The sequence below is a fragment of the Lissotriton helveticus genome, chromosome 4_2, assembly GCF_964261635.1.
Source record: "Lissotriton helveticus chromosome 4_2, aLisHel1.1, whole genome shotgun sequence".
Lineage (NCBI taxonomy): Eukaryota > Metazoa > Chordata > Amphibia > Caudata > Salamandridae > Lissotriton > Lissotriton helveticus.
The window spans coordinates 131,887,729-131,959,817 of NC_136064.1; the positions used below are offsets into that span (position 1 = coordinate 131,887,729).

General features: G+C 45.2%; 1 protein-coding gene across 1 annotated transcript; it reads left to right on the top strand.

Annotated features, from left to right (window-relative positions):
* Positions 1 to 9,625: 9,625 nt before the first annotated feature.
* Positions 9,626 to 49,384, top strand: LOC144752114 (nicotinamide N-methyltransferase-like). The gene is made up of 3 exons (XM_078640057.1): positions 9,626 to 9,783; positions 27,739 to 27,946; positions 48,577 to 49,384. Exons 1-3 carry the CDS (start codon positions 9,636 to 9,638, stop codon positions 49,001 to 49,003), a joined length of 783 nt encoding a protein of 260 aa, XP_078496183.1. The 5' UTR covers positions 9,626 to 9,635; the 3' UTR covers positions 49,004 to 49,384.
* The last annotated feature ends 22,705 nt before the right edge of the window (positions 49,385 to 72,089 follow it).

The following is a 72,089-nucleotide window of genomic DNA, read 5'->3' on the forward strand; positions in this document are numbered from 1 at the left end:
TGATGTATGCGGCATGAATGTGTCTAGTGTAGAAGTGCCACTTCTAGACATGGGTGTGGGTGTCTAGTGAGTCTGCTGGCACTGAATTGGCTGGAGCCTGGCTCCAGGAGTGTGCCTGGGCTTGCTTGTGGATTGACTGTCTGGTTTGAGGATGACAGGGGCTGGGGAGCCCCAGGAGGTTGTCTGAGTCAGCCCTTGGTTGAATGACTGCATCTGCAACTAGAGTGGTGGGAGGAGATAGCACCTGGGAGTGAATAGGGCTGCGCCTGCCTGCCACAATGCTGGCTCCATCCCCTGTGGTGTGTCTGATGTCCCTAGCCTGGCCAGTGAAAGGAGTTCCCCATAACCAGTTGTAGCTGGTTCTCACACTGCCTGCACCCTTTAGACAAAGGATTTTGGGTAGAAAAAGGGTGCTGTGACACTCTGAAAATGTTCTTGTTTCTGACTTGAATCCTGCCAGGGGCGTGCTGCTGCTTGGGCGCAGGAGAAGGCTTGCCTCCCTGGGCCCTTCCCAGCCCCTGGATACCTGATGGACTTTCCTTTTCTGGGAGCTGTGGTGCTCGACCTCATGTCCTGGACTGCTGAGGTCCAGGACTCCTGTGGGACTTTGTTGCTTTTGCCTCTAGCGCTTTGGAGTTCTTTATTTTTCCCCCAGTGCTTGAGAGCGCTTTATTTTTACTTATAGCGCTGGGAGCGCTTTACTTTGCCCCAAGCGCTTAGTAGCGCTTTTATTTTTATATTTATGGCGAGGGTGCCCACCCCTCGTGTTTCACCCGTGTTTCTCCGCCGCTGGCCCGGAGATCGATATGGAGGCGCTGCGCCCGCCTCCCCGCCAAGGGCCGCGCGGCCATTGGCGGCCCTCAGAACCAGGAAGTCAGACGATGTTTTGCCTAGGGGCGGGCGGGACTTCCGGGTTTGCGAGAGGAGTCTCGTGCCCGCCGCCAGCACCAGTAGAGTGAGGGGAGAGGTGTTGCCCCGTGGTGCCTAGAGGAGCCCCGGGCCCCAGGAGGGGGCCCGGGTGAAGCACTGCCGCTGCAGCCGTGTAGGAGGAGGGGGCGCGAGGCTGCCCCCGCAGCGGGCGAGGAAGAGACCGGTGCCAGAGACAGCAGCGCGACCCTGCTGCCCCTCTGAGCGGAGACTGCTCCCTGCACCTGGAGAGCCCAGTAAGTGTGGGGCTCTCAGTGGTAGTGGTGCCGGGGGGGGGGTGAGATGAAGTCAGAGCGGCCCGTGTGCTCAGTGGGACGCACCAATGTGGAGAATTGTTCCCTGGGCTAGAAGGCCCGTGATGTGCACAATTAAAGGCACAGTGATGATGGTGCATTTAGGGCAGCCCCGGTTGGCAGTGGGTCGCCCCAACGTTGTCTAGAGCCCACGAGGCTCCCTGTGGGCATGTTTGTTTAGAGCCTGTCGAGGCTCCCACAACCACGGGGCATTGTAATTTAAAGAGCCTGTGTGGCTACCCCCTGGCCCTATTTTTAAGCGCTAGTCTCTGGGGACATATTTATTTAAGGAGTCAGTGGGCTAAAGGGGTACAGTGATTTTAGAGCCTGTGTGGCTCCAACTTGGCTCCAGCCTGCGCATATCTTCTTCAGAGCCCGTGTGGCTCCAACCCCTGCGGCACAGTTCTGTTCAAGGGTCACTGAGGGCCCTGTCGCAGTTTTTATTGATCTCCAGCTGCCCAGCAATTAGTGGGCAGCTGCACCATTTAGGCGCCAAGGGAGAGAGTCCCTGTATGGCACAGAGATGGCACAGTGGTGCCAGGCCTTCTACAGCTGCGCAGCACTTAGTGCCAGCTGCAACATTTAGGCCCTGTTGGTGTTCCCAGCTGCCCAGCAATTAGAGGGCAGCTGCAACGTTTAGGTTTGCGCCGGTGGCGCACCCCTGACTGGCGCTGCATTGGCAGCGCGCCCTGACATTCTGGACACAGGGCTGTTGAGTCTCCTTGAGATGGCCAGTTGGTCAAGGGGACTGGTATGTGGGTAGGGCGCAAGGCCCTAATGTGATTTCTGCGCAATGTGAGTTTGCTATGTTTATGATAGTAATTGCCTAAGGTGATGTTTGCGCAATGTGACTGTGAGGTTATTTTACCTATGTAGGTTTATGCTAGTGAGAGTTTATTTCACTATGTGAGTTACGCCTCTAAATGTGAGTTATGCTTAGGGGGAGAGTCAAATGTGTTTAGACTAGTGAGAGATTGCCTACTGTAGTTTTTACTGGTTAGGCCCAAATGTCAGTTATGCGTAATGTGCTATGCCATTATGCCTGTGACACCTCTGAATGTATTTTATGCATTATGTGTCTTTCCTACACCTCTGAATGTTTTAGGCATCATGTGTTTTCCTTTCCTGCACCTCTGAATGTGTTTTTGATGCATCATGTGCCTTTGTCTCACACCGCTGAATGTATGTTTATGCATCATGTGTTTTCCTTCCTTACACCTCTGAATGTGGTGATGCATCATGTGTAATGTGTTCTTACCTATAATTGTTCTTTTGTACTATACTTATTCTAAGTTCTACAAAGTGCTATTTCTAACAGTATTACTAGTTCTAAAAGTGCTGATTCTGACAGTGGCCCATGTGGCCCTGTCTTGTACATAATCCCTTGTGAATATTGCCCGTGCCAGTTGGCACAATGTACATGTGTGATTCTATCTGATGTGTTTTGACAATACAGAAGTTATTTTTGATATAAGCTTGTGTGGAGTTCCTTTTGTGGGGGGCCTAGGATGTTGTTTCTGTTGTGTGCTTGCGCAAATGCTTCACACATTGCATCCAGGATAAGCCTGTCTGCTCGTGCCAAGCTACCAAGGGGTTAAGCAAGGGTTATCTTGGCGTGTGACTCCCTTGCCCTGACTAGAATGGTGGTTTCTGCCTGGCTTTGGTGTCAGCCTTAGCCTATCAGAAATCCCAGTTCTAACATTCACAATTCCCACTATTAGGAGAATGGTACAAAGACAAAAACAGGCAAGCAAGCCCCAATGCATAACACCACAGACTTATTCTGACATTAATATCTGCCCTGAATTAACAATCACTTTCTCTGATTAAACTGTTCTACTGCATGTCTACAAAAACCCACAAACAAGAAAACTAATATTTAGCACAAATCATAACCCCTTAAAATTTGAAAAGAGTGAAATTTGAGTGATTGATGATACGTTTAAATAAACATCCTATCCATCCGCCCGAATGTGCACTATTCACACCCAACAGTCCCATTATTATGTAGCTTACTCCCTGACAAGCAATCCTCAACATACACTGATTTCTTAACAGTTGGAAAATCTAAAACATTGAATGAAAGTTCTAGAAAAGTTATAATTGACTTATCAAAGATTAGTCAATCAAAGGAATGTACCCTACCACCCAAATTCAAGAATTTGTTTTGTGTGCTTTTCCCAGACATAAAATCCAAAAATCATTCCTAGTCGAGGATTACAAATCAAGCAGTCAACTTCATTTGAAAAAAAAAAAACGGCCTGGCTTATGATTTGTACCTCCTGCCAGTATAGACAAGTACTACACGTCAATTTCAGAATCAAAATATTTTCCTCAAAATGAAGAAATATTGGCACCACTACTAAATTGTTTTGAAGATTCATGGATTGGCCATCTAAACAAGTCAAGACACAGGAGGAAGCCAAGGTTTCCCATTAAATGGTGGAACTGTTGCATAACCTGCTTAGAGGGAGGTTGGAAGACTAACAATGCCATTTAAGGGATGGCACAATTCCTTCAGTTAATAAATAAATTGGCAAACTTCACCCACACCCGTTGATTTTTGGGAAGTTTTGAAGAAGGAAGAAAGTTTCTTTGGGCCCGATTCACAAAAGTAGTCTGAGACAAAATCTTAACTTTATGATGTTGTCTCAGTTAAACTTAAGTTTTGGTCGTACTTAATCTTTCCTTGGCAAGGATTTTCCAGAGGGTTTTAAGGTCCCTGACTGAAGATCACCCGGGGTAGAGCAGCTGACTCTGGCATGAATGTGTTATCATCCCAAGCTGCACTATGGCCACTGCTGCACCTTGCCTGTTGCCCATCTGAGCTGATGCAGCAAGGTTACATGTGCACTCCGGCAGTCTGGACTCTGGGTGCTCGCTGGATTAAACACAGGCCCAAAGGGGTTCAAGGACCTGCGTAAACTGAATGACCACATAGACACTGGTATATTTGGTGAGCCACAAGGTCCAGGGTGTGCCACTGGACTTTTATTCACTCACATGGCATTCATCAGCCTCTACCATTAAGGCCAAACATTTTGGGGGTTTCATGGTAAATGCCCCTCTATACCTTTGTGCTTTGGGATGGTCCATCTTCCAATGTAAAAAAAACACCACAGAAACTGAAAGTAGCACCATGACTGTGAAATGACATTTTAAAAATTTTAAATTAATTCATACACTGGAATTTCATCACGTTCTGGGGCGATGACGCTTTACATTTTTCGGACATAGCTCAACGAGTCTGGGCCATGCTGGAAGATGACTGCAAGTTGTGCATTTTTAACATAACGCTTAGGAACACAACACAGCTTTATTTTCCACTTAGTAGCACTCCAAATAACAAATATGGTTGTGAGATTACTACATAAGTTACATGGACTCATTACTTTCATTTAAGAAATCAGTACATCCTGGGAGTTGTAGCCGGTGCAATTTACTTGGCCCCATTGCACTCTTGACCTGAAAGGTGCACCCGATCATATTAATTCAACAACTGACACTGCAAAAGTCACAACGCCTGTGAAACTGTTCATCGATGATGTGGTACTCATGCCTGCAAACATCTCTGCTGTACATCATCTCTGCCCCTATTGTAGTGAAAAAAATAGTGTCTTCCCTTCTTCTGGTGTAATGACAGCATCCAACGCTGCCTCAGCGAAGGTCATACTTGCAGCCGCTTCTTATGTGAAGAAGATCTTGCTTATAGCCAAGTTCTAGTAAAACAATCAAGCAGGCAGACACCAATGATTGTGCCTGCAACAACCTTTGACCTGGAAGACTTTGCCACTGTCACCTCCGCTGTGGCAAATGAGACTTACAACATGCAGTCTGCATACTATAGTGTGAAAATTATCCCTTTTGCCACCTTCAGAATGGAGATCATGTGTGATCGACCTAGGCTATAATGTGTAGATTAAAGCAACAGATCAAAAAGTGGAAGGAAAAAGAAGAAGAGGTTCATTCAGCTCCCAAGAGATACTGGTTATTTATCAGAAAGAGGGTGAATGACCCACATAAGTCAACATACCTGGGTCTCAGAACATTTTGTCTCAGAGACCCTCGATCACACATTTACAGAGTGTGGGGTATGTAGTCTCCACTTAGTGAGGTTCAGTAAATAGCATCATCATCAGGTCTTGTCACTTGAGAGTCACATTCTACAAGTGACATCAACACCTCCACCAGGAGGAAGAATGTCTGGATGTTGACAGTGGTGAGTGGATTAAAATGATCTCCTATCCTTTAGGTGAATCTATATTTGTGGGAAAAGAGTAGGGCAGGGATAAGTCTAAAAACAAAGCAGTGTTTATTGGATGAGTCCCTAGTGTTTCGGTCAATGGGTTTCAGCCTGTAACAGCTTCTATGCGTCTATGTTTTTTGTCAGGGGCAAAGAAATATATCTGGCGGCCTTATACTTTACAGCTTCCCGGATAGTGTGTTATTAATGATTGGAAGCACTCACCCATCTTTGTCAGTGAGCACACTTTGCTCCAGATGGAATGTGGTTACAGGTATGCTCTTTAGACCTACCCTTTCTGATAGATAACTACATTAAACCGCCACTAACATCATGTGAGGACATCATGCCTGCAGCTGCGCTGGTAACTCCGCTCCACCAGAAGTTAGCAGAGTATTTTGTCAAAGTTCAAATTCCAAGTAAAGCACGGAAGCAGCGCTTCGGCACTTGGACTGTGAGTCTGTCCTGAAAGTGGGGCAACCCCAGTCCTGGACCCTTTGAAGTGGGCTTAAGGTGCTTTCTTTAGCCAAATCCATGTATCTAATTTTCAACCATCTTATCAACACCGTTACATAGATCAGAACTGGCACATTGTTATTGTTGCTAGACCAGAAATGGTGTATCGCCTATGCTGCATGGATCAACTGGACACATTGGTTTCGGAACCAGCACTGCACAAATAACAACGCTCTTCTCAAATCAATGTTTTTGCATCTCCGTTGATGGCAGCCTCGACGATGACACAGAGAAATCCACATTGTAGCACCTCGGCTTCAATCCATCTTCTCTGCTGCATGAATCAGGACATGTGCCACTACGAGGATTGACTTAGATGCATCAATGTCTTGCTTCAGCTGCATCCTGCATCCTCCTTGTTGACAGGATCTTCGATGTTGATGCAACCAGAACTAAGGTACTTTTGCTGAGTGGGACAAGCCACCTCCCTGTAGCCTGCCTATGCTCCATCATGGTCAGTTGAACGTTTGACATCCCTTGTAAACGTGTTATCCTTTTTGGCTCTATTTTCACTTAGTAATTTATAAATCAATATCTCCAGTTATAATCATTAGATTTGTGTTTTGGTGTCAAATAATTTATTAAAATATAAATCATAGGCATTGTGCTGTGTTTTCACTTTATTACTGTTTGTGTGCTGCATAGTTATTTCACAAACTGCCTCTAAGTCAGGGGTCTCCAAACATTTTCAGTAAGAGATACTTATGTTTAACAAATATTACTAGTAATATTAGTGTTGTAATAGTAAACACACCAGACAAGATTACATTAGTGGCCAAGCTATGCTAGATCACCAGCAGTGATCCCCTCAGTGCATCAGGAAGGGTTGTCAGTAGCACTGTGAAACAAAGGTTTTGTTAATCTGGAATACCTACAGCCGTATGTGTTATTCTTGTGGCATCAAGGTAGTCAAATTCATAAGTCTCTCCATCGCTACATGATTTATCATTTAAATATTGGCTTTAAAATGTTTTGGCATTTTAAGCATTTTCCTCCAAATATCTTATGAGTTCTGACAATGAGCACATATTTGTCTTGCATAAACACTTTTAATTTTGTTCTAGATATATTCTGGCAAGTATAAACTTGTTTTCCAAACATCAGCCTATGAGGTCTGAAAAATACAGGCTTTTCAATTTAGTAGGCTGAGCAGCACACAGGATAGATACTCATAGGGAGCTGGAGAGCTACCAGTAGTTCACAAGATACTTGTGGGAGTAGCCTGCTCTAAATTAAGCCTGAATGCTTGTGTGCCAAGCTACCAAGCGTTAAGCACAGGTTAATTTAGTGAATTTTTGTGATTCACCCTACAAGGGATTGTAGCTGTTGCTTGACCAGGGCTCACAGCCCAGTCAAGCAACAACCCAATTCTCATGAATATATATATGGAAATATGTGCAAGTAAACTTTACTGAACTGTTATTAAATTTACAGGCAATGCATTGTATATATAAGTTTTAAACTGTGTGTCAGTTGTGCCATCTAGAAGACTTTGACATTGAGAAGGTCTTTTGAGTTTACGTTTTGATAGACGGAGGAACGTGTGTCACATTGCCACCATGCATAGAATAGTGTACACAAAAGGTGCCAAATGATTCCTTAAGAGAGGCTGAGTGAAGAGTGAATAAATAAAAAGTGTAAAAGCCTCTTGGAAATCTTGTATCTCTAGTTTGGGGATGAAGATAATCCATGGGATGGTCACATATTCCCTGAGACATCATAGAGAAGAAGAGAGTCAGGCAAAAATCACATTAAATCCAAAAGACAATCTGAATGTTCTAGGGACAAAATCAGGGTTATAAATCGTAGCAAGGGGTGGTGATCAGGACAAAAATGAGAGAACAAATGCATTGCAATACATCTTCCTTTAGCAACCACTTAATTTGCATGGGATTCAAACAGGAACTCTTATCATAGGAAAAGATTCTACTACATCTTTGATCAGGAACCTCAGTCATTGTTCTATTGACAAATTATTATATTGGAAAGGACTGTTTATGAGATTGGTCTATGTTCCATGGCATTCATTAGTCAAATAAGAAGCATGTGTTTGCTATCCTTCATGACACTGATTGCTGCAGCCCAACCTCTGACCTTCATGTTCTGTGCTCCATGTGCATTATGGAACACATGCTAGTAGTACCTTATCTTTTTGAATAACAAAAGTAGTGAAGTTAGACTTTTGATCGAACTTTACCTTTGTGAATTGGGATCTACTGGAAAAATATCAACTCATGGTTGTAACCAAGGACAGGGCCCATGGGCTCCTAGACTAGCCCTGGGTTGGATTGTCCAGGCTTCACAAATACGCCATGAACAACCACTGAACAGTCACCAGTACCAGAAATGGCCTGATCTGTCGCCCCCGGATTGCATTCCAGGTAAAAAGGCCCAATGGGCCCTACCAGACATTAACCTAACTGAGGGTCAACTATGGACTATGGGAGGTCTAAAAAGTGTGTGGTCTGTCTCCTTTTGCATGTCTGGAGATCCAAAAATCTACAGCCTTCCCAAATCTGGTCCCACATCCGCAACGCTCAATTTGACCCCTAGGGACAAATATGACAGTTTCACAGACCAACCTGGTGAACACCATTGCATATCTGCCTAACACCCCTCTGCAAGGAATATGTCTAATAGACACACCAACTTGGTATGAGCCACACATAATACCTACAGTCAACACTTTAAACAGCCCTGCTGGTGATTAAAAGGAGGCCTCAAGAAGACCAATACAGTTTGCTGCTTCACCTCACCCTGCCTTGGCCTCTTTCAGATCTTCCCGGCAGCTGCTCTTCACAAAGGTGGTGCCATGTAGAACAACTATGACACCGACTCAAGGGCAGCAAGTAGTAACAATTGATCAAATTCTAAAAAAAATTACCACAGTGGGTAAAGACTAGAATCAACAGACAAGGAGATGACCATCCTCATAGCAGACACAAAATCAATCAAAGGCCACATACGTGTCCTCCATAATAAATTAGACAACGTGGACAAATTTGTCTCCACACTTGAATCCCTTACAGAGCATTCAGCATATTGGGACTTAGAGATATGGCCCTTAAGACAGGAAGATACGGACCTTGACAATAGAGTTGATGCGCTCTTCCTTCAGATATATGATAACCTTAAAAGAGTTTAGGCACTATACTGGTTGTCAGAAAATCATGAGATTTCTAGAACAGGAAAGAATAGAAGTGCAGTGGAATCCCACCTAGAAAGGAGGTGCAAACCTAAGGAGAAGCTTAGTTCTATTTTAGCATTTAGTGAATTATCCCTTTTCAGTTCTTTTGACTGTTCCATTTCCTTTGGTCCGCTGCTCCCACATGTCTCCCTTTTTGTTGACAGAGGTTTATGGAAAGTGCTATAAGAGTAGCCATGAAACTTCACTGCTTTACCTGCTCCCACTAAGGTGATGGCCATTTCTTTCTGTTTGGCTCACTCTGTCTCTGTTATGATTCACAAAATTATGTTTGGTAAACAAGATGAACAGTTTACAAGCTTCAGTCAGCTGCTAAATGTCAACCAGCCAAGGGCACATAAATATTAAAACTGATTTACATTTATTCTTTGATAATCTACAATTTAAATTATTTAGTATAAATCCAGATGCACGGGTCCGGGAAGTAGTTTGTCACTTTCTATCTTTCAGAATGGAATCAGTTTCTAACCTGAGCGAGCTCCAAGAGGCCCACTTGGATCCAAAGAAACTGCTGGAGACGTTCTTCCTACAGGAGTCTGAGTTTCATGAAGATTCCATTCAAAGGATATTTGACCTTTTGAACCGAGCCTACTCTCCGGGTAAGCGGCCCTTTGATCCATTACATCCCTATTGTTGTTTCAGTTTCTATGGGTTGTTGGAAGGGGGAGTACATGGTCTGGATAATTATAAAATGCAGTCATAAGAATTGGAGAAACATTTCTGTGGTAAAGACATGATACTCAATGAATCCTGTACAATACCGGAGGAAATCTCTGAGATTGGTGAGGTTTAGCTCTTTCTCAATTCTAGTTACTTAAAGATAAGTATATTCAATGTATCAATTACAGCAACATTTTGGAATAAAAGAATGGGCAATTGATGTAATTTGGGATTGGACTCAGAATCAGGAAGAGGAGCTCCTAGGAAGTATCACTACCCGATCCACAGAGCCAAGATAAAGGACTTCACCAATAGCATCAGCCAGTCCTTGCATCCTTCTAAAGCAATATATACCATTGTCAAATATTTTCTAAAAATTAAGATTGCCGGGTCTGGTCTTCCTTTAAGGAATGGAGTCAGCAGCTGGCCAATCATTTCTTGGGAAAGATCAGGCTTATTTGTCTAGAATTGCATACCACCTCTTCAAAGCCCAGAGCAAGGTTACAGTTGGAAAACCAGCTGTGCAAGAAAGAAACTATAATGACGGGAAGAATAGTTAAGTCGGATTCACCTTTGGATTCTGCTCCCTTGGAGATCCTGTTGAAGGACGGAGGAGGTCATTATTATCTGCTCTAGCAGTCCTACGCGATCTTTCCATGGAGAGTGGATGTGTTCCTGCTGCAGGGAAACATGCAATCGGTTGCTCACTGTTAAAGAAACCTTCTTTGTATCCTGACAAGGTGGTTTTCAGTCTGGGTGCACTGCCAAGACAGCTTTCATACTGCCTACAGAGGACCTCAAAAAAACTCCAGACCAGGGTGGGTCAGCTGTTCTTATTCTTTTGGACTTTAGCGCAGCTTTTGACATAGTTTCCCACTCAACTTCCTATGAGAGGATCAAAGAATTAGGAACTAATATGGCTAACTTTTCTAGCTAACAGAAGCTTCCAAGTCAGTGAAGGACCCTTCCTATCGGAGACACATCACCTTGAGTGTGCAGTGTCGCAATATGTATGTCCGGCCTTTTTCAGACATCATATGTGCCTCTGATTTTACTATGGTGTTATATGCAAACGACACTCAGATAGTTGTCTCTGCTTACCCAACATTGACTCAACCTTTGAACAACCCACTGCTTGTCTTGAGCAGGTGACCACCTGGATGGGAATACGTTGTCATAAGCATAATTAGGGGAAAACAAATATTATGGTGGTTCGAAAAAATCTCTTGCTGTGGGATAAAATCCTCTGGCCCCTGTGTTTGGGGAAACGCCCCCCCCAGACATGAAGTAAAGAGCCTTAGAGTTATTCTGGATGAAGACCTAAATATGAGATCTTAGGCAAAGAAAGTCACAGGTTCCACTTTGGCCTCCTAAGATCACTTAGGAACATGGTCCAGTGGTTCCCTATGGACGGTGGTCAAAGGTATGGTCCTGTCCCGCCTCGACTATGGCAACTCCCTCTATGCAGGAAGCCCCTTGTATTTTATCAGAAAGTTGCAGGTCACACAGAATGCAGTGGTGTGGGCCCTGCTGGGCATGTCCAGGATATATTCAGGACAGTTGGCTTTAGCCCTTCTCCATTGGCTTCCTATTAACAGCATAGAATTCAAACCCTTTGCATTGCCCATAGGATTAGACATCTGCTTGGCTCACACCCCTTTGTCACCACATATCTCCATAAAGTCCTCACAGAGAGCTGAGATCAAACAACCTCTTCCTTCCTGCCGTCCCCAGATGTATGAGAGCCAGTGGTGGGGTCATTAGTTTGCCTATTTGATTCCCAAGCTTTGGAACCTCCTGCCTGTTCCTCTGAGATTAAACAAAAACTTGCTAAATATTAGGAAGCCCCTGAAAACACATCTCTTCATTTAAAGCAGCACATTGCGTCACCTGTCCTGTTAGCATGGTCAAGCCACTTCTGGTTAGCTGTGCACTTTAAGAAATGCTTGATGGTTATGATGATGAACTGAAAGGTTGGATGTGATGCAATATATTGTACGCTATATGATGAACCATTCACTTATTTATTTTATTTATAATGTTTTTTATAGTACACACATGACACAAGATGGTATCGGAGCAGTGAGATGTCAGGAAGGAAGAAGCAGTAAAATAAACAACAAAATCATAAGCTAAACTAGGTGTGCTGGGTCCCAAAAGAAGACAGGAGGCCACTCATGGGACCAGGTATCCACATAATGTGGAAGATAACAGGAGTCCAGAACTATGCATGGGTATAACAGATGTAGGCCAATGTGTAAGGCTTCTAAGATGCAAGAACCTTGGAGCAAGAACATGTTCATTAGTAGCTCTTTGACTTCCTTTTTAAATGATACAGGTGAGGGGTTCAGTTTGATTTCAGGGTGCGAGGGGTTTTAGAATCTCGAGGCATTATCCAAGAAAGCGCTTGAAAATAAAACAGAAACAGGAAAAGTTTCAGAAAGACATAGCACAAAATAAACTGATGACACAGTGAGAAAAGATTATGGGAATAATGTAATGTAATGTAATGATGTCTTGTAAAGCGCATGAATCACCCCACATGGGGTATCTCCGTGCTGTAGACCGCTGGGTAACCCGTCCTGGCTTTCCCTGTGAGATGGTCCCTACTGGGTATCTGCAAGGTGAAACCAGGCATCCCCGGCGTATGTGGGGGCCGTTGTGGAGATGAGGCAAACTAATGCCCAGAGTTGCCGAGTGTGATCCCTGGTTAGAGTAGGCACCGAAGCAAGAACTATCGAGTCCGCTGACCCTGGTCCATGACCCTGCCGCTTAGGGAATTGAACCCTGGTCCCGGGCCGTCCTCTGCTCCCGGGTCTGCCGCCTATAACCAGTGAGCCACACCACTCCACCAGTCCATTGCAAGGTGCAGGGAAAGAACTGTAGGCAACACATTCACCTCCAGCATCAAAACATAAATAGATAGGTCTACTCAACCTGCTGTATTTGTACTGGTGATAACCTGTATTTATCAGCACTGATTCTAAGGAACTCCTGCAAAGACCTGAACTGAAGGTTGTGCAGTAGTAACTGTGACATGGCCAGTTAAACATAAATGTCTCTCAGAGACGTTCAGCAATCACAGACAAATGACGGCGTGTTCAGTCTGAAGTGCTGGCCAATCCTTGATCGGTTTCATATGTTTCCGCACATCATTCATTGCATGACATCTGCATGGAGTGAGATATCTGTCTAATGAGGTTGTTTCTTCAACTGCAGGGTTACTGGTGACACTGAAATGAACCCAAGGGTTCACTAGTGATGATGAAATAAAACTAAATGTTCACCAGTGACATATAAAAACAACCAAAGGTTTTCTAGTGATGCTGAAACAAAACCCAGGGTTCATTAATGACATTTAACTCCCTCACATCAAATGACAACTTTTGATATTTTTTGTTTTAAAATAAAATCTGCTGGTGGCATTGATGCATTATACATGAGTGATTACGTAATGTGCAAACTTCCAACCACAGACTGTGCATGTTCTCTGGCATCCCAGAAAGAAAGAACAACAACTTGTCAGTTCTAATGTCTGAGCTTGTGTGCCAAGCACAGATGTGGCTGCCTGGAGCCAGCACAGGTACCATTGTACCATGGTACAAAGGTGCCTGACTTGTAAGGAGGATAAGTAAGGGGCACAAAAATGATCCACTGAGGCTTTTTCCCCCTCAATGCGTGAGGAAAAAACAAGGAAACATCATTACACCTCTAATGGAAAGGCACATTCTAAGGTTTAACACTTACCTCCCTAGGTAGCAGGGCAGTGTGAAGTTCATTATTTGTTGCACCAAATCTCCTGAGAGATGTGAGGTACAACAGTGTTGCTGGCCTGTTTTGCAGAGAGATATTGCCACAATCATGATTTAGGCTTCTATATGGGCTCTTTCTTCATTTACAGTATAACCTGTCCACACCTACACAAATCTTCCAAGTTTGCAATCACATATGTGAAGTAGGTAGCTTGGCAGCTACACATTACAAACAAAGACACAAATAAGGTATACAAATCAGTGATGGATGAAATGTGTGAACACTACTCACATGGTGCAAGAATTAATTCAGTACCGTGAACTCCAGACAGGAAAGTGTAATCTTTATCTTCAGGAATCAATACTCTCCATGAATCTATGTGGGACTGGTCCATCATTATCCCTTGAAGTGTCTTGTTGTCTGGTCACAGCTTCAGATCTAGAGCACTTGAGCGATCATGGTATGCTCTGTCATGTCAAGTTGTGTTATGTTAGGTTATTTTATGTTATGTAATGTTATGTTGCGTTGTTATATTTTGTCATTTTATGTTACGGCGTTGCATGTTACGGCATATGTATTGTATTTTATGGCAAGTTATGATATGTTATGCTATGTTATGGCATGGTATGTTAAGTAATGTAATGTTGTGTCAAGTTATGTTCTGTTATGTCATGTCACGTTATGTCAAGTCAAGATATATTATGTAATGGTATGCATGTTATGTTATGTGTTTTTGTAAAACTCACTATCAACTGCAAGAGGCCCATATTCCAATCCAATCTCACTGTGTTTTACCATAAGAGACAAAGAGTATTGAAAAGTCATCTTTTCATGTATGCACTACGCATACAGGTAATGGTTTGCATAATAGGATATTACTTCCCCTTTTACAGTGTTCCAGTGGGGTCAGTGATACATTTGCCTACTCTGTCACATCTCAACTTTCTAACTCAGTTACGTATGTTTCTTGTGGGGGGGCGTGGCCGACAGCTGAACATGGCGGCTGCGTTTTAGCGGAGCTCCGGACCCGTGCTCCCACATCCTATGCAAATCCGACTGGCGCTGCACCACACACTCACAAAAGAGACTGCCACTCCCCGCCGGAGTGGGGGCGAACATCAAATCGTCCCCCAATGCTCTTGCTGCCTGGTATCGGGGTGTGTTGGTGTCTGAGGCCTTCCCGCCGCCTGGGTGACTGTGGCTGGCCTGGAGTCGGGAGCCCGCCTGCTGGCTTGGAGAGGAGAGGCTGCCCCAACGGTGACTGCCCTTTAGTGGGGGGCCAGCGGAGGCGGCTGGAGCGGCTGAGGGGTGCCCTTGCACCCATCGCCTATGCAGGAGGAGTGGGGTGACGAGCGGCAGCCGCACACTGCGCATATCCCCGGGGTTGAATCACGTGAGCCCCGGGGATTGGCTTTAGTGGACACGCTGAGGGACGGGTGCTGTGCTGAGCCCAATGGGCCCCCCTCCCTACTGTGAAGACAGCCACAAACTGCAGCCAAGCCCCTGCTTGCAGTGCATATCTTTCTTACCGGGGAGGTGGCGATTCCTGACTAGGACTGGAGAGCAAAAACCGGAGGCCTGCACATCGGCATTGAATTAGACCCAACATTGAGGGCCTGCCTATTGGATACTCGAACCGGAACTGACCCGGACAGGGGTCGCTCACCCACGGAGGTCTAGTGGAGATTGCCAAGGCGGGGGTGTTGTGCCCTGGCGACTGCTTCCAATGTGGATGCGACTAGACCGGGCAAATAATATCTTGACGCACAGATTGCTTCACTGGTGATATAAGACTACCTTCCCCCTCCTCCAAGGGGGGAGCCTGCTGTGTGGCGGGTCTGGCGCAGGTACGATGGGCGCCATTGTGGTGAACTACCCTGGAAATCCCCTGCTGAGACCGAGATGGTGGTGAGTTGAGTCTACAAATTGGGGAGCCTATATGCACATGTCATTGGGGACTCAGCGCATGTTTGGCTGTGACACGTTGGACCCCTGGTTGCGGCGACTACTGGAATTCCTTAATGTTACTCCAGGTGGGGCGCTGCGTGTTGAGGCCGACTGGGAGGCCTGCGGAGTCCGGGTCTAAGGGCACTCAGGGGTGACCCTGTCACTGTTACTAAAAAGGGCCTTATGGATAGCGTGTGCCCCCTGAAGATCACACGTTTCCTCCTGCTGACCTGTGGCAGGGTTGGATCTTGGCGTGTCCCTACCCTGGGTCAGTGGAGTGTGTCGGCGAGCCCCTGCTAACTACCCGGTGGCAATGGGCTGCAACAGGGGGAAACAACAAGACACCGGACCCGGCGCAGACCTCACCATGGTGCGAGTGGACCCCGGTGGGGTATCACAATTGCCCAGCTGCATCCTGCCTACTGCTGAGCAGGAACCTGTGGACAAACTGGACCTCATCTTGCAGGAGGTCAGAGACTCAAGAAAGGCCATCGAAAAAAAAAGGGTGCTCTCACAACAGGCCTCAAAGCAGACCATGCAAAACTGACGGACAAGGTGAAAGATAATACCATGGCGCTGGCAGACCTCTCCCCACGACAAACTCAGACCACGACAAAGGTGCAGCAGCTACAACAAGTCAGCAATCTAGTAGACTGGGTGCAAGATGCAGAAGGACGAACGAGATGCAACAACATCCGTGTAATTGGCCTGCCGGAGCGATGTGAAGGGTGGGATCCGACGACATACAGGGAGCAGTGGTTCCGCGACCAACTTACCCTAGAGGGGTTCTCCACCCAATACTGCGTGGAACGTGCACACAGAATACCCACTGGCCAGCCTAAACCGGGCGCCCCCCCCACAGCCACTCATAGTCTGGCTGTTCAATTATAGAGATAGAGACGCACTGCTAAACAAAGTGCGAGAGCTGGGCCAGATCAACTTTGAAAATGCGCCTATTTCACTGTACCCGGATTACGCGCTTATGGTGCAATGGCAGGGCTCTTCATTCCTGGCCGTGTAGAAGAAACTGAGAGCTTTGAACCTCTAATATGCCCTCCTCTTCCCTGCCCGTTTAAAAGTCATCTATGCACATAAGGCGTATTTCTTTGAAAGCAAAGAGGACGTCGAAGAATGGTTGGAAGAAACAGACCCCTTAGAGAATGGTGAAAACGCTTCCCAGAGTACTCAGGGTGGTTCCAGTCATGCGGACCAACAGGAGTATGTCCAAGCAGATAGATACGTGGGAACTCCCGGTGACCAAATCCGATGTTGCAACAACTGTGTCAGGGAAAGGAGCAGGCACTCATAGCGACAGTCTGCACCTGTGGAAGACTCAGCCTCTTCCGAAGAAGATCTGAGCAAATTGAACTCTGAGGGTAGCGTGGCTCTCTTCCCCTCTGTAACCCCTCAAACGACAGATGGACTATTTGGCTGAAACTGGTATGGTGAGGTTATTCACTACTTGACTTTGACCACTGGTCTGATGCCCTTGATGTTTATCGTTATAACACATCTAAGGTGCACCGTTATGTTATGTTATGTGATCACCATTTATTGAGGCCGGGTTCCGTGAGTTTCGGAACACATGAATACAATGGAGCGTGACCCACGCTCTATGGATGGAGTTGGCGATGTCCCCCAATCGGCGAATCCTGTTGTAGCACAGGGTGTAGTTCTGTTTACTCTGTTTAATTTAGTGGTCCGATATAGTTTATCGACCGGACCGAGTATTGGGGTTCTGGGGAGGTATGCGGTCCTATATGTCTGTTGGCCCTGAGAGCACTGTACACAGTCACAAATATGACATGGTCTGATCATAGGATCACGAAATGTCCCAATGCATACACTCAGTCAGTATAGCGTTGTAACATGGAACGTTAGGGGACTGGGCTCCATACAGAAGCGCCATAGAATACATGCTCAGCTATTGCGAAGGAAAGCGCAAATATTATATTTACAGGAATCCCACATGTTACAGCCAGAGGCAAAAAATGGAGGGGGCAGGTGTTGACCATTACCTACTCAGGGTATGCCAGGGGATCACGATTTGGATTCGTCATGGGGTACCCTTTACACCATTGGAACACCAAATTGATAAACAGGGGCGCTATATATTTATACGTGGGTCCATATATGGCCAGATGGTGGTGCTGGGTAGCATATATGTGCAAAGCACTGAACAGGAACACTTCCTTACCACCCTGAACCTGCCACTGACTGGTTGGGAAGCACACCCATGGATTATAGGTGGGGACTGCAACACGATCATGGACATCTCCTTAGATAGATCACATCCCCCTCTAAATGGGGCGGGCGTCACCAAACAAGCAAAGGCACTGTGTGGATGGGCGGCCGGTTGGGCCCTGTGTGATGTGTAGGATGAGGCACCAAATGCACAGAGAATACTCTTTTTATTCTCTGGTTAATTTGCTGCACACCAGGATAGATAGGATCTATTGTTCAAATAGTATCACAATGCAGGATACACACACTACTTACCTCGCCAAAACTTTTTCGACCACAACCCGCTGGAGATAACGATTACATGGGGCAGGGTACCCACTCCGTTGCCCACCTGGAGATTATGGCCACAAGTATTAAAGGACACAGTGTTCCGCACGGCCATGGCCAACACTATTACACATTACATTCTTGAAAACAGCAATACAGCTTCTAATGCCTTGATTGAATGGGACGCCTTTAAGGTGGCAGTACGCAGAAGGGCCATCAGTATGACTGTGGGAGCGCGACAGGAGGTTAATAATTCCCTCATAGAAACAGAACGCAAGATGGACCGCTTAGAACAGGAAGTGGCGCGCAACAAGGAAAAACAGGAACCACTTCAGGAACTCCGTATACAACATGCAGAGTTACTCGAATCGTTTCACAATATAGACTATCAGCAATACACATGGAGAACCCACACTGAAGCAGACAAATCAGGGGCGCTGTTGGCTAAATTGTTAAAGGATGACCCACCGGCTACGGTGATTAGTGAGGTCACTACCTTGGAGGGTGGTATAGCACTCACACAACATGACATTAACACAGCCTTTTATCACTACTATGCCATGCTTTACAACAAACCTGTGGCTCGTTTGGACACATAGATAGATGACTTCCTAAATACACTGATGTACCCACGCCCGACCCAAGATGCACTTAAAGATCTTTCAGGCCTGATTACTAAAGCTGAAATAAAAACAGCGATCAAAGGGCTCCCCCGAAATAAAACCCCTGGATTGGACGGGCTGCCTGCTGAATTTTATGACATGTTTTGGGATTTGCTCATACCCCATTTGGAAATCCTGTATAAAACGGCATTAGAGAAAGGCGAATTGCCACTTACAACAGCACAGGCACTGATGGTCACACTCCCAAAACCGGGCAGGAACCCCACTGACAATGCGGGCTACCGCCCACTGTCGCTCCTGACAACGGAATATCAGATTCTTAGCAAAGTATGGGCAAATAGGCTCGTACCACTACTGCATACGTTTGATACATATAGACCATACAGGCTTTTTGCCGACCTGTAGAACATCTTTAAACACCAGAAGATTGTACTCCCTAATGTCGGCCACCCCACCACACTACACTCACGCTGGATGTGTGTCACTGGACCTCTGCCAGGCATTTGACACACTAAATTAGGACTGTTTATTTAAAGCACTGGGAAAATTTGAGTTGCCAGATGATTATTTAAAATGGCTCACTCTCTTATACCAGGCCCCTACGGCTCGGGTCCTCATTGAGGGGCATATCTCAGCTGCGTATCCAATTTTTAAAGGGAAGAGACAGGGGTGCCCACTATCGCCACATATATTTATTCTGGCGCTGGAGCCCTTAGCTATTAAACTGAGAGCGGAAGTACAGGAACTGGGTATTCCGATCGGGCCCACCGTATATCTTTTTTCAGCATTCGCAGATGACATAATTCTATATATCAAAGATCTCCATTCAGACTTAACGCCTCTGGCGGAGATTTTTGCTGCCTTTGAATCCATATCGGGACTGGCTAATAATCCGGTGAAGTCTCATGCTTTTTATTTCCATGAGCAGGCTATCCCCATGGTGATTCTGTTCAGACCAGTGGCCATACACGTTGCACCACAGACATTTAAGTACCTGGGAATACAGGTGTACCGGACTCCCACTGACCTATTGGACGGTAACTTACACAAAGCAATTAGGGCCCTCCACGCTAGTGTTGCCTTTTGGGTTACGTTGCTGATATCGGTGATAGGTAGGATAGACTACTCTATTACTTTACAAATCTGCCGATACTCACACAACGGACTTTCAAACCTTTAAACACTTTACTAGTCGATCGAATCTGGGGTAACAGCAGATGGAGGATTAGCCTCAAGAAGCTCCAACTTGGCACAGACAAAGGGAGTCTTGGCGTTCCTGATCCTCGGGCCTACTGTTACGCCTGCCAATTACAGTGGCTCTCCTTCTGCATGGCCGGACGCAACCTCCAGGAGATAGTTTAAACTGAGCGCAACATAGCGTCGGGGGCCTTGCATACGCTGTTGCTTCCTCGTTGTAAACTCTCCCAGCAGCTCCCTACATTACTGCGCACAGCACTACAATGCTGGAAAGCTGCACTCCTTTATACCAACACACTCCCTGCCTATGCAGGTAACATTCCCCTAGTGGGCATGCCATTGGCAACTGGACGTATAACTTGCCGAACCATTGCCCCCTGGACTGATGCAGGAATTAGCACAGTATCAAACCTGTTCCATGAAGGACACTTGCTAGATTACGATAACTTTGTCAGGAACACAGGAGTACCAGAACATCTGTACATCCTGCATGCGGCTGTGACGCAGTATGTGAAATCACAGTGGGCCCTGCTCAGACAAGCACCAGATATGCATGAACTAGTCAAAATGTTACATTACATGGGACGGGGCAGACACTTGGTGAAATGGTTGTATGTAGGGATTCGGGCGCATACTGGAATACCCCTCACCCAATTGCAAGACGCTTGGTCGGTAGACATTGGACGGGTATTCGAGGGAAAGGAGTTGGGGACAAACACCCTAGGAAAGTTACCAGAAATGCCAAATTTTAATTCATCCAAACCAAGGTGCTTCACAGGTCCTACCTCACCCCACATCGCTTGGACAAAATGTTCCCGCAAACTCAGCACCACTGCCCTAGATGCTATGAGGAAGGGGCTGGAATAGCACATATGTTATGGACCTGCCCTCCTTTAAGGAATTTCTGGGACTCAGTCAGAAGGCTCATTTCTATAGTTACACAGAGGGGGCTGGCCGATACCATGGAGGAAGGTATCCTAGGTCTACAGAAGTCCCCCCGTAAGCACAAAGTCCAGTACAGGTTTGCAAACCTGTCATTAATTTTAGCAGTACGGGCCATCACAATGCGATGAAAGTTCAAAAAGCCACCCCCTCTTCATGTGTGGCATGGTGAAGTGATCAGGTGGGGCAGCACCGAAAGTGCAGTATTAAGGCGTGAGGAGGCCAGAGGTCTACATAAAACCCTGATAGCGCTGGAGTGGGATACAATATTAGAATCCTTAAAAACACAAGAGGACGTGATGGATTCTCACAATACCTCACAGTAAAGCCCACGGACCCTAGGAAACAGTGCAATACACTTTAATAAAAAGCTATGTGTGTTGTTATTTCATTGCTGGAACCCATATAACAAATGTCAATGCGTGGAATATATATATTTGATTGCTCAGGTTATTGTTGATATTAGACTGTATATGTCAGCTGGCTATGTACAGACCTTTTCTTTTATGCTGTTAGCATATGCTCGAAGGACCGGTGGGTGGGGGGTGGGAATTCTTGTTGGGGAAGTTCTGTTTTATTAATGCAGACAATATTACTATGTCCTGTAACATATACCGTCTAGGAAGTCATGGATACTTGGTCACTGCTATATATATATTGGGCGTTGATACCATGACTTACCTATACCCAGTTGCCAGAGTCGATGGAAGTGTTGCAAACACTAGTGTAAGATACATGACAACCTCTCTTGAAACGCAAAAGTAGGGTATATATGTCAATGCTATGGCCACGGGATAGAGAAACCGTCCTGTATGTCTGGGATGAACTGTAATTGTATTGTATAGTACAACATGAAAAAATGCTGATAAAACTTTGTTTAAAAAAAGTATTCTTGTAGGGGGGCTAGACCTGAGAGCTTTAACTTTAGAAACATCAGTACGTATTTCCACTCGATAAAATGTGTAAGACACTTAACTTTCAGGGATACGGTGGTTAGACACCTTGTAGACATTTCCAGCATGTCCTACCTATGTATGGCTAAGAGGATGTTTCAAAGTGGAAGGGTATTTAAATCTGAATCCTATTTCTGCTATCAAAGAGTAAAGATAATTGTGAGATTGTATTTCAGTTTTTTAGTTTTTTAGGGGTAACAGCTTGGTGCTGCACTACCCTGTGATCAGGCAGATGTTGTAGTTAAATGAACTTTACGCGTTCCATCCTCAAGTGTAAATACCTTCCCAACTTGAGTGTATTGGTGTTTTCTATTATCAATGCTCATATGTCAAGTGCAATAGGGTGTGACCATTGGAAACACTTCTATTGAATAAAGAAAAAATACATGTAACATATGTCATGTAAATACGGTGCCCAAACCTCCCATACTCCCTCAACACTTTATCCTCTCCCTCTATCCCCATGGGTTTTGGTAAGGCAGTTTGTTAGTCACGATACATTTAATCAGGGTCCGCATCCAATGGGACGTATCCTGAGTGCAGGCTCACCGCCTTCTCCCTGTGTTAGATAGTTGTCTGATATGGAAAATATGTCGGTAAACTCACTTTATAAATTGACATGTTCTCATGTAAAACAATACAGGAACCTGCCCATTTGGTGACTCTCGACTTCTTCCCACTACCACTTTGGATTTCTCATTAGACCTTTAATAAGGAGCGGTCATGTCCACTGGTGCTGAGGGGATCCTAGGTCTGTTTCTACCATTGTCAATCCACTGTTGAGCTATATGTTCCAGTATTTCTCCTTCGCATCGATCATCCTTGTCTTTTGTTGTTATTGAGTACGCACTTGATGAAGTATGTGGTCGGACACTACTCTCTGTGTCCATTTCCCTTGGTTTTAGGGTGTTTAGTATTGTATTGTATTGTATTGTGTTTGACATTTGTAGAGCGCATGGCTACCTGAAGGCATCCCAGCGCTGCAGGGGTACGAAGGGAGGAAGGATGAGGGGGTCTAAATGAACAGACAGGTCTTCAATTGTTCATAGAATTTCAGATGATCAAGTTCACTCCGCAGGTGTAGTGGGAGAGCATTCCATAGTTTAGAGACGTTAAGTGATCAGAGCCTGCCTCCGCTTCTGGCCTTTTTTATCCTAGGAATCGTTGCAAGGTGGAGTTCGTTTGAATGAAGTGACCTGTTAGCTCTATATGGGCTAATCATTTCCCTGTTGATTAGTGGTCTGTGGTGGTTTAGGGGTTTGTGTGCTATGCTAAGGGCTTTGAAGTTTACTCTCTGCTGTACTGGGAGCCAATGAAGAGAGTGCAGAGCTGGTCTTTAGGGAATCCGTTTAGGAAGTATTCTAGCTCATTGGGTTCTTCATATTCTCTTGTTCATCCATCCACACTTATTATCAGTGTGTCTGGCTCTAACAGCCCATATCTGATGTCTTGATTTACACAATTGAGGTCTTATCACCAAAAATCAGATTCCACTTGAGATTTGTTTCTTGAGAGAAATGTATAGTCCAATATATTTGTTTTGTGTGGGCAAGGCCAGTGATACTAGAACAGGGTTGTTGCTTCAGTAGGTTTCAGACTAAGTAGGATGTCTCCACGCCGCATTATTCAACTTTGGTGATCGCTATTGGTGGCCCCTTACCTCTATTAACTGTTACATCGTTGAAGAATAGAACACTAGAAGAAATACCCTGTGCTGGGAGTGTCTGGTGTCGGCTGACACCTTGGTATAAAGAAGCCGTGAAACATTGTGCCAATCCACCTGAATCATCAGGCTGTCTTTCTCCCTCCCCATTGTCCTGATGAAGACCTGCTACAGACGATTAAGAATCTGCACTAACTATTTGGGTCGAAACATCAACGTTGTTTGTTCAATTTGTCCTCGCAACACCCCAGCTAGAATTCGGAATAACTAAATCCTGTTGGGTGTTAGGCATCTTATGCTGGACACGCTTGTAAAATATTGTCCTCACTTGTAAATATCTGTTATTTATGTCACCTATGTACAGTACCTTGTCACTGATCACGACCTGTCACTTACATCACCTACACCTGCTGCATTGTATTTGTACTTTTTTGGACAGCCTATTATTTAGTTATGTTCCTAAAAAGTAAAAAAATCAAAAATGAAGTATTCCTATGAGTTAATCTGTGTTGTGTGTGTTGCTATACTCAATGATCAATGGAATACCATAAATCTTACTGAGTACATTTAATCAAAGTACACGTGATTCCCAACAGAAACATTGTTTTTTGTTAGCTTCAGTAGAAAGCACACAAGATTTGCTGAGTTGTTTTTGAGTTTTGAGTGTTCTGCTGACTGCGTAACCAGTGCAAAATGTGGAATTCCAGTGTTAGTTCAAACATCGGCCCTCATTATGATGACTGCCATCGTATCAAGATGAAGACCGCCCAACATCTAGTCAGCGGATCCACCCACCATATTACTATCCAACCGCTGTGAAGGCGGTTGGAAACATGCCTTTTTTCAATTGTGGCTTGTCGTACGACCCAGATAAAGGTCACAGCACAATCCTAAATTGAAAAAGGCATGTTTTTAAACATCTATGCATGGTCATGTGCCAGGCATCATGAATGTTTGGGGGGTTCCACATGTGCCCCCTTTGGGCCATAGCAGAGGCCCAAGGGGACAGGTGTCCTGCTAGGGGCCCCAACATCCCTTTCTGTAGAACATCCTATTCCCCCATTGGAGGGATTAGGATCTGACCACTGCCCGACGTGTTCCTTTCAGGGCCAGACTGGGAACCAAAACCAGCCCTGGCAAAGAATTTGGCCGTCCCCCGGGTGTGCTAGCAGAACGAAAGCTTTGTTTTGCTTTTGTTACCGGGGGCCAATGCTGCAGCTATGCTGCAAAACCAGCCCCTGGTATCAAAAAGACCCCCAGGGGTCTAAAACTGTCCGCACCCTAGTGGCCCACCGGGGACATGCCTGGTGCCCACTATGGCCTGTCCAGCCCTCGGTCCTTGAGCGTGACGGAGGCAGCGGTTTTTCCCCCACCCCAATTGCTACAACCACTGGTCTCTTAGTCCAGTGGTTCGACTAATACACTGGATGTTGGGTGTACCACCACCGACTTCCTATCAGTGGCAGGCCACCTAACATCGAAATGAGGCCCATAATGTTCATCAATGTGGGAAGAAAGCTTTTCACGAAAGAAATCACGTAATCCTTTTCTCTTTGCTCTGGAAACATACAGATTTTCATGTTATCCTTTCTGATGCAGTCTTCCGAATCCTCTACACATTTATGTTATTTCCATATAAATAGACCCCTTCTGGATTTTTGAGAGTCCATACATGCTACAACGGCTGTCTCTCTTTTTTCATTATGTTCAGATGGTTGTTAGAGGTTGCTATATCTGAACATAGTAACTGTGCTATGTTGTTCAGCTATGTGACTGCAGTGTCGGCCAGTTTCTTAACTAAAGTGTCTTGCAGAGACTGTGCCCGTAGGTCCATCCACCATTGCTTTGTTTTGTGAGGGTGATTGTAATGTTGTCACCTCTGAAAATAGCAATAGTTGCATAGACTTCTGTTTTGATCTGAGGGGCAAGGTTGAACAGGGCTTGGGGGAATGGATGTGATGAATATTGATGAGATTGAGCATGTCTCATCTTTCTGGATGGATATGTCTGTTGACCATTAGTATCCTCAGCCAGTCATGATGGTGCAAAAGCTTTTATCAGCTTTTTTCCATGTGCATCACCTATACTGATCTTCCCATGAAGTAGAGCTGCTTCTTTCTAGATCTGTGCTTGGCGGTACCTCAGTTTACCCCAGTCATGCTATGACCCCCTCTGTCTCTGGTGTAAATATGGGGCAGACCTGGGATTAGCGACCTTTTATAGAACTGCAACCTGATGAGCAGCATGCACAAAATTGAGTTTAGGGTCAACTTATGATTGTGACTGATCGTTGAAAAAATGTGGCTGCATGAGTTTGACTCAGTTGGGTAGAAGCTCAAATGAAAAATGGCCACCATCAGCATTCAATTAGATATATCTTTCTAGGTGTCTTACTGATTGGTCTGTTGCTCGGAATTCTTATCACCAGAGGCATTAAAATGGTTAGAGAGAAGGTATATCGAGCATTCTCACTTCTATGTTATTTGGACCCTCTATTTTGCAATACCTTTCTGCCTCATACAGTTATTTCACAGTAATATCAATGAGTTTGGGTACAGTGGTAATTTAATTTGTCCCTACTGGTTGAGTACTGAGCCTGCTTACCTGGAAGTGTGAGTCACAGGGAGGGGGAAATCTAGTTCTCAGCAGCTCCTCTTCCCTATTAAGTTCCTAAATGAGCCATAAGTTTTCCAGCCTTAAGCCGCTCTCAAGTCTCTGTCTGCAGTTGGATGGTTTTCAGGTGAGGGGAAGAAGATGAAGGGTATTTTTTCCAGGTCAATGAAATATGCAGTAATTTTTTTATAGTTCGATTTAAAAAAAAACAGTTCCTCTATCATTTTAAAAATGTGACATGTTAATTAACAAGGACCATTTGCAATTTACCTAATTCGCTAAATAATTTACAACTGTACATAAAACATGCTTCAATGGTTACATACCGTACTGGGACATTGATACCACGTATACATATCTTTATCACAGTCGTTCATTGGTCATAGTACACATAACATATAATGATTAAGTTGTTCCCAAAATAATACAATAAAGACTGTAAACATTATGTACCATTGTGCAAATGCACGATGAAGTGCTTAAGTGCTTACACATGGTCTTTAGAGTCTAATCATAGGACCATAATATAGAAGGCCAATCAAACAATTCACTAAAGCTGTAAACATTATACACCATTGTGCAAATAAACAATGAAGTACCTCTGTGTTTTCTCATAATCTTTACAGCTTAATTTAAAAGGTTGCCAGAAACCATCATTGAGTCAAACTGCATAAAAATTAAAAGTACTAGGTGCCTAAAAACAATATCCTTTTGTTATCCATTCCTATAAAATTTCCCTACAATAATGGCATAAACAAGTGAATTTTAACTCCAGATGCCAGCATTTTTTCAGCCATTGTTAACCAGATAAACATAAAATAAGGGTCTTGTGAGCAGATCTTACCCTAGTTTTAAGAAATAACACTTTCTAGTAATGCACAATGTGTTTTAAGCAATTTAGACACACACACACCCACAATGTGTATTAAAGATTCCCAAAGCTACCCAAACAATCTACATTCCCTTGTTGATCTTGTTTGTATCCAGGTCAACGTGACCGTCTTGTGGGGTATCAGCCAAGTCTTAGTTTTAAAAATGTATCCCTCATATGAGTTGAAAAATAGGCAGTCAAATAGGGCTAAATTTGCAAAGACTGATTAAAATTAATCATGGACCAAGCAGGTGTTTTTTCCTCTAAAGCCTCATTATCCATAATGAGTGGATTAATTTTAATCTTTTCATTAAAAAACTTTTTAAAGCTGAGCTTTGACATTTCTGGAAAACCTTACTTCCAAGCAAAACTCTGGAAGCATGTTGAAATATGAGATCTCCATGCACCAGGATCAGACAAAACACGAAATACATACATTTAAAAAATGACCCTTGCACCACCACGGACTGTCTCCAGTTCAGTGGTTGCCCCTGGTAGTCTGACAAAATGTCCCTGCTAGTGGCTTTGAGATGGGGTCACTCAGGAGCTTCAGCAAACAGCAGCACTGTTCTCAGCTTCAGGTCCCACCTTCCCTAGACATTTCATAGGCATTTTTGTGATATTTGCGGTTTTTATATAGAATTTTGTTCCCACCCCTTTATTTTAATATTAACCTGAAACATGTGTACTGTTGCATCAATGCAAGGGTCTTATTCATGATTTAAAAGATAGGTGAACATGGAGTGCTCTTAGGGTGTTTATATTGACTGTTTTCATAAGTTGATACTAATTCTAATCATGACATTTTTTTTTTCGAGCAGGTAGTGTGAAAGGAAAGACTCTGATCCAGATGTCCGTTGCTCCTCTATTCCAGTACCTCTTTCTAGCCAGTGAGTATTTCAAGGAGATCATTATTGGTGGCTCGACTGATAAATGCATCTCAGAGATAGAAAAATGGAGGACAAATGCCCCTGGGGCTATTGACTGCAGTCATGCTGCCAAGTTGACTTGTGATCTTCAAGGCAACAGGTATGTATGATGTACAGATTGGTGTATTATAAATAGTGGGCCAAATATATATATATGTAAATATAAAAGTCTGGGCTAACTTCTACACCTCCAACTGCATGCATCTTTACACTTAACTACCAGTCAAAAACATGCGTGATAGCATGCTTGGGAATCCATATAATGTTCAGCTTTCGAGGCATTCCATTGTACTGGTCATTCAGTTTTTTTAAGTTTTCCACCTCCCCGTGTGTGGAAAGTGTTTGCATATGTATCATACATTCAGCAGTACAGCAAGCCGCCTTGCTGTACTGCATGAAAGGGAGAGGGCATTTTGACAAATTCACAGGTCTACCACAAATGGTAATTCTGGGAATGTGCCAACATCTGTGGGTGAATGCATGGTAACACACATACTTTACTCACTGGAGCCCCTGCCCAGGACCAAGCAATGCAAGGCAGTGATGTGCTCTGCCTTGTGTTACCACATTTACCAAGCCACGCAGATCTATGCAAGATGGCCGTACGTGGCTTGGTAAATGTCACTCTAGATTTTGCGTCACCCCTGCTCTTCCTGGCGTGGTGCAAGGGAGACACAACACCATGATAAACAGGGCCCTAAGGGGCACATTATGATGGAGGATTTTCCGCATCCTCCGGGCCGGCGGAAGCCACCGCGGACTCACCAAAGACCCACCGCCACATTAGGATGGCTGGTGGGTCCTGGTTTCAGTCCGCCGCTTTTCCACCGCGGTTGGCTTACAACCGCGGCGGAAAAGCTCTAACATGGCTGGCGGTGTCTATTAGGCACCGCCAGCCATATTAGGATGGTGTAAAATGTATGCTTTTCCGCGGCGGCTTTTCCGCCATGGAAAAGCATACGGACCTTCACTTCGGGGGGCCCGTTGCGGGCCCCCTGGGTGAAGGTGGGGTGGGGGGTGCACATGGGTGTACCTATGGTACCCCCCTGCATTTGCGTGAACAAAGCAGCAGGCACCGCGGGGTGCCTGCCGCTTTGTGCACGCAAATGCGGTGCATGCATTTTTAACATTGCGGCGGGTGCAGCTTGAAGCTGCACCCGCCGCAATGTTAAAGATAGAGGATGTGACCGCCACCCTGGCGGTCACATCCTAATTGCACTGGAGGGACCGCCGCGCCCCCTGCGGACGGTCCCTCCTCCTCTAGGGTGGCGGACAGACGCAAGTCCGTCCGCCATCCTAATGAGCCCCTAAGTGTGCAATTCTAAAACGTTTGAGGGACAACTGAATATGTATTAGCAGTTGTCCCTCTCTGAGCCTGGGTGGGAACTGTTCATAAGTCACACTATATGAGCATTAGAAAGCCATTTTGTGATTCAGTCCTTCAGCAGACATCTGTCCGAGGCATCTCTGAAAACATACCTGAGCTCTGTCTGTGCGAGATACCCCTTTCAGGCTGCGTCTCCCAACATCAGCAGGTAACGCACCCTCTTCCCACATCACCAGCATACCCCCAACAACCGTCTTGGGCCCGCAAGTATCTTTCTGCGAAGCACTTGTCGGCTTGGAGCTCTTGAGGTGTGACTTCTTGGGCCCGCAGTTGTATCCCTGAAGCCAAGACTAGAAATATAGTGCAGCTCTCTCTGTGAGATACCCCCTTCAAGTCCCTTTCCCCACATCATTCTTTGGCAGCTATTCCTTTGGAAGCCGACGGCCCGCACCTTTCCTATACCAGTCAGCCCCCATGTGCTCCCTGCGAACAGGACCGTAGCCCTCCCTCTGTGAACTGATGGGCCGTGGTTCTCCCTCTATGAGCCAGGCAGTCGGCTCGGAGCCCTTCATGTATGAGCCATTTAGCTCATAAGTCTCTGAGAACAGATGCAATGGAGGCAACGATCATGCAGGTTAGTCACCCAACACTGCTCCGACATCCCCCAGCAGCAGCTCATTGTCCACCATCCCCACTCACCCCCACCCCCCACACAAAAATGTGACAGCCACGTTAGGGCATATGAACATAAAAATTGGGTAATGTCATACAATTATTAATAGGAAGATGCTTGTGAGGTTGGACAAATACGAATATGAGTCATGTATGGATTTACATATAAACCATTATATTAAAACAGAACAACAAATAATACTATGTACAGCCATACCGTGTCATAGCTAGACCATTTGTGAATCACAGCCAGCAAGACGAAAAGAAGATAAGATGGTGCACCATGCGTCCAGCAAAGGAGAGAGAGAAAGAGTGAGGGAGAGGTAGAGAGAGAAAGAAAGAAAGAAAGAAAGAAAGAAAGAGTGAGAGAGAGAGATGAGACAGAGAAAGAGAGAAAGGGTGAAAGAGAGAAAGAGTGTGAAAGAGAGGAAGAGAGGGAGAGAAAGAGTGGGAGAGAGGAAGAGAGAGAGGGAGAGAGAGAAAGAAAGAGAGAGAGGGAAAAAGAGTAAAAGAGAAAGAGAGAGAAACAGTGTGAGAGAGAGGAAGAGAGAGAGAGAGAGAGAGAGAAAGAAAGAGTGAGAGAGAGCAAGAGAGAGAGAAAGAATGAGAGAGAGGAATAGAGAGTGAGAGAGAGAGAGAGAGAGAGAGAGAGAGAGTGAGAGAGAGGAAGAGAGAGAAATAAAGAGTGGTAGAGAGGAAGACAGAGAAAGAGTGAGAAAGAGAAAGTGTGAGATACAAGAAAGAGAGAAAGAGAGAAACAGTGTGAGAGAAAGAGAGAGAAACAGTGTAAGAGAGAGGAAGAGAGAGAGAGAAAGAGTGAGAGAGAGGAAGAGACAGAAAGGAAGAATGAGAGAGATAGAGGAAGAGACAGAGAAAGAGAGAAAGGAGGAGATGGAGAAGGAGAGGGAGTGTTGACACTGGAGAAAATCTTTGCAGCTCACCTTTCTGCCACTGGTGTGTCTCCAACCACGTACCAGGACATAGTGCACCCTCAAGTTTAGTCATCTGAAAGATAGTATAGAATTAGTAATTGCAGAGTACAACTGCACACGCGTAATTCTTTGTTTTGCCGCTGCGCACTCAGGCTGCTGCACCCCATCCACTCCCACTGCTCGGAGGTTCTGTGCACTCCTGTGCGCCCAGGCTGCTGCACACTATCTACTTCCACTGCCCACAGGTGACTGCCCGCTGCTACAGAAAGAAGCCTCTCTGCTCACCTTCTGCCACTGGCGTCTGTGTAAGAGGGTCCACCACATGCCAAAGCAACCTTCTCAGGCGTTGCGTACTCGCGGTAAAGCAGAGCGCACAATTTAGACTGGGTGTTGATTGGCAGGATGGCCACTTCTCATCACAGGTTCCACACGTATTCATCTCTGACACTTGGTGGCAGGAGTTCCGTGTTAGGGGGGGGTCAATTCGTGAATCACAGCCTGATAAAAAGCAAGATAAGATTGTGCATCATGCATCCTTCAAAGAGAGAGGAAGAGAGAGACAGAGAAAGAAAGAGTGAGCGGAAGACAAAGAGAAAGCGAGAAACAGTGAGAGTGAGAGGAAGACTGAGAGAAAAAGAAAGAAAGAGTGAGAGGAAGACAGAGAGAAACAGTGAGAGAGAGATGAATAGAGAGAAAAACAGTGAGAGAGAGGAAGAGAGAGAAAGAGAGAAATAGTGTGAGAAAGTGGAACAGAGAAACAGAGGAAGAGTGAGAGCGAGAGAAAGAGTGAGAGAGAGAGGAAGAGAGCGAGAAAGAGAGAAACAGTGAGTGAGAGAGGAAGAGAGAGAGAAAAAGAACGAAAGAGTGAGAAGAAGATAGAGAAAAAGAGAGAAACAGTGAGAGTGAGCGGAAGAGAGATAAAAAGAAAAAGAAAGAAAGTGAGAGGAAGACAGAGAGAAAGAGTGAGAGACGAAGAGAGAGAAACAGTGAGAGAGAGGAAGAGAGAGAGAAACAGTGTGAGAAAGAAGAAAAGAGAAACAGAGGAAGAGTGAGAGAGAGAAAGAATGAAAGAAAGAGAGAGAGAAAGAGTGTAAGGGAGAGAAAGGAAGAGATGAGGAGGGACAGTGAGTGCCCACACTGTGAACAAAACCCTCACAGCTCAGCTGTGTCTCCAACCAAGTGCCTGGACCTAGTAGAGCCCTCAAGCTCCCTCATCGGAAACATCGTACAGAATTAGTAATGCCAGAGTATATACGACTGTGTACGCCTAAATCGCTGTGCCGCCTTTGTGCATCCAGGCTGCTGCACCCCAAGCACTCCCACTGCCCAAAGGTATTAGCCAGCCGCTGCGCACCCAGGCCTCATTGCTCACCTTTTCACAGACAGGGCACCCTCCACATCATGCAGCCCCGCTCCGCAAGCCAACAAGTCTTACATTTGGTGCTGCGTCTTGATTTTGCCATGGCAGAGGACATACTAGTGCACCTATCATCATCTCAGGTTGCACACCTGCTCAGTTCTTGCAGTGCCACTGACTCAGTGACCATTGAGGCCACGCACGTGGCGGTAGGCCCCCGCTGTTCCATGAATGAGGCCTACACTACAGACTGGCAGGGTACACAAACCATGAAGTGTCCGGACCTCCGGGACGCACCATCACCGTGGTGGTATGACTCTGCTGGCCGTTGTGCAGGCGGTGCAAGCAACACTAAAATGGCGTACAGCACGTGCATCCGGTCTTTTTCATTGGTAGGGGCACGTATCCTGTGACGCCTGTGCTGGATGGTTGTGGTTTGGGTATATAGCAGCCGTGAAGGAGTGGCTGTGGCATACTGACAACTAGAACTGTGACCAGCAGATCACTACAATGAAAATCTGGGCCGTGTAGCATTGTTGTCTTTCCCTGTAAGCGTAAGCGGAGTGGGCTGGCCTGCCGTATGCCAGTCCTGCGTGAGGCTGTGAAAAATGATTCCAGATCTATGGGCGTGGCTCTGTCGTGAGGAATCAACTGATGCAGTGCAGTGTTGCAACATTGCGTTAGATTACGCACGATTGGACTATATTTTATGGTTGTGTGGTAACATTTTGGTTTGTGCAAGTTGCCAGATTATAAATATGTAGACAGTGCTCCAGCAAAGTAGTATGTTAAAGCGCCTTATTAGACAAATATTTACTTGGCAGCCTGCTGCAACATCAATTCCAATGTATTCCCTGCCTGCTTGACGCTGCCCCTCCTTCCTTAAAGTAGAAATATTGGGCTACTTTGGGTTACTTTTTGGGTGGCTTTGGGCTACAGAATGCTTAAAAAATCTGGCAACACTGGCATGCAGATGTTTTTGTTGTAGTGTTGTCGTCACCCAGGTCGCAAGTGCCAATGTGTCACTCTGTGAGCCAAGTCCCACAACATGGCCAACATGGAAGGTACGGGGAATCACTGACCCTACATTCATCCATACTTCCACACATGAAAGATCGTGCACATGACACATCTGTGTGGATATGAATGTTTATTGCGCATTCTGTGGAGTGTTGCAGCTGTAGCAAAACAGGGCCATGCAAAGCCCAAATTTCAGTCTTTGGCACATGGAGAGCAGCCAATTAGAGACAAGCTGGTTGTCAGAGTTAGGCTGCGCCAACATATGTACTTATACAATCATTCCCCAATCCCCATGGACTTATACATTTACTATACACTCTCCTTGCAGTACTCTGATGATCCAGTCTCTACATATGCTATCCAGAGCACAATGTAATGTGGTAGGGCCCAGGGGAAGCATGTTGCATACATAATACCCATAATACCCCTTCCGCTGGTATGGTCGGATCATTTAGCAGTACCACTGGAATTAGAATCTTCCCTCGCCGAGGTTAATTACGCTGCCACTAATAAATGCCTTAAAAGAAGCTTTAGAAACTTTTCCAACGATGCTCTGGCCCCCTATATCCAAGCCACTAGCATCTCATCCCTGAGGGAGGTGGATGAGGCGGCACATGAACTTGCCGACTCCATCACCAGGGCGGTTGAAGAGTTAGCCCCTACCTCACTTAGATATGTGGCACGACAGAAACCTACAGCCCCCTGGTTTTCGGATTCTCTGAGGCTTTTGAGACAAAAATGTAGAAGGAAAGAGAGAAGTTGGCGCAAATCCTGGGATCCTACAGAACGGGAGGTATACAAGTGCCAGTTGCGAGAATATAAAAGCAGAGTTATTAAGGAGAAACAGGAATACTTTACCAACCTGACTAGCTCTCTTACTTCATCTAAAGAGCTTGTTAAGATCGTGGACTCCCTCTGCTCTCTTCAGGCACCGGACCCCGTGGTAGGCTCACAGGAGTTGTGCAACAATATCTCGGATTTCTTCTACAAAAAAATAGATGATATCTATATTGCTTTACAATCCCAGAGGAATTCTCTGAATGACAATAATTCCTCTGGAATTATGCATCTTGAATCTTGGACTGGAGATCCTTCCTACACCCTTACTCACTTTCCAGCGCTTTCCCTGGAGGGTCCTCATCGATTGCTTGATAGAACTAAATCAGCTTCTCCTTTGGACCCTGTCCCTCTGAAAGTACTCAAGGAATGTAGGAATATCATTTTACCCCCCCTGTTGCCGATAATGAATGGGGCTATGGAACAGGGCACCTTTCCTATGGTCTGGAAGAAGGCGATAGTAAAGCCTCTCCTTAAAAAGCCCTCACTGGACCCTGGCCTTCTTAAAAATTTCAGACCAATTTCCCTTCTGCCAGCCCCCGCAAAGATGTGTGAAGCTCATATGAACTCTCACCTATCCATCTTCTTGGACTCCTCTGGGTTCTTGGACGGGTCCCAACATGGCTTTAGAAAGTCCCACAGCACGGAGTCTGCTTTGACTAAGGTGGTAGATAACATTCGCCGAAAAGTAGATCTTGGCTACCGTGTTAGTGCTGTTGGACCTCACTGCGGCGTTTGACACCCTGTCTCCCTCAACTTTAACATCTCGGTTGAGGGAGGTAGGGGTAACAGGGCCGGCCCTGAGTCTCCTGAACTCTTTTTTACAGCAGAGAGAACAGCGAGTGATGCTCGGAGATTTCCTCTCCCCTGCTAAATCTCTGCTATGTGGGGTTCCACAGGGGTCGGCCTTGAGCCCGACCCTGTTTAATATCTACGTGGCCCCCCTTGCGAGATTAGTAAGATCACAGGGGATGGAGGTGGTGTTGTACGCCGACGACACGCAGATCATGGTGTCCCTGGCCCACTCTGTGAGTACATCCGCGTCCAACTTTAAGTCCTGCATGCAGCTTGTTGCAGAGTGGATGATTCTTAACTCCCTAAAGTTGAACGGCGACAAAACGGAGGTCCTGGTCTTTGGTAAGGACCAGGACGTGTGATCGAGTGAGTGGTGACCCTCATCTCTTGGCACCTGCCCCACTCGTACCCAATCTGCCAGGAATCTCGGCGTCGTCTTCGACACCTCGCTCTCTATGGAGCTTCAGGTAAACAGGACAGTTGCCACCTGTTGGGGTGTTATCAGGACCCTTAAAAGAATCCTTCACTACCTTTCCCCCCAGGCACGCAAGCAGATTGTGACGGCTCTTGTTGGCTCCTGGTTGGATTATTGTAATTCTCTTTACGCTGGGACCAACAAGAGCCTTCTGCAAAGTTTACAGGTGGTGCAGAACCCTGCTGCGCGATTTGTACTGGCCCTTCCATTGCTTGCATCTGCTACTTTGGCAAGGAAGAGCCTCCACTGGCTCCCTATCTCCTTTAGGGTGTCCTTTAAACTTCTTTGCCTTACTTACAGTGCCCTCATGGCAGGCCCTTCTGATGCTCTTGGGTGTCTGCTTACTCGCTATGTACCCAGCAGATGTCTTCGCTCTCTAGAGCTGAATCACCTGGTAGTCCCTCGTTCTAGGAAGGTTAGATGGGGGAGTAGGGCATTCTCCATCTTAGCACCCCAATTATGGAACACACTTCCTTTGGAAATCAAATCTCAGCCCTCATTGGATCTCTTTAGGAAGGCCCTTAAAACCTGGTGCTTCACTAAAGCCTACCAGTAAGTTCCGGCCACCTGCTGACTCAGCTAGACATTGAGCTAGGCGCCTTGACGCCCATTGGGCTAAGTTGCACGTTTACAAATCACATTTCATTCATTCATTCATTCATAATGAACACACGGACACAGACAGATAGTGGAACTGGGTACGGCCGCGTGTGCTCAACTCCTTTTCATTGCGAGGGTCACATATCCAGTGACGTCTGTGCTGGATGCGTGTGGGGTGAGTGTGCCAGCCCTCTGGGAATGGTTGGTGCTGGCAACAAGTACAACAGTAATCATTGGATCAGACACTGAGATTCAATCATAAAGGGTCAATGATTTGTGCTGCACTAAGGTAGGGGCACCAGATGTGAAATAATACACAAAATATTGTATCATAAAGGGTCCATGAGTTGTGCTGTACTAAGATATGGGCATCAGAAGCATTCTGTGTGTGCGAAGCCAGCGATGATGCATGGTCCTGGTGGGCCGCACTGGGAGCAATGTCTCTTGCCTACTGGACTGCGTCATCTGAATTGCTACTCAATGTGAATTGTAAGACCTCCTATCCGCAGTGTAGATTGAAGGCAGTAGTTAGCATAGACATCAAGGAATGCTTTTTGTACAGTTCACTCTGCAATAAATACATCAAAACTGAATTCAAATTGTGAACTCCACTGTCGGCAGTGTAGACTGCCATTCAGTGTTCATTTGGATTTGCAAGATGAATTTGGTCATTGTAGTAAAGCTATAACTGATATAAAACAAGTTCTTGAAGCAAGGATACTAAAACTATATTGTGTAGGTTTGAGGGACGTTATACTTCGTTGCCTACTGCACTCTGCAATTAATGAATGAAGACTCAATTTTAATTGTGAGCCCTGATGACCGCAGTGTAGGCAGGAGTCAGCGATCAGCAAAGGCCCACAACCACATGGCGTTGAGTGGAGCTGCACAGTATTGGCAATTCAGCGTGTGTGCAGCCAGTGATGATAAGTGGTGCACTGAGTTAGTGGCACCTGAAGCAACCAGCTTGTGCACACCCTGCAATGAGGCATTGTCCGGGCGGGCCGCACTGGGAGCAATGTCTGTTGTCTAATGAATTCTGCCTTAATAAGTCCACGTGGTGATGACTTATGGTGCAGTGAGTTAGTGGCACCTGAAGCACTCAGCGTGTGTGCACCCTGCGATGATGCGTGGTCCGGGTGAGCTGCACTGGGAGAAATGTATTTTGCCTACTGAATTCTGCCTTAATAAGTCCATGTGGTGATGACTTATGGTGCAGTGAGTGTGTGGAACCTGAAGCACTCAGCGTGTGTGCACCCTGCGATGATGCGTGGTCCGGGTCAGTTGCACTGGGAGAAATGTCTTTTGCCTACCGAATTCTGCCTTAATAAGTCCAAGTTGTGATGACTTATGGTGTAGTGAGTTTGTGGTATCTGAAACACTCAGCGTGTGAGCACCCTGCAATGATGCGTGGTCCGGGCGGGCTGCACTGGGAGTAATATCTTTTGTCTAAAGAATTCTGCCTTAATAAGTCCACGTGGCGATGACTTATGGTGCAGTGAATTAGTAGCACCTAAAGCACTCAGCGGGTGTGTACCCTGCAATGATGCGTGGTCTGGGTGGGTCACACTGGGAGCAGTGTCTTTTGTCTAATGAATTCTGCCTTAATAAGGCCACGTGGTGTTGACTTATGGTGCATTGAGTTAGTGGTACCTGTGGAGCTCAGTGTATGAGCACCCTGGGATGATGAGTGGTCTGGGAGGGCCGCACTGGGAGCAAAGTGTCTTGCGTATAGGACTGTGTCATCTGCAATCGCCACTCCTTCTGAATTGTGAGCCCTGCTGTCTGCAGTGTAGATCGAAGGCAGCAGTCTGTACAGACATAAGTCTAAAGTGCCGTGCAGCTGTGTTCGCAGGGGGCCTGTGTCGAGCAGGCTTGCGGTCTTGTCAGCAGCCATATGGCAGGGTGAGGGCCACCGCTCTGGCAGACACTTTGGCCTTCCCACAAGTGAACCACACCCAGAGCTTTGGCTTATTTATTTATACTCCTACGCTGGAGTGGCGTACGATGGAGCAGCCCACTCCACTTCTGCTTCCAGGGGGGACAACACAGCTACATAACTGAGGTATTCCCCACTGCCTGAGGTAACATGGTTGCGTCTATTGTCTACAAAACTAAAAGTGCCAGCAGTATATGTACATAAGGAGAGGTTTGTGCTCTGCATATTGAGGTCTGTCCAGCACATCCCCGCTACACTTGGCATTGTGTGCATTATTATTGATGGGTGACATGCATCCTTCACACTTGGTTGCCATATCTGCCAACATTCAAGTATTGTGTGGCAGAGGGACCATGCCATTTTTGAAAGGTCCGCTGTCCTGTTCTGCGCTGCCTCTGTGGTAGTAGGGAGGGGGGTGGTCCAGGGGGGATGTTGTGAGGCTGGTGGCAGTTGGTGTTGTGGCTTTCTTGCATGTTGGAGCTTCAAGATCACTAACTTTTTGACGTGTTGTTCTTCAGATGTGATTCTGGGCTGGGCTCCCTTTCACACTGTAGGTGAAGCTGTTCCTACTGCTAACAAGGCTTATTGCCTGCTTTTGGATCGCACCCCAGATTTGCCTGCTCGTTGAAAATATCAGGAAGTGTTTTTTTGAGTTATTTTTGCACTGGAACGTCAGCTCTGCATATTATTACCGTTAGTTGTTGCTGTCATTTGTAGCGATTTGTTTTGCAGGGATATTGGCTTTTTTCACTAGGTTGAGAATGGAATAAAACATTTAAAATCACTGAACAAAACATAGGTTTAATAAACGTTATAATTAGACATTTGCATTTAAAAAACCTTTGAAATTCACAAAAAAAAACTTAGATTTCAGGGATGATATAGTTACAAATTATCATTTACAAAACCATTGAAATTCACTGAAAAAACCATAGGTTTCAGGGACGTTATAGTTATAAATTAGCATTTTAAAAACCTTTGAAATTCACTGAAGAAACATAGGTTTCAGGGGTGTTATAGATAGTTGTACATTTCACTCGTGCAAAACCATAGAATTTCGCCCGTTATAGTTAGTTGAGCTAACTATAACTCCCGCCCTCGCAATACATTGCTGATGACGTCACATATTACATCATTCATGACATGGTCAGTGACATCACTGATGACCTCACTGATGACATCTCAAATGACATCACTGATGACATCATTGATGACTTCATCCAGTGACTGTGTGTTTCTATAACGTTTAAATATGTTTTTTATATATAGATTGGCCAAGGTGTATTGAAGAATGAGTTGGTGTATAAGTATGCGGATGGAGGATTTAGTAGGTGCGTGACTGACTGTATAAGTGAGTGATTAAATGTATCTTACTGAATTCATGGGTTCGTGACTAAACTGTGTGAATGTCACCCTACTGGACACCATGGATGGCGGTCATGAATGATGATCAAGGGGGAAGGTCAGGCTTGGATGAGGCCCATCTCAGATGGCAATATGTACAAAGGCATGATCAGAACCCCTTATCCTTGCAATATTTCCCAGAGGGTCAAGTTGTAGAGGACTATAGCCGCACTGAGTGGGGGACCTGGCACATCTTCTGACCTGAGGGGTCACCTGGGGGATTGCTGACTGTTGCAGCCTGAGCGCTGCTCCCATTTTGCCACCGGACCTTGCTGCCTGACGTTTCCCGATCACCGCGGCGAAGCGGTAGATCGGGAACTACAATTCCCTGCACCCCTTGCGCCCAGGAAGGCGCGCATCCTGTTTCCAGACCCGCCCCCGGAGGTGCGCATAAGGCCAGCGCGAGCCCCGGGGGAGCGGGGGACCTGGCACATCTTCTGACCTGAGGGGTCACCTGGGGGATTGCTGACTGTTGCAGCCTGAGCGCTGCTCCCATTTTGCCACCGGACCTTGCTGCCTGACGTTTCCCGATCACCGCGGCGAAGCGGTAGATCGGGAACTACAATTCCCTGCACCCCTTGCGCCCAGGAAGGCACGCATCCTGTTTCCAGACCCGCCCCCGGAGGTGCGCATAAGGCCAGCGCGAGCCCCCGCGTCGCGGGATCGCGCGCGGGCTAAGCCCGGGCAAAGGGCGGGCCCTCTGTGGCCCTCAGAGGCACAAGGAGGCCGGGACGGGCCACCTCCCTTGGCACCCCAGCAAAGGAAGGTATAGTTTTGTATACCATTTACTGTTTATCCATGGACCTTTTGGCTTCACCATTATATTTACTATTTTTGACCATACTCTATCATTTATGACGCATAAGGGGCATATTGAATTCCCACATCACAGCTAGACAATGGAAAATCTTTATCAGAGCTATGCATCACCTACCACTATCTGCGACATAGATAATGATGACTGCTGCCAACCCCTCGATACAACGCAATCCCCGTCATATACCCCTAAAAGTTCGCAAATTGTGTCCTACTGGGAGGAATTAAACGCTCTGTGCGGGACTAACTTTATTCCAGTAACATCCCCTTCCCGCGAAAAAGGCCTTAGTATTAACACCCCCGCTGACAGACCTCATGAACCTTCCATACCACCCCATGAGGACAACATCCGGGCAACTGCACTGTCGCTGGGACTAAGTGCAAAAAGGAAGCACGACGGGGTTAATGACTGTGAAATCCAACCCAAAACACAAAAACTTTGTATTGATCCCCCATCGCCTGCCACAATCTCCATCACACCCAGGGGGGTCGATGAAAGTTTGGAGGACAAAGTATCATCGCCTCAACTGCAATTACTACCTCACCTTGAACTATTGATAAGATCTAAAATAGCACCCTTGTTAAAACAAATTACTGTTTTAGGGGACAGGCTGACAAGCATAGAGACAGCTATTACAGACAACTGTGCGTCCTTTATAAAGATGGCGATACCTAATTGTTCTATCCCACAAACTGTACCTGAGGTGCCTATGGTAATTGACACACCTAAAACTGTTCCAATTGTAAGACAATCTCCCAGCATGCTATCTCTAACTGCTACCAAAACCACCCCCAAATCTTTGTCAAACACGAGAAAAAATGTCCCGATTGAAAGACAGCCACCCAAGAGTCAACCCCCACTGGTCACTAAAAATGCCCCAAATCCTGTGTTAACTAGTTACCCTGCTGTTAGAGCAGAGCCAAATAGAGCTGCATGTATAGACTTACCTCCGGCAGCCGCACCCTTTGTGCTTGTTCTCTCAGGTGTACCGACTCTCGCCCACAGGAAACCTGAGAGATACCAGGGCCTATTACATAAGGTCATCTTCTGGTTAGCAAAAAATAGACCCCTACCACCCGATAAAGATGGTGGTATCCTGAGTGTTAGAAGGGTGGGTTGGCTAGGGTCATTACCTAAGGACATTCCCGGGGACTTAATTCTTGTGAAATTCAGGAATAGGAACATCGTCCCCTATTTAAGATCCTCCCAGCCTCACGAAGGTGACGGTCCCATTATGATTTGGGATTTGTATGATTTCTATCCGCGTGCCTCTCATACTCCCCTACCAAGACCCACAGCAATATATAATCATTTGCTAGAAAGGGGTGGTATTAGTTCACCTGTCCCCCATAGATTTCTACAAAAGCAGCAATGTTTGAGAGGTTTCTACAAAGGGTCAAGCTTACATTCTAACCCAGCCAGTCATCCGAATGGCTATCCATAGGGCTGGCAAAATTCCCCGGGTGGGCCTGGCTAATTAGAACTAGGGACGCTGGTAGCACTTTAGACTGAAAAACTAAAATCTAAATAGCTTGCCAAAGCCTATCTATCTTACTTGGGCAGTACAATTGTAATGGTTGTTTTTTTATATACTTGTTTTAATCTTTTTACGGACGTCTTCTTATGTACATTTAATCGAGTTTTTTAAACAAATTCTTTCTTTGTCTGTTTAAATTTTGTATATGTATATTCTTGCTGTATGTCTTGTATTAACATGCATGTCTTTTATGAAGAAAAATTCGAAATAAAGACGTTAAAAAACTGAAAACTGAGTGGGGGTAGGAAGCTATGGCCAGTGCTCAGCATTTGGCAGTCAGTGTAAGTAGCTGTTTGAGGCAGTATTCCTGCAGTAAAAATAATCAAGGTAGGTATGACCATTCAATGGAGAGCTCTGCCTACCCATGACTGGGGAACTGGTGGTCAGGTGCATGTAGCGTCCACTGTTATGTAGGATGAGGGAGGGCAGGAACTGTGAGTTTGTCACTGACATACTTGTTCTAACCCAACAATGTTAAAGGGGGTTCCATGGTAAGGGATGACAGAGGGATGGGACTCATTTGAGTCCCCCACTATGCCTAGGATGCTTGGCTCTAGACCAGGCCATATTGACTCTCTCCATGGAATTGGTCAGGGGTTCCTGTGATCCTCCCAAGGTTCACAGAATAGGGTAGGCCCCGCAATTGTGCTCAGAGCTGGTGGGCAGGGAGAGTCATGCTGGTCCTTTGTGATCCTCACTTCTGCCATGGAGTGGGTAGGATAAGACTTCTAGAAATAACAAAGGCGCCTGCGCCTTGCCACTGACAAGAATCTGTTGGGACGTGACAAAGTTTCCAGTGGGCTGCGATATTCCAGGGATATGGCATCTTCCTGATTCCTGGTGAACTTTCAATACTCATGCATCTGGATTGGCCCTTAGTTGTGGGTCCTTGTCTACTGCTTGCTAAGGCTGACATAATCTTATCAATGAAAATACAAATGATCTATTGTTTTAAGCAAAAGTACACATCTTTAAGTGAGAGATATCCATATATTGCCTGCATTTCATTGATGACAATTTCACAAACTGGTGATAATTTCCCTTATCCAGTCCAGGATAGATTATGGAAATACCACATTCCTACCCTAGTGCAGCACATTGCAGCTCACTTCATAATGAGCATTTATAGAGGCATATATCCCATGGATTGGGTAGCTTTACTAGTATCCTATTAAGCCATGCACAATCCAGCTACCTCTCCTATTCTTCTTTTTTTTAAAAAACATTTTATAAAGCGCGGTCATAACCCTTGCGGGTATCAGAGCGCTGTACACAGAGGCAGAAGCATGCATGAACTCAACATTGTAAAACAAGACGTAAACAATCAAAGTCAGATACCGGGTACAAGGCCCTACTAGTTCAGTTTCACATATAGTGCAAAATATTTCCCGTAACATTCAGTAAAACAATCATATAGTGGCTCATCACAGCATAGTAGAGTAAATGACAAATTTGTAATCGGTCCAAGAAGTATTCTTCTAATATAGTTCCGTAAGGCCCCTAGAGTAAAATAACAGTTTAACATCCAATCAAAAATACATAGCGAAAGATACTTTGGGATAAGTGTCAAATCTGTCAACAAGGGGACTAGAGAAAGAGTAGATGATAATGAAGTTAATATTCACTCAGTAAAAACCATTTGGCTTGTTTCTTGAAATAGGTAGTGTAGGGATTGGTTCTCATCTCCGTAGGAAGTGCGTTCCAAATTCTAGTTGCAAGGCCGGAGAAAGCCCGTTTGTACGTATTTTTCTTTTTGAATTTACGAGGTTTCAAAAGTAGTGTGGACGTACTTCTTAAGTTCAGACCGGAGCCAGAAAGTACAAGCTTGTTCACCGGATAGGCCGGAGTGTTGAAATGCAGGGATTTATGTTTGAGGCAAGCTATTTTGAAATGGATCCTGGCTTCAATAGACAACCAGTTGAGTTGCAAAAGGTCAGGTGTGCAGTGATCATGTTTTTTGGAGACTGTGATGAGCCTGGACGATGCATTGAGTGTGGCTCTGAAAGGGGACAAGCTTGCTTTAGAAATCCCTGCAAGGGTCACCAGGCCATATTCCAGTCGTGATATCACCAGGGATTGTACTGCAGGCTGCAAGTCTTCTGGCGGAAGGAAAGGCTTGATTTTCTCAATTGTGTTAAGATAAAAGTTTGCACCCCTAATGGTGGTGCTGATGTGAGTTTGCATATTAAGGTATTTGTCCATGGTAATGCACAGTGATTTAGCGGAATCAACAACATGAGGGATACAGTTAAGGGCTGTGAGTTGTTTTAGACATTTGCGGATCGGTGCAGAGTGGTTGTGTGGGGCAATCAGCAAGAATTCAGTTTTGAGGGTATTCAACAAAAGATGGTTCGGGGCAAACCATTGTTGAGTTCGCAAGAGAGCCTCATTTAAGGTTTTAATGTCCTCCAGAGAGGAGATCTTCAGGTACAGTTGAGTGTCATCTGCGTACATTTGCATATGCATCTTTTACACTGTACATGTCAGTATAAACCAATGTCTACCGTGCTGCTGTTGTATGCTGGTTGATCATGTTTCAACTTGGTGGCACAAATAAGATTCATATGTAGGTACCAGGAGCCTTGAAATTGTATAACATGTCTAATTTCAAATATATGTTCTATTTATCGTGTCAATGAATCCATACATAGCGCTGTGCGAAATTTGAGTAATTTACTTATGAATAAATATGCACAATTTCAGGAAAACTGCTAAAAACTGTGAGTACTTACATGAAATGCAAATCTTCATATTTTAGCACAAACATCTTTTACAATGCAAGGCACAATGCAATAGCTTTTGATTGCTAAAATGCCATCCATGCCAACCTGGAATGAATAAAAACAACCTCTCATATGTATTTTGAGGTTATTAAGCATTGTCAGAGAGGTATAGCTTTGTCCAGACAGAAGGGAGTAACCGGTACAGAGCAATGCAATGCACTCTCTGGCACTCTCTGTCTTAGAGTACCACTTAAATTATATAAAGGAGAGTTCCCAGGTTTCAGGTGGAGAGCAGTTTATTTACATGGAACACCCACCAACACGTCCAAATCTGCTCACCTTCAATTCAAACCCTCTAACCACACTGCTTATGGGCATAAGAGAGGAGGTCATAAATGTATCATTATGTAGTATTACTTTACGTTAAACAACCCACAGAAATTAATTGAAAAAAACTTTCAAGAGGAGCTATAATTGTGGAAGTTAGGAATATGTTATCGTACTTTTAAAAAAAGAAATAGTTATTGACTAAAAAACACTACCATTTAAACACCAAAAAATAGCAGAGTTAGCTGTTTATACTGACATAAGTATAAATTGTACAGTTGTGATGCTATGCTTATTACCTCACAGAGGTCGTCAGTGGGTAGTTATAGTTAGGTCTGCATCATTTGATGAATCTTGACTACACTTGCCAAAAAGTGCTATTTTGCTGACTTTCTTCCAGGCCCGGGCAGAGTTTCCATAGTCATGGAGCTCCTTGAAGTGGGAAAAAACTCAGAGTTTGATGATCTAGAGGAGTATTGCTTGCTTGGTCATCGTAACTGCTGCAGATCGCAATTAAAAAATCCCCCATACCTCTTATGCAATCCTGGACTACCCTACTTGATTGACAGGTTTGTGGGAGCCTAGGAGGCACATTGTGATTCAATGCTAAGGGGGGTACTCATACTTTTCCCAGAAGTGATTTATTTCCTACAGAATCAGGTGCCGGTCCGTATACTGCTTTTATTCCAGAGGCAGTGGGTTGCTGCCATGTGTGCAATGTTAAAAGAAAGCTGGATCTTTGTGGCTGAGTTAGCTGACCACGCTTCCCTGCACCCCCTGGCTATTCTCCTCTTCCCCTGCCCAACCCCCAATACCAACGCATACCCACCGACCAAAGATAGATGAGAGGAATAACAGCAGCTGTGTCAGGGACCCTGTCTTTCTCGATCCATCTCCAAGACGGTACCTAACTTCCTGCTCCCTCTCCCCTAAGTTGATTACATCACATCAAACATTATGGAGGCAGTCAAACAGCCAATGCCATATGTGCAGGGGCACAGCTGCAGCAGCATGGTACCTGCACATCCTCACCCGTCTGCCACTAATGATTGGGAGTAGAGGCTAGCGCTTCAGCTTTTGTAGTGTGCTGCAGCCTGCCAGGTGTCTCCTGTTATGAGATTGGCCATCTTCTGTAGCTGCAGCCAGGGAAAGCAGGGGAGAGTGCTATATCATACTTCCACTAGGAAGTGTTGCCAGCCATCTTCGGATTCGGATTGAAGCTTATTCGCACAATAAATGTAAAAAGAAAGAAAGGGAGTAGGGTAGGAATACCCTGCTGCCCTTGATATGGTTAGGGGTATCTCAGAAACCCCACTGGGAGTTAAATGTATTTTTGTATTCAATGTTGACATGAATTTGTGGGAGGGCCCACAGCAAAATGTAAAACAAAAAGCATGCACTCTTGTGCACCTTTTGTAGGAATCCCCTGAGTGAGCCAAATCCCTGGGGTAGTTTATTTTAATTATGCAAGGGGTGCCCAAGCAGTACTCTGAGCCCAAGGTCCCAGGACTGCCACCTTCCCAGGGCAAACAATATTAAAATAAAGCCGGGGCTGTATTTGGCCCTGGGGACTACCACCCCATGGGCTGGTTCTGGCTATGTCCCAAGGTGCCCATCTCCTAGACATAGTGTTGTGCCTAGCATTGAGTATTTTGCTCTTGCTTGCTCAAAGTGGAACACAATTGCTTTGACAGAGAGAGGGCTGCATCTTCAGCAGCTCCCTCTCTGTCAAAGCAATGCCGGATTCTGCAGGGGGCAGGAAGCTGGCATGCACCATGGGCCTTGTAGCTCCCCCCATGGTCCCAAACAGAGTGGGTGCCCTGATGGGACAAGTCACCTTCAAGTGAGACCGGCCCCAGAAGATGGGACCCAGGGTAAAACTTTGCCCCGGAGGATGGACCCTTGGCCCCCCTCCCTTTAAATGTATTGTTTTTGTTTGTTTAAAGGCCAGACCATAGGGGATGGGGTCCATGGGGACAAAAACAGCTTCGGGAGGGGGGCTGCTCATCACCCTCCCTATAAGTTATAAAAAAAATGTAACAACACCTGGGCCATGGGGTATGGGGTCCCCTGGGCTAAAATCTGCCCAGGGTGGGGGCCACATAGCCACCCTCCTCGAATATATATATATATATTTTTTTTTTTAAAGACTGGAAACGCTCCACCTCCTTTCTTTACCACTTTGCAAATGCACCTCTTGGTGCACTGATGTTTGGGTGATGAAGTTCCCTTGGATGCTGAGGGTCCTTGGTGGCCAACAACACCTCCTGTTCCCTCCAGTAAGTCCCACACAACGAGATTGCTGGGAGATCATCCAAAGCCCCGCCCCCTTTTTCTTCCACTCTGCAAATGCAGCTCCTTGTGTACTCTTGGTTTGGGAATGGAGGCCACGCTCCCTTTCTCTACCACTTTGCAAACACGCCTCCAGGTGCACTATTTATTGGGGTATTAAGCCCCCTTGTCTCCTGAAGGTCCTTAGGGGTGAGAAACCCTTCCTGCTACCTCGAGTAAGTACCACACAGTGGGATTGCTGAGAGGTGGACGGATGCTTTAGCCCCTTTTCCACCACTCTGTAAATATGCCTTCTGGTGCACTGCTAGTTGGGGGATGAAGTCCCTTTGAATGCTGAGGGTCCATGGGGACCAACAACTCCTACTGTTACCTCCCGTATGTCCCAAGCAGCGAGACTGCTGAGAGGTCATCAGATGCGACACGTTCTTTCAACACCAGTCTGCAAATGCACCTCCTGGTGCACTACTGGCTGGGAGATGAAGTCTCCTTGGCTGCTGGTGATCCGTGAGGGCCGCCTAGCCACGCTGTTACCTTCAATAATTCCCTCACAGCTCGATTACTGAAAGGTCTTTGGAGGTTATGCCCCCTTTCTCCACCTCTTTGCAAATGCATCTCCTGGTGCACTACTGGTTGGGGGGTGATGTCCCTTAGAAGCTGAGGATCTTAGGGGCTAAGAGGCCCTCCTGTTACCTCTAGTAAGCCAGACACAGGGGGATCATGAGAGCTGGTTTAGGCCCTGCCTTCTTATTCCACCACTCTACAAATGCGACTACTAGTTACAACATCTTGGAAATTCCCTATAACAATCATAGGTTATAGGAACATTATTGTTAAGAAATAGAATTAACAAAACTTTAGAAACTTACTAAAAAAAAACAAAAGTTATAGCGATGTTATAGTTAGGCTGACATTTGCCTCATACAAAACCAGAGAAATTCAGCAGTTATAGTTAGATGAGCTGCAATGTACTGCTTATAACCTCACATATTACATCAGTCATGACATGGTCAGTGACGTCACTCATGACATTACTGATGACATCTCAAATGATATCACTGATGCCAAATTTATATAGTTATCATGAAGCAGCCAAAGCTTTAACTTTGTCTAGGTTACTAGGATCATGTGACGTGGATGGACAAATTATGTGTCTAGGTTTTTTCAGTTGTGTAGCAAAAAATGCAAATTATGTGTCAGAATCTCTGGCAACATTATTTTCATTCATAGTAGCTAGAAAAAAATGTTTTGTGAAATCTACAAATTATGTAATTTCTGTGGCAAATGTAGTAAATCCATACTTATTTGGCAAAAGCGACTGCCACTGAAATGAATGAATACTCTCATTCTCACCACTGTCCATTGTTTTATCAACAATTTATTCTTAAATGATAGCTTAACCTTAACATTCTAATTGCAACTGAATTCTTAAAATCTGCATATGACATACAAAATACATAGTGGATAATGTGCAATATGGCACACACTCTCTTTGTATATGTAAATGTATATATGTATTTGTATTTATATTTATTAATTTTAGATTTATATATTGTCATTTAATATGTAGGGTACTTCACTTTAAGGAAAATATATTCTTTTAGGGTTACAGAATAAAACTGTGAGATCAACCAATGCATAATACCTGGTATTAAATGTATATATATCTTCATTTTTAGGGATGCATGGACTGAGAAGCAAAATATGCTGCGAGAAAAAATCATACACGTTCTTAAATATGATGTTTGCAAAAGCAATCCATTTTCTCCCACAGTCCTGCCCTTGGCCGACTGTCTCTTTTTGAAACATTGCTTGGAGTATCATGTGACTGAAAAAGACGGGTTCTGTAACGCAGTAAACAATGTCTCATCACTGTTAAAAAAAGGGGGGTATCTCATACTGATGGCATGCCTGGAACAAACGTATTGCATGGTTGGCAGTTTCAAGTTGCCAAATCTATCCATTGATGTAGATTTTGTGATAAACACCCTTGAGGGGTGTGGATATGACGTTCAGGACCAAGAGGTTATGCGTAGGAGTGTTGACCGGTTATATGATGTGACAGATTATAAAGGAGTTATTTATGTGAAGGCCCAAAAGAAATAGCTCCTTAGTCTACTGACTAATACTAATTGAAAACTCTCACCCCTTGACTCACCGCTACCCCTCCCATTACTATTGTCCTTTCTTTTCCCTTTTTTGATCTGCAATGTTTTTAATATTAATGACTTACTTGTATTCTGGATTTTAACTAAATGCAGTTACTTTGTACATCTTTTATGATCTTGTGATCGAAATAAAGATTTGAAATTTGATAAACAATCATGACAAATAACAGAGGAAACATTTTCCATTTCCATTCTTGTACAACCAATTACAGCTGATGACAATTGTACTTTACATTCTCCCTCTATTCTCACTGCATAACTATTTACACTTTATCTGTTATTAAATTGCCATCTCATTAAAAGTTTCTGTTTCATTTAATTGCACCTTCTTCTTCACCCCAAATTCATACGGACTGTTTCTTTTCTTACCTTTGTTTCAATTAAATTTTGCAATGTTGTCATCTTCTATGCTCTATTGTAGAATGAATATTTCGCATTTATTTCTAATATGCCATTTTTTATGTTTTAATGTTCTAGATCTAAACCTATGTACTATGATATCATTTATTATTCACCCAGCACTTAAGCCCTCTGTCAAGAATTAACAATGTGCTCATCTGCATCTTAAACTACTTGCAATGGTATGTAGAGAAACAGCTGTTAAAGTTTTAGAAAAAGGATAACAGTAATACTTATGGTTCATTCTTTAAGGAAAACATTAGATCAGATGTGTGCTCTGTCATGTAATTCTGTCTGGAATAATCCAGTGAAATTACCTGAGAATTCTGCAACACTACACATAATATACAAGAAGAAGAATTCTGTTGTTTCTGTGAACACAAATGTCTCCTTGCATCCAAAATGGGATAGAGTACATGCTGTGCTCGGAAGTAGTTTGAAATGCAGCAAAACACAAATATTGATCACACATCCACTCATGCTTTCTAAATTTACTCTTCACTGTAGGATTGTCCTCCAATTTACTCCCAATAATGAGAGCAGGATTAATCACATAAGTATCACTAATTCCCTGTCAAACGGCAACAGATAATTATGTAAATAATTCTGATCCCTCTGGTATAATTGAAATTCTACAGGGGCCTGTGGAGTACCCAAGTTAAGCAGAGAGTGGTATCCCACCGTGATATATCACCTAATATAATGATAAGAGGCCTTGTGCTCCTAGTAATTTCATACTAACACCTAACTACACCTGAATCATAATTGGAGCCAAAATAACAGAAAGAAGTGAGAAAATGACATTTAATGGAGTTTACCTCCAGTCTACCTTCAGAATTTTGATCTGTTTACTTAAAAGTGCAGCTTCAGACTCAACTGAACATGTGCAGATAAGAATCTAATATAAGAAAACAAGGAAGAAAAAATCCTGTAGTGAACCAGTGCACCAGAAGAAACATGGAATGTTCACAAGTTGCACCCTATCGCTCTTTGCTTGCCTGGGAATGGTACACCACACATTGATAACAGCTCCAATGCCTACATTGCTGACTGTTCTGTGCATCCAGACAGAAGGAAACTGTATGAGAAGACAAAAAACAAAACTTCATTTTGAAAGCAAACACATTCAAATTGTGATGGGACATCCAGGATTGCAAGCCATTGAGGGTATGACTACCGGGGTGTGGGGAATTGGGCTAATGGTTGCATGGGGTGTTAATTCTGCTCAAGCAACAGCCACAAATCCTGTCAGGGTGAAAAGCAAAAGGTATGAAACTAAATTGACATGGAGAGCACAGGACCCACTGTAGGAGAGTTGGATCTGCTTACTATGGTTACCTCCACTTTTTGCTGGTGCTTCACTGTTTTTCGGCTTTAGTCTGGCTGGGGCCCTGCTATCCAGGACCCCAGCCTAGCTGTTTCCTCTCTAAATTGATTGCATGTACTTGAGGTGCACCCCATTTTGGTTACTGAGGTACCCTTCTGAGTCCCTAGTATACGATACACTAGGTACTAAGGGCATAGGTTCCCCAGAGGCCTACCAGGGGATGAAGCATGTATTATGCCAACCCCGGGAAGCCTTCCAAAATGGCACCACAGGACTGCTACTGCAGCCTTGGTAAGGCGGTGCATGCACCCCTTACTAAGATATAGTTTACCTATATCTACCTTAATCACTGACACATATAAACCTATCAGTCACTCCTATGGCAGGCCTTATCAATCCTGGAGGCAGAGTGTTTGGTTTTTTGTGAGAGGGTGCCCATGCATGAGCAAGACCCCTCTGCAGCATTCGGAGTCCATTCTCTGAAGCTGTTCTGTGATGCAGCCAGACCATATACTCTTAAGTGCATTATAACGTCGTGGTAAATGCTAACTTTGGAATGGCTGCATGGAAACATGTTGTGTTTGGTGTCAAACATTTTGGAATGCTACCCCCCCCCCGCCAGTCCTGTCAGCGGGGGTAGAATTCCATCCTTTTAGAGGGAGATTCATGTACACACTGGTCTAACCGGTGATAGTTTAAAAAAGGCCTGCCACCACAAAATGTATGCTGCAGCCACAGACACGAGTCTGGCCTCCTGTTGCTGACCGAAACTCCAGCAGGGAATGCCTGGACAATAGGTTTTCTGTCACAGGGAGGTTTAACCACCTCCCAGACAGGCTTTTGTGTATTGGGGCTGCGTGGGTGTACTCTGAGAGTGCTTTGAAGTCAGCCCTGGGGGCACATTTGGCGTCCCTGTGCATAGTCCAGTTCAAACGTGTTTCAGGGCTACCAGCTCCTGCTCTGGTGTGAAACCAGACTGTAGTATCCTGCATATTATACTGTAAGGTGTTTTACCAGCCCTGCTCTGCCAGTGCCTGTGCTCTGACTCATTAGAATGTTGGAGTCTGATGATGCCTCGGAATGTTGGGACTGAGGGAGGCAGAGAGCGACAGTTGGTCATGGGCTGAGCAGTTGACAGGCAGCTCCTGGTGGGGCTCTGATCTACCACATATCTACATGATGTCCTGTACCTTACTACCTGTTATCTTCAGGAATAAAACTATCTTGAAATACTACCTTCCTGAGTGGACTTTCCTCACTACATATTTTGGCGACGACGAGGTGACGAAGAACCTACAGCTACAAGCAAATCACAGGTACCTGATTTAAAAGTAGACCTGGAGATGGCGCAAAATAATGAAACTACAGTGGCAACAACCACAATTTACAGAAGAAGAGGTAACCACAAGAAGGAATTAACTACAAAGAAGAAAAATGTGTTTGCTACACAGTACAATGAGGACAACTGCAAGGAAGAAACAAGAACTTCAAAGAAAAGAAAAAGAAGACTACAAGAAACAAGTAAGCACAAAACATTACGCCTGTTAGCCCCACCAGTGGCCTCACCACGGGCCAGCCCTAGCCCAGGCGTGCTGTGCTCATCTGCATTACGTTTTTTTGGGACACTGGTAATTTTTCATGCTTGACTTTTCTACCACTTCAGCACTACAGGAAGTCTATTCTGTTTAGTCACGCTTTTTCATTCCCTGGCATACTCTACAACTTTGTGTAATTTTTTTTACTTCAATTTGGCACGAATTGGAATCTTGTCACGTCCTGCGCTGTGTGATCTTGAGCACCTGCTTCTTAAGCTGTTTGACCCTGTGCACATCTACTCAGCGTCTTGGGTAGCTTGAATCTATCTTGATGCCTAACAGTTGGACTTTGGTGAATCATCTACTGCTTGAGTTTTCAAGCACATTTACATTCTGCCAGAAAATTCTTTCAGCCACTTACAGCGTAAAAATGTGGATATTAAAAAATGTCTTGGTATTTGGCAGCACATATCTGTCAGCAAGCTTAAGGATTTATTTGATTGTGCTGTCACCACAGAACTTCGTTGAAACGTGTTTGTTAATGAGGCGAATGTCGTTTTCACGTATTGCCCTCCTTTCTACAAGGATGTGTTGTGTGTTGCTTCTGCCTACGATGTGCCTCATTCACTGGTACGGAACTCTGCTGGTGAATCAGCCTTTCTCCTTTACAGATGCTCAGGTTACATTACCTATTAGGAGTCTGTGTTAAAATCTTAGGGGATGGTGCCCGTTAACGAAATGGCAATTACGCTCCGCATTCAAATGTTTATGGAAGCGCGCGCTTGTTACCTCACTGATGGTCCCGCGCGGATCTCCTCAGGATGCGTCATGATTTCACGATCTCCAACGGCCATTCATCTCGCTTAGTGTCAACATTTGGAGCACAAGCGTGCAGTGGGCCACCCGGCGCTGCGTGCCGTGCGTACCGCCATCTATAGGTTGGTTCTTGCATCCTTCTTCAAGTTCAAGAATTTCAAATGTAGTATTTTTCCTCCGGTGCGGCGCTGTCTCATGCTGCATCCCTTCTTCATTCCGGAGGACTCCCAAGAACGTGAGTGTATCAGGTGGCATTTATATTGAAATTGCGCCACGTACAATGTGTGAAATTACCCTGCCTTCTTAATGGAATGTGTGCTTTTCCAATGACTGGACTTGCTGATTGTTGATATTGCAATATTGCAGAGTTTGGACTCACCCTTTAACTTATTGCACAAGGCGATCTTTATGTGAGGATTTCAATGGAGCCACACTGGACCTTGGTTGTTGTGTTCTAAGAAACAGTGATTTTATTTTACACAGTGTATTGGCTACACCAGACCATCTTTTCTGCCAAACTCTGGATATTTCAAAATGCACATTTAAGCCACACATTCTAACTTATGGTTCTCACTGTGAGTACAATTTGTGACTGCCCTTACTTGTCTCACATCAGACTCATTTGTTTCTTTCACGATCTCTAGTGGGTGTCACTTCAGTACTATGGTGACACACACACCTATTTTCTAAAATGTTTTAAAAAAAAGTTTAAAAATGTTTAGTGAAAAACGGTGGCAATTTTGTATTGAAAGATGATAGCTATGGGTTCTAGCCCCATTAGCATCCTCAAAACAAAAAATAAGAGGAAAAAACGATGCATTATTTGCATCTTTATTTATGTCAAAAGATATTTCCCTGCACAGGGGTGGGAATGGGTGTTTCCCCGTTTGCCCACATATATATGTGCCTGTTCACATTATTTTTACCCTACATAGGGATGGGTATGGGTTCTAGCCCCACTTGCCCATATACGTGCCTACACAGGCCATTCACGGTTTTCACCCTCACAAAGGGCACAGTTACATACTGTCTTTACCCTCACACAGGGATGGGAATGGGTACTAGCCCCATTTGCCCACATATATGTGCCTGTTCACATTATTTTACCCTACACAGGGATGGGAATGGGTTTAAGCCCCATTTTCCCATATACATTTGCCTACATAGGAAACATACGAATTTTAGCCTTACAAGGGCACCGTAGATAGGGTCACAGTCCCATCTACTTTTACACGAGTATCCTCGCACAGGGAACAGTGCTATGGGTTACAGTCCCATGTAAATTTACATTCTACCCTCACACAGGGCTTATTATGGGTCACAGTCCCATTTACATTTTACCCTCACACAGGGCTTATTATGGGTCACAGTCCCATTTACATTTTACCCTCACACAGGGCTTATTATGGGTCACAGTCCCATTTACATTTTACCCTCACACAGGGCTTATTATGGGTTACAGTCCCATTTACATTTACATGGTCACCCTACATAGGGCGTCACATGGGTTTCAGTCCCATTTACAGTGCTCCTCACACTCTTACATGGGAGTAGAGGACGGTCATGGGTTTTAGTCCTTATGACTGATATTGTCGATTTACATTTAGTAATTTTGCTGTTTTGAATAACGCAATGCTACATTTACATTGTATTTATTCTGTTATTGGAAACAGAGAGAAGTGGTAGTCATTCTGTATGTATCTACTTTGCCTCTTCTCTATTTTCCTATTCATTCAGCTTTCCTCGTGGTGTCATTCTCTATGTCATCCCTGGTTTCAGGATCTACACTTCTTGTTGTCATCGTTTATCTCCAGCCTTCTTTTGTTCCTTCTTTGACTCTTTTCTTCCCTGTTCTGGAGGAAATCTGTTACCTCGCTTTCCTGTGTCTGTGTGGAGGCTGGTGTCCATACTCCGTTGTGCCTTGTTCTTTCTTCCCTTCTTGCCTGCCTGGCCAGTGGGTGCGTTTGGGGGTCAGTCCTTGGTGCGTGTGAGTTCTTCTGCCCCTTGTTGTTTCCATTTTCTGATTACTCATTTTACCCTCATCTTTTCTATATCCGTGAGTCTGTTATCTCTATCGGTTTCCGCTTTACTCTTCTCTTCCTCCTCCTCATTTTCTTCCACCTGTCTCTTCACGCTGCTTTGCTTACACCTTTCTTTGTCGTTGTTTCTGTTCCTCTGCTTTTCTTCCTTGTTATCTCTTCCTTGGTTCTCTCTCACTAGTTGTTATTCACGTAGTGGTTTAATGCTTCTGTTAGAACAAAAGGGGATATGTAGTATCCTGCATATTATACTGTAAGGTGTTTTACCAGCCCTGCTCTGCCAGTGCCTGTGCTCTGACTCATTAGAATGTTGGAGTCTGATGATGCCTCGGAATGTTGGGACTGAGGGAGGCAGAGAGCGACAGTTGGTCATGGGCTGAGCAGTTGACAGGCAGCTCCTGGTGGGGCTCTGATCTACCACATATCTACATGATGTCCTGTACCTTACTACCTGTTATCTTCAGGAATAAAACTATCTTGAAATACTACCTTCCTGAGTGGACTTTCCTCACTACACAGACCAAGGAAATGGGTGTAACCACCCCTTTTTCCAGACCCTCCCACAGGTGGGTCCCAGAGTATGTCAAACCCCTTTTCCTAGTATAAGTAAAGGAAACCCTGGAAACAGGCCTTTAGGTTACACCTGGATGAAACTCTGAAACTGAATCCTGGAACTTCGACACTCTACTAAAGACTAGAGAACAGACAAATCTCCATTGGGGTCAAGGAGTGACTCCCCTGCTCAAGCAGGCACCAATGAAGCATTTGCCAGTCAGCATCTCTGAAGCTCTCGCTGGACACGGAAGTATTTGCAGCCCTGGAAGAGGATTTCCAAACTTCGCAAAGGCCAACCCGAGTCCCCAGCAAAGCTGAGACCTGCAGCCCTCACGAGTGACGTTGAATAAAACCCCTGGACACAGTGCACATTTGCTAGTACATTGACTTCCCAAGCTTTTCTGAAGTTGTACTTTTGGTTACTTGTAGCTCAAGCCTCGAGCACTAACTGCACCGAAGATTGTGGGCCAACACTCCATGAGTGTTCTGTGAGACCACTTCCAGCATTTCCCCTTGAGGCTCCTTTGCAATCCCTGGTCTGTCAACTGGTGGGTCCCCTCAAAGGTAACTTTTCCTTGGGCTACCCTGATTGCTCCAGACATGCCCTGACTCCCTACCAAGTGTTGAGTCCCTCAGACCTTGCTTGTCTGCACCGAAGCCTATCTCTGCTTTCTGTGTGGGTTGCCAAAGCTTGTTGGGTCCAATCCGGAAACAGACACTGCAGCACTCGACATCCTTTGTGGGACAGGTCAAATCCAGAACCTGGTCATCATCGATGACTCCTAGTCCTCGTGGCTGAAAGTCAAGTTTCACCTTCTTCACCTGAAATCACCCAACATCGGTGGGCATTAGTCTATCGTGCCCCTGGTCACTGGTAAGTGACCCAGACTCTGTTTCCTCTGCTTTCAGGTTCTTCTCATCTTTGATCCAGGCTTGGATCACACCTGACACTTTCCACTTGGACACCAGAAGCACTTTGCAGCAGATCACCAATTGAAAACAACGTCAAAACCTGACACCAAAATTCACGTATGCTCCCGGCTCCCTGGGTGAGGTAACTCGAGTATTCTGGTGCTCCCATGGGTGTTGGCTCTAGAACCTCCTAGTTCTTAAGGGGTTTGCTCCAAGTCCTCTTCCAAGTGGCCTTTATCCTTAAAATTCCAACCACGACTTTCCCCATAGAAGGTATTGATGATTTGCAGCTGTGTTTAGGCACTGCACGCTACCTTGGGTGGTTCCTGGTGGCCCCAGCAGTTTTACAGGCTCTAGGCATTGTCTCTATGCAAGCCATTGTTCTTACACCGCTTTCTTAACATATGGTTTCGTACGCCCCTAGGGCTCAACGTATATTGTGCTAATTTACTGTGTGTTATTAAGTTTACCTAATGCACTTTTGCCTCATACAATCATCTATACACCTCTCAAGTGCTCATTCAATCATCCATGTACCACTCAAGCTTGTATTCAATCAGCATGCACCTCTCATCTCATTCAATTATCTATGCACCTCTCATGCACCCATTCAATCATCCATGTACCACTCATGCAGCCATTCAATCATCTGTGTAAATCTCATTGTTGGACTTGGGCCTCCTGGCAGGTTCACCCCTGAACTTTTTGCCTTGAATTATAGTGATTCCTGGTCTTTGCGCACTTTAGCACTGTGGCGCAGTGTAAAGTGCGTGCTCTCCCTGAGTGCGTGTGTGAGATTGGCCTGCCCTCCCATAGGAGTGCATGGGGAATGTCTGTGTCCCTGGTAGTTCCTGATGCGTGAGGTGTGCATGGTCAAGTTTGGTATGTGTGAACTCGGGGGAGTGAATGCTGCGAGATGGTGTATGCGGCATGTATGAGTCTAGAAGGGAAGTGCTACTTCTGGACATTGATGTGTGTGTGCAGAGAGGGTGCTGGAGCGTGATTGGCTGGAGCTGGCTGGCATGCCAGGCTCCAGGAAGTCTGGATGGGTCTGCCCGGTGGTGAGTGTGAGATTAGCATGAGTGATGTGTGGGAGGAGTGTACCTGTGTCCTGGATGGGCTGGGTTTTCCCCACACAATGCTGGCTCCGCCCCCCTGTGGTGTGACTGATGACCCAAGCCCTGCCAGTGAATAGAATGGGTGGTTGGGCCATCAAGAGTGCTCCAGACCCAGCTGCAACTGGTTCTTCCCCCACCCTGCACCTACAGACAAAGGGTTGCTCTGTATAAAAAGAGGCTGTGACCTCTTGAAAAATGTTCTTGTTTGCCAACTTGAAACTACCAGGGGCGTGTTGCTGCTTGGGCCCAGGGGAAGGCTTGCCTCCCTGGGCCCTGCCCAGCCCCTGGATGCCTTCTCCCTCTGGGGTCTTTCTGCCTTGCCTTGATGCCCTGGAGGACTTTTCTCTGCTGTGCTTGTCCCTGGACTTGTGGGGCTTCTTTGCCCTGCCCAGCTCCTGGATGCCAGAGGGACTAATGCCTAGCGCAAGGAGCGCTTTATTTGCCTTATAGCGCATGGTAGCGCTTTTATTCTGCCTCTAGCGCTTGAAAGCGCTGTGTTGTTCCCTAGCGCTCGGAGCGCTTTATTTTTACTTTTGCCGTATTTTCAGCATGGTTTCATTTAGGGGTGCCACCCCGTTTGTCTGCCCCATCGGCGAGTGCCTACCTTGCTGTGACGTTGGTTCTGCCTACGGAGGGTGCCACCCCTCATTAGCCGACCTGGAAATCACCGCCGAGGCCCGAGCGCCGCAAAACAGGAAGTCAGGCACTACAGTGCCTGACGCGGGGCGGGACTTCCGGTTTGCCGGAGGAAGTCCCGCCCGCCGCCGCGCTGGGATTGGCCAGCGCCATCAGGGAGACTGAGACTGGAGCTGAGTCCCGGTCCCGAGATGGGGGACCGGGTGAAGACCCTTGTATCGAGAAAGCGGGGCTCTCATGAGGTGAGAGAGCCCCGCCTGCTGCCCTGCTGACACCCGCCGGGCCCCCGTGAGCGAGGGAGAGCCCCGGCAGACTGCTGAAGGAAGATGGTGTCCCCCGCCGCCTCCGGAGAGCAGCCGGTGAGTAGAGCTGCCCGGGGGGGCGGGGGGAGCGGGAGACCTGGTCGGTGCTTCCTTTCCAGGGCAGCCCCACTCGACAGAGGGCTGCCCCAACGGTGGTCCACTGCAGAGCCCCAGCGAAGGGGGCCCTATGTTGTTGGTGCCTTCAAGGCACAGTCCTAATGCACTGAGCGGCCCCCGATGGCAGCGGGCCGCTCCCACGATGTGGCCATATCTGTCTCCAGGGGCAGAGTGATGCCTAGAGCCCGAGTGGCCCCCACCTGTTTTGGCCCCATTCGAGTCTTCAGAGCCCCGTGGCTCCAACGAAGCCCCCATTAGTTTCAGAGCCTAGATTGCTCCGGGGGCACAGCTGATCTCCATGCCTAGGGGGCTCCAAACTGCACCGATGTTTCCTCCAGAGCCTAGAGGGCTCCCAGTGTGTGCAGTTTTGGTTCCAGAGGGCTAGTAAGAGCCCTGTCGCAATTCTGTTTTCAGCTGCCCAGCAATTAGTGGGCAGCTGCACCATTTTAGATTTTGCTTCTAGGGACATGTTCTGGACTTTAGGAGTGAGGCGCACTCCTTCATCCCTGGCCTTTCCCCAGCTGCGCAGCACTTAGTGCCAGCTGCAGCGTTTAGGCCCCCCTGTCCTGTCCCTCAGCTGCCCAGCAAGTAGTGGGCAGCTGCTACGTTTAGGTCTTGGCGCAGTGGCGCAACCTGGACCCTGGACTTTGATGTAAGTTCATGTTACTGTGATTTCTGCAAAGTGCTCTTTGCTGCACCTCTGAATGTGTTGTTGATACATTATGTGCCCTGTTCCTTACACCGCTGAACGTGTGTTGATGCGTCATGTGTTCCTTACACCGCTGAATGTAGGTTCTGCATCATGTGTTTTGTCCCCAGGTCTATGCCCCTACTTGTATTGTGATACTGAGGTGGTTGTTCCTGCTAGTGCAGGTGGTGCTAGTAAGGTCCTGGTTCCCTGTGTGACCTGTTCCTAGGGTGGTTAGGATTGCGTAGGGGGGACTTACCAGTTACCAGTGGGTACTGGTTGTGTGCTTTATGTCCTATTTTGTGTTACAGTGATCTTCTGTTATAAGTGATCCCAAGGGCTTGATACTAAGCTTGCCCCCTGACCTGGACCCCAGGACTAGTGGGTCCTTGGTGCTTTTGCTCGTCTTGATTTTCGAGCCGTGTGTGCTTCCCTGCTGGAGCCAGACTGCGCCCCTCATCGCCCCCTCCTAGGGCTGTGGCACTCGGGAGCTTGCCAGCCTCTGCCCTGTGAGAGCCTCGCTCCGACCGGAGTCGCTCTCTGCCCCCAGGCTTGGCTTCCTGCTCCTCTGCCCCTTGCCTGCTACTGGAGTGCCTTGAAGCGCTCTCACCCCTCCCCCCGGAATTTCCTTTGTGGATTGTGATCCACGCCGGGTCCACAGCTGCACAGTCCGTGCCCTGTGACCCCGCTTCGCAATTCCCGAGGTTGGCCAGGCCGCGCCGCCCCCGCTGAGGAGACCCCCGCACCGTCGTGCCAAGGGTCGCGGGCCGCGCCTGCCTGGCTGCATACGCCCGCTGGCATCAAGATCCGAGAGTGCCCCCATCGTTGGAGTCGCACAAGCCTGTGCCGACTCTGATCCAAGTGACTGGAGTGTTCTGCCAAGTCTCCCTCGGGGTCGGGGCCCGCAACGCTTTCCTTCCCTGCCCTCCAGCTGTTGCTCGACTGAGAGCCGAGCCGAGAAGTCCCCGAGTGCCTAGGAGCCCCCACGGGTGAGTCAGAGCTGAGTGCTCCGTCTGCACTCCCCGTCAGGGACCCCGAGCTGCCTCCTGCCTGCTGCACTGCTTGCTGGGCCGGCCCGCCTTTAACTCTGTCCTCGAGCTGAGAGGAAGAGCCGGGGTCGGCACAGGCATGCTCACGCCCGATGCGTGAGAGTTGGTAGGGGCTGTGTCAGTTTCACCCTGGAAGGCAGGAGAGGCGCTGCAAGGCGCGCCGAAGGCCCGGGGAGGGTCCCAAAGCCCCAGAACAGAGAGAGGCTTTCTCTTTGAAAGGAAAGAACACTGAGAGAACTGTGGAATTAGGAGATTTATAACAAAAGCGCCTTAACAGAGAAATCTCAATTTTTGAACTGCAACTAAGGAGAAAAGGAACTATTTTCTTGAAGTGAAACCATTGAAGTATTTTTGAACAAACAACCATTGAAAGCTACAGCTGAGAACCTTTGCCTATTTACAACCTGTTTGCAACAAAAACGTTATTTGGTCTTGTGATAAGTCTGTTGAGTTACATATATATATTTTTTACATAAAGAAGCGTATTTTTATATATATTTACAGCCTGGTGTCCATTTGTGGGGGGATTGGTATATTTTACTGTGTGTGTGATTACAAATGCTTAACTGAATAACGCCTGAAGAATAGCCTTGGCTGCTCACGCCACGCACCTAGAGGGTGAGCAAGGGTAATTCTAAGGGGTCATCCTTCGCCCTGACTTAGAGGAGAGGGTCCCTGCTTGTCACAAGTAACTACTTGCGCCAACCAGAGACCCCCAATTCTAACACTCATGTACCCATTTAATCACCGATCTACCAAATATATACTTATTAAATCATCTATATACCGCTTACCACGTATAAACTCTTCAATGCACCTCTTATGCACATGTTCAATAATCTATGCACCACTCATGCACTCAGTCAATCATCCATGTACCTCTCATGCACTTACTCAATTATCTATGTTCCTCTCATGCACTCATTTAAACACCCATGCATCACTCATGCACCCATTCAATCACTCATGTACGACTCATGCACTCAGTGTTATTAATCTATACACAAAATACAATTAATCTTTTTTTAACCATGACAGGCGGTTCTGAACAGAACCTTATTTTTTTAAACTCTGTTTCTATTATTTTTCTTCTATTCTGCATTTTTTTGAAAAATAAAATGGCAAACAGTGGGGAAATTGCATATGCGCTTCTCAGCAATATAATGCTAACAGACTGCTCTCCAGCAGTGTGGGTGATGTCTTCAGTTGTAGGTTTTTAAGCGGTATAGCACTGATGTAGTACCACAGGAGTATTTGTTTGCAATTCCACACAAGATGTGTTGCAGAATAAACATTTTACCAATTTTGCAGCATGCTTGCTATGACCAGAAGAGATTGTAAACAAATCCAAAGCCACACTTTGCTTCTTTGTGATGTCCCTTCATCATCACAATCTTCCACTCTTGTTGGCACTACCTGCTGCTCAGCTTCATTGGGCAGATTTTCTTGCTCCTTCGTTGGCCCGATGCCCGATGCCATTGTATTTTTCAAATATATTACCAAAAAGACTCCAAAATGATCTCCCTACCTAATATCTCCACTAGACCTCTAATATTGTTCCTATTTCAAAGAGGAACACTCAAGAAGGACAAAACTGGTGGGAACTTCTTTTAAATATTAATAAAACTGTCAATCAGATCTCTTAATTTTGAGGTCACATAATCTTTGTGCATACCAACGTGGTCACGAATAACAATGTCCTTGTGGTGACCAACGTTTTTGCGGCCGTTGTAATATAGTAAGTAGTATTACAAATAAATGTTTGTACACTATATCAATAAACTATTGCCCTCAATCCATCATTGCAATGTCTGTTTTTATGTCTATCATATTTATCATATCACCAGATACTATATGTCACAGAATATGGTGTCATTGGGGTGACCGGCGTAGTCGCAGTAATGTAAATAGGTACTTATAAAGTGCACGGCAACTCCACAGATTGTCCTGGCGCTAATAAGGACCACAAGACAGGCAGTGTACACTAGAGCAGGTGAACTAGTTCTAATGTTGGAAAAGCCAGGTTTTTAGTTTCCTCCTAAAAGACAAGGAGATCCTGTACCTGTCTGAGAGAAAGTGTAAGGCTGTTCCTTAACCGAGATTTCACCACTTGAAAAGAACGTCAACCCACGCGGGAGCGGGAAAACTTTGGGATGGTCAACAGGCACTGAGCAGAGGACCTCAGAGTCCATTAAGGCATATAGTGCAGAATCATTTTCCTTATTTAGGGTGCCCCTGAGTCGTGTAGGGCCTTAAAGGCAAAGACTAGAGCTTAAAAAATGGATCCTTTTCTGGACTGGAAGCCAGTGCAGGGATCTTAAGTAAATTAAGTAAATTGATACTTGTATAGCGCACTACTCACCCGCAAGGGTCTCAAGGCGCTTGTACGAATACCCCTGTTGAACCCATCCTGGCTTTCCCTGTGAGGTGTCCACTCCTGGGCACCCCCAAGGTGGAGGCCAGGCATCCTTAGCATTGTGGAGATTAAGCAAGCTATTGCCCAGAGTTGCAGAGTGGGACTCCATGATTAGAATAGGCACTGAGGCAAGAATTATCAGGTCTGTGGAATTTTGAGCCCAAGACCCACCGAGGCGGGGAATTGAACCCTGGTCCCGGGCTAGTCCTCTGCATCAGGGTCTGCCGCTCTAACCATTGAGCCACACTTCTCCATAGCTTTGACTGCCGCATTCTGGATCACCTGAAGGTGACCTAGTAGATAGTCAGTTAGGCCCAAGTACAGGACCTTAACGTATTCCAGCCTTGATACACTCAGGGCCTGGTCTACCGTCTTCTATAGCATTTTCAGTAGCCCAATACAAGTACCAGCCTTAATAGACATGTCAGCATCCAGCTTCAACCTCAAGGTTTCTTACAGTTGTTACTGAGGTTGCCAGGGGGACATGTCCTGTGGCCACCATTGGCGTCATGCCTCGCATAGATTGGAGCCAAAGAAAATGATGTCCGACTTCTCTGATTTACACTTCAGTTTGTTTTGTCTAAGCCAAGAGAACACCTCAGTTTGACAGGTGTTTATCTCACTACCTCTGAACACGGTACCCTTCTCGCAGGTGAACAGTAGTTTGTGTCATTGGCGTAAGATACCATTTTTGCACTGTATTCCTCCGCTAGAAACGCTAGGGGGGCCATATACACATTAAAAAGAGATAGGCTCAAAATTGAGCCCTGGGGAACTCCTACTTTCATGGGGGGTGGAGGCTGTGAAGGTGGGACCATACTGTTTGCTGATGGACACTTAAAAAGGAGGTGAACCATCTGAGTACCGTGCCACCAATACCGCAGCCCCGAAGTCTTTGGAGGAGTTGGACATGGGGCACGGTATCAAAGGCCGCAGAAAGGTCCAATAGCACAGTACTGTGCTTCCCTCAGTGTCCAAGGTTGTTTGAATAGTTTCAGAGACTTCTAGTAAGGCCGACTCAGTACTGAAATTTGCTCTGATCGCTGACTTACTCAGAGGCAGTAAATGGTTTGCCTCCACATATTCCTTAATGACTGTGTTTACATATTTCTCCAAGACCTTGGAAAAGAAACGCAGCAGTGATATTGGCCTGTAATTACCAGCTACCAATGGATCGGCTGTAGGTTTCTTTTATAGCTGGAACATTTTTGCATGTTTCTAGCTCTCTGGCACTAGTCCCTCAGACAGGGAGGTATTCAGCACTAAGTTAACAGCTGGGTTAATCACCTCAGCAATGCACGCAAGTGTCAGTGGGAGAACTGGATTAGGAGCTTTCATTATATCGAGGGATTTAGCCAACAAGGTAGAAGGGAACTGCAAGAGGGACAAGCCTAAATTTGGCTTAACTCTAGAGGGTGTGCCTGTGTTTCCTACCTCCACCAGGGGCAGCACCTCGAAAGAACCTTGGATTATATTAATTTTGTCAAAAATATAGTGAGTTAAGCAGGTGGTCCAGTTGCTAGCTGGGGTCTATAGGCTATCTATCGCAATAGGGGATGCAAAGTATTTTACAATTTTAAAAAGTTCTTTACTCTTGTTCCCGGCCTGTTAAATTTTGGCAGTCACCGTAATGTAACCAAAAAGTACTTTATTATAAAAGTTGTAACACAAATATACATTTCTACATTATATCAATAAAGTACTGCCCCCAATCTGCAATTACAATCACTGTTTATATGTCTGTCAGATGTTTATAAAAACTGCTACATAAGCTGTAACCGCATCACCGGATACCACGTTTCGCAGCATACAGCGGCATCGCAAGGACCAATGATATTTTTGTGACCGTCATCGTACCGAAGAATTCAAAAAAAGTATGGGGTAAAAACAGAATTTCCCTAAAACATGATTTTACATTTAATAACATATCTTTAGTTTGACATCTGACATATCACAGATAGAAGATACAGTCAAATATACCAATGGAATTGATGTGAAATAACCAAAAGCTACAACTGTTTTATTGTTTCAATAAATGTAACAAAAAAGACATATTAAAAAAAAAAAGATTATAGTTACAAAACAACATTAAAAACCTTACACATTTATCAAAAAATCATATATTTTTTTAAAACATAGAAATTCACAGAAAGAAACAAAGGTTACGGGGACGTTATAGTTAGAAAATGGAATTATACAATCCTTAGAAATTCAATTAAAAAAACAAAAGTTACAGGGGCTTATACTTTAGCTCTGATTTCACTCATGGAAAACCTTAGAAATTCAGCAGGTCATGAGCTAACGTACATACTACAATGCACTGTTATTGAGCGATATATTACATTACTCATGACATGGTGAGTGACATCACTGAATACATCAGTGATTACATCTCAGTGGAAAGCATTGTTTCAGTGAATATACATATATAAATGTGTGTGTCTGTATATAAACAAAGACATGAACTATGTGATGGCCAAGCATCTTATTACACACCTTGAAAAGACTGCCGAAGTATGCGCTACTTTGGTATAGCTAGCATACCCAACAACGAGAGAGGGAGACAGAGTCCTTACACTGAGATGATTGGACTTGCACTTCATCATAAGACCAAGAATGAAGATCCACATGGACTGAATAGGAACAATGAACTTTATGTCCCCTCATGTCACTTATGAAGTTACCAAATACAGGTGATGTCATCGGATTGATAAATTGTATTTCACTGCATAGTCATATAAACCAATCCATATACAATGAGATGTATTTGGCTATGTCAATAAACTTGGTCAATAGTGCAAGAACTTGATAGATGTCAGCAACAACTGAGTTGATTCATTGAATTCTTAGGAAATTCCCCTGATCAGGTTACTTCATGGGAACATCATTACTAGACACCATTCAGATGCGTTTAAAATATTATGCTGACTATTTGCAGTATTACTCTTGCTCCTTAGTAGACAGATAATCAATAAGAATATTTATTTTTAAATTGAGATAGGGATGTGTACAGTTATCAGACATGATATATAACATCCAGGGAGGTGGTTACTAAACGTGACTCACCTAACAGTAACAAATACCTGTACAAACAACACTTACATTTACACACACAACAGAGCTCCTCTGGCAATTGACCATGGTAGGAGGCAAGATATTCAGCCTGAATAATTGATAAGACAGTGAGATGCTTAGGAGAATAAAATAGGTAGGGTATATGCACTAATCAATGGATATACGGTATATACCTATGACTCCTCAATACATATACTCAGACCAAGCCCTCCTGATGTAGAAGAACAGCTACCTCGGGATCACACACATCCCTGATTATGCGGGTACTTTACCTGACTCAGCGCTGCTACCATAGATTAGATAGCGTAGTACATTTATATAAATATATCTATATATCATAGAAAAAAACACATGTTTCAGGGACATTATAGTTAGAAATTTGCTTGTTATCACTGATGTCATTTGAGATGTCATCAGTGATGTCACTGATCATGTCATGAATGATGTAATATGTGATGTCATCAGCAGTGTATTGCAGGGGTGCGAGTTATAGTTAGCTGAACTAACGATAACAGCAGAATTTCTCTGGTTTTGTATGAGTCAAATGTCCAACCAACTATAACATCTCTGAAACCTGTGTTTTTCAGTGAATTTATAAGGATTTTTAAATGCTAATTTCTAACTATAACATCCCTGAAACCTGTATTTTTTTTCTGTGAATTTCAAATGTTTTTTAAATGCTAATTTCTAACTATGCCTACAGAGGTAGGACATATGCAGAAAGAGGAAGAAAGGCGCAGAAAGAAGCAAGAGAAATACAGAAAGAGGCAACAGAAGTCCAGAAAGACGAAAAAACGTGCAGAAAGAAGCAGGAGATGTGCAGAAAGAACCAATAGAGGAGCAGAAAGAGGTCTTGTTGCAAAGTCATCCTGTGCCTCCAACTTTTTTCTGATGGGTACTGATGGTAACTTACTCTGACTAACCAGCCCTTGAGCCAGTGCTATGCTAAAAGACACTTAGAATACAGTGAAAACAATTACATACACTAGGGGCCACTATGCATTGGGTACCCCTGTGATTGGTATGACCTCCTCTGTAAGACCCTAGTACATAATAAGGCAGGGGGATTAATAAAGCTTCTAGGTAAGAGGTGCAGAAAGATGGTTCTTTAAGTAGGAGTCACATTTGCTGAGTGGTGGAGAATGGGTGCTGGGCCTCCAACCAGTGCAGAGGAATTCTTCTGCATAGGACAAGAGGCGTCATTGGCCGCCAAGGACAAGCTTGGGGGCCAACTACCCCTCCTATTACCTGCAGTAAGTCCCACACAGCAGGATTGCTAAGTTCTCATGGCGGGCCACGCCCCCTTTGCCCACCAATCTGCAAACAAGCTCCCTAGCACGCTCTTGGATGAGTATTGAAGTCCCCTTTGCTGCTGGGTTCCTTTAGGGGCCAACTAGCCTATGTCTTACCTCCAGTAAGCCCTACTCAGTGGGATTGCTGAGAGGTGGACAAAGGCCATGCCCCCTTTACCCACCACTCTGCAAACGCACCTCCTGGCACATTCTAAGTTGGATTATTGAGTCCCCTTCATTCCTGTGGGTCCCTGCAGGCCAACTAGCCCACCAGGTACCTCCAGTAAGTGCCACACATCTGGATTGCTGAGAGTGTTCCGAGGCCATGCTCCCTTTTTATACCACTCTGCCAACGCACCTCATGGTGCACTGCTGCTTTGGGGATGAAGTCCACTTGTGTTCTGAGCATGCTTTCTGGATAAAAATCTTGATTTCTGTAAAATTTGTTGTGATTCCGTTCAGCAGTTAAGGCTGTAGTTGTGTTAAAAAAATAAAAAATCCCCTTAGACCTAACACAGGGAAACCAGGGTTGGCTCCAGGGACTACTTGGGGACCAACTACCCCTACTGTTACCTCCATTAAGTCCCACAGAGCTGGATTGCTGAGAGGTCTTTGAAGGCCACTACTCCTTATTCCACCACTATGCAAAAACGTCACCTGGCACTGTAATGGTTGGGGGATGAAGTCCCATTGGCTCTTGAGGGTCTCCCGCAAAGCGGCGCCAAAGTGTTTGGCAAAAAATAACTTTTCCTATGGAAAGTTTTTTTTCTGTCCTCATTTATCAAATTATGCTCTAGGTTCGAAGAAGTATGGCCTTGCCCAAGTCAGGGATAAGAACCATCTAGATGCCCAGCTACTCCACAGAGGAGGAGGAAAAGCTATTATCCTCCTGGTCAACCAGACATTTATACCTCCCAGCTAGACAGCGGTACCATCTCTTCTATAAGCGAGTACTGACCCAAGAGTGGCCCTGCCATTAAAGCTCCCTGCATAGCATATTTTTAATCATTGGACCATGGAGCAACATAAATTGTACAATAACATAGGATATAAAGAAAAGACAAAAGGGGGAATAAGGTATACATGTAAAAAACACCTCAAACCAGTGACTAAGGGAAAAACATAATAGAGTGTGTGATCAGTGCGATATATTGGGTGCATATGCCTTACCAAACATCCCAAAGTTTCAGGAACTTTGTTTTCTTAGCAAGCTTAGTAGCACGATCGAGGTGCACAACTCTCTGTGTGGAGTGAATCAATTCACATTCAGTAGGGGGACAAGAAAGGATCCACTTAACACATAATTCCTTCCGTGCTATGAGAATCAAGACAAAGAAGAATGCTTTCTGGGTTTTAAGAAGGCTTGAATTTACCACCCCACTTGGGATCACTCCATAATCTTTACTCTCTTGACCCATAATATCCGAGATGTTCTTACTCACATTCTGCCAAAAAGATTGAATTGAAGGACAATGCCAAAACATATGGGCCTCATTCGCGTTGTTTTCTCCACATTTAGGGCTTTTCTTGATTGTGCGACTTCCCAACTTTGATAATGTCTGCGTTGTCCAATATGCCTTATGTACAGTAAAGAGATGTTTTTTCTTTAATGGGGCAGCTTTCACATATAACCATAAAAAAGAAATAGATACTTGCCCTAAATCTTCAAGGTCTTCAGGAGGCATGTCCCTCGTCCAAATCTCTGTAAACAAATGTTGCAGTGTGGACAGAAGTTAGACACCAAGTCCCGGTTCCACTTGATATCCTTTCCCGATGATTTAATCCAACTGGAAAGTTGATAGTATTTAAATTTGGATACTGAATTTTCAAAGATTTTTGACAGATGTTGCCATGAAATTAATTCAGTGTCCACTATGAGCTGCCCCCATCTAACTATACTGTGAGTTCGAAGTGGGATGGCAAGTGCATCAGTTTAGCAGTCAGAAATACAGGGAGAGTCCCAAATAGGAGCTGCATCACTGTCGTATGGTATTTGTAACAATGATCTCACCTGGGACCAAACCCTAATAGCGGCCGCAAGAATTTTTAGTCTCACCTTCTTGAAAAATTTGGGGTGGCCATATTTTGGGAGGAAAGAAATTACTTGGCTCGAAATAGTCACGGTGAGGGCCCTGAAAAACGGGGATAGAAATGAGTTTCCCCTCAGTAGTTGGCAAACATGCTTTAAGTGAAATGTGCATTAGTATAAATAAAGATATGAGGTAGCAATCCCACCATAAGCTTTCTTTCTTCTGAACTTATTAAGGATATTCTTGGCCTTTTATTTCCCATATAAAGCTTGAGAAAATCTCCTGAACTCTCTTGACCAAATATTCGAACATTCTAACGGGATGGTGTTGAACAAAAAGGAAAACTTCGGGAGAATTGACATTTTTAAAACATTTGATTTTCCCAAAAAGGAAAGTGGGAGAGCCCCCATGCCTGCAGCTGTATTTTAACACTTGCGGTTACTTTGTCAAAGTTCACTTGTGCTATCTTCTCTATATTGTGAACTATTTGGACACCTAAATATTCTATTTCCTGCTTTGTGAGGTCACTCCTGTAGGAGGTATTGCATTTCATTAACTCATTTTTTTTGCTGGTTGATCAAATATCCAGATACTCTCCCAAACCTCTCTAATTGCTCCCATATCATAGGAAGTGACTGCTCTAGGTCCCCTGTCAAAATCATAAGGCCATCAGCATGTAACCCGATTTTCTTCTGCCAGCCATTACAGCTAAAAGGGTGAATATTCTGACAAGCTCTTAGGTTACATGCCAGTGGTTCAACATAAAAGTTAAAAAGAAAGGGGGACAGAGGGCATCCCTGTCTAGTCTCCTTACTTATTTGTATTAACCGTGTGAGATTTCCATTAACAAGGACCTTTGCATTTGGGTTTTAATGGAGGGCCCTGACTGTTGTTAAAAAAGTTTCCCCTAATTTAAAATGCTGAATTGTCTTTTATAGAAAGCACCACCTGACCCTATCAAACGCATTTGTGGCGTCGAAACTCATTTCTGCTAACGGCATTTTATATACTCCTACCATATGAATTGCCCCGAATAAATCATGTAATAATTCATGGAGTTGCCTCCCTTTAATGAAACCTTTTTGATCCACATGTATTAGTGATCCTGCTACCTTATCCAAACATTTAGTAAGAACCTGTGTGTATATTTTATGGTCACTATTGAGAAGGGAAATAGGCCTAAAGATTCACAGGAACTCAGATTGTTATTAGGTTTAAAAATAATAGTTATAGTGGCTTCATCCAATGATGCAGGGAGGTCTTGGGCAGATGTGAAAATAGAATTAAACAAATGGAATAAAATTGGAGCGAGCTCTTCCTTTAAGTGTGTGTATATTTTATTTGGAATAGAGTCAGGACCAGCTGCTTGTCTATCTCCAATTTTAATCCCTAAGTTGACAACAGGACCAAATGAAACGGCTACTTAAATCTGGACCCTCCGCGCCACAAGACGCATCCATGCATGTGATCAGTGTACTAGCTTGTGGTGATCCTGACGGCCATATTGGAGCAATGCTGTACATCAATATTAGAGGGACAAACCCATTCCGCTCCATTGGAAAGCAACCTATAAACAGTGTCAACAAAGGTTCTAATCTATATATATGAAAACGAATGTATGTCTGTCTATCTGTTTGTCCTTTATGCATTACTGCACCATTCATCCGATCGCCATGAAACTTTGGGAAGTTGTTGAGTACTCTCCTGTGAAGGTTTCTGGCATAATTTTTTTTAAAATATCGGACCCCCAGGGCCCTCATAATCTTTCGAATACTGACATTTTCAGTGAACTTGCGAACATCGTTGACAGTTATGCCCCCAAACGGAAATCGATTGGTCGATCTACATCTGAAGCACGAAAGAAAAAGGCATTAAGAGCTTCGGAAACAGACGAGCAATGGGAAGCAAGATTAGAAGCTGTTTGAATACAAACTGCTCAAGCCCGTTCTTCTCAAACGAACGAGCAACGAGAATGAAGATTGGAAGCCGATCGATTACGCACTGCTCAAGCCCGTTCTTCTCAAATGAACGAGCAACGAGAATCAAGATTGGAAACCAATCGATTACGCACTGCTCAAGCCCGCTCGAATGAAACAGGAGAGCAACGAGAATCAAGATTGGAAGCCGATCGAGTATGCACTGCTCAAGCCCGTTCGAATGAAACAATTGACCAACAGAGAGCAAGACTGGGAACCAATCGAGAGCGCATTGTTCGATCCAGACGGATACTGCACGCTGATTTGAATCTTGCTGCCTTCCATTACGATGCTGATTATGATTACAGTCTTCATCGAAGTGTCGTTATTGGAAAAATGGACAAGTTATGCGAATTTTGCCGTGCATTGAAATTCAAGAATGAAACTCCAGGAATGTGCTGCGCAGGAGGAAAAGTGAAATTGCCAGAATTGCATTTACCACCCGAACCATTATCAACGTTGGTATCAGGTGACACAAGCCAGTAGAAATCCGTGCTTCTCACATGGACAACTGTATGTGCCCAGCTTTCTTTAAGTGTGTGCATATTTTATTTGGAATAGAGTCAGGACCAGCGGCTTGTCTATCTCCAATTTTAATCCCTAAGTTGACAACAGGACCAAATGAAACGGCTACTTAAATCTGGACCCTCCACGCCACAAGACGCATCCGTGCATGTGATCAGTGTACTAGCTTGTGGTGATCCTGACGGCCATATTGGAGCAATGCTGTACATCAATATTA

Coding starts and splice junctions, on each gene's coding strand:
- LOC144752114 (XM_078640057.1), top strand. CDS start 9,636: ATGGAATCAGTTTCTAACCTGAGCGAGCTCCAAGAGGCCCACTTGGAT. Junction 9,784..27,738: donor GAACCGAGCCTACTCTCCGG/GTAAGCGGCCCT, acceptor TTTTTCGAGCAG/GTAGTGTGAAAGGAAAGACT. Junction 27,947..48,576: donor TGTGATCTTCAAGGCAACAG/GTATGTATGATG, acceptor CTTCATTTTTAG/GGATGCATGGACTGAGAAGC.